The sequence below is a fragment of the Hylobates moloch genome, unplaced genomic scaffold, assembly GCF_009828535.3.
Source record: "Hylobates moloch isolate HMO894 unplaced genomic scaffold, HMol_V3 SCAFFOLD_17, whole genome shotgun sequence".
In the NCBI taxonomy this organism is placed as follows: domain Eukaryota; kingdom Metazoa; phylum Chordata; class Mammalia; order Primates; family Hylobatidae; genus Hylobates; species Hylobates moloch.
This window is the reverse complement of record NW_026652292.1, coordinates 50852964-50925052: the sequence shown is the minus strand read 5'-3', so window position 1 is coordinate 50925052 and position 72089 is coordinate 50852964. Positions and strand designations below refer to the sequence as shown.

Sequence of the window (72089 nt, the reverse complement as noted above, 5' to 3'; positions counted from 1 at the left end):
ATTAATGAAAGACTCAATGAAATTTAGAAAAGATAAAAAATCTCTGAAAAAAGAGAAACATCTTATGAACTTGAGGATAAAAAGCTTTTAAAAATTAAAATATACATTTAACTCAATAATTCTGTCTATAATTCTCATGGAAATAAAAACATGAATTTCAATCATTCAGTTTTTTTAGGGGGCCTACTTACTATGTACACTGGTCATCCCAACTTGAGTCCATTGTGGTAATATATTTAAAGATTACAAATAAAAAAGAAAATGAATTAGGTGGTTGTCTAATAAGAGTACATGTAGGATGGCCAGGTGTGGTGGCTCACGCCTGTAATCCCAGCACTTTGGGAGACTGACGCAGGCAGATCACTTGAGTTTAGGAGTTGAAGACCAGCCTCGGCAACATGACGACACCCTGTCTCTACAAAAAATACAAAAATTAGCCGAGTGTGGTGGCGCGTGCCTTTAGTCCCATGTGCCACCACAGTCCCACTCTGCCTGGGGGGCGCTGAGACAGGAGGAGCGCTTGAATCTGAGAGGTTGAGGCTGCAGTGAGCCGAGTGGTGCCACTGAACTCCATCCTGGGTGACCAAGTGAGACCCTGTCCCAAAAAAAAAAAGCACATGCAGGAGCTCAGCAGACCTCATCCATTTTTGTGTTCTAATTGGACATTGTTCATGACCTTTTTTCAGCTGTATCTTTTTGGCCAGATGTTACCAAATGAGATCATTTCCTGTTCAATAGCTCTGTCAGGTTATGCATTAACTTAAATGGTTGAGTTAATATGTCATGGGCCATTTAAGACAGTGCAATTGTATTTCACATATCCTCATTTTGCTCAATATGTATTTTCTATGTTGGTTCCTCTTTGATATGTTGGAAAGGGATTGAAACTAGGAGATCAGTGATATGGAAAAGGCTTTTACATGTTTATGATTGAGAGATTTATTTACTTTCTTGGCAACTTGTTTGAGAATACAGTTTTAATATTTCAGCAAAAGCAGATTGGTGTATATTTTATTTAGGGATGCCCAGTTTAATGATTGTATCAGTTATATTGGAGTTTGGTCAAGGCATTTAGGTATGTTTAGCCTATCTTGCTAGGTTGCATATTTAAAGGACTGGGCTTCCACTTTTCTCAGTCTATTTTCTGCCCTTCACAAGTTCTTCCAATGTGAAGTGCCAGGGCATACTGTCACTTTCATTGTTTGTCCATCCTTTCTGCCAAAAACCAGCCAGGAAACCAGGAGCCGAGCTCTAGGAGAAGGCTGCCAGTGCCATGAGAGTGCCATCTTGTTTTCTACTTATTGCTGTTGAGCCTGGTGTCGGTGCTACCTTTGCTTCCCCGGGTAATGCTGTGTGGTGATTCCCATGCAACATGGCCAGAGAAGCATTTCAGTGTTGTCTGATGACACTTAGGTTCAGCTTTGGCTGATCCCCTATGATGTGGCTGAGTGTTATGGCTTGAATTATGTTCCCCCAAAATTCATATGTTGAAGTCCTAACCCCCAGTACTCCTGAATGTGATCTTAATTGGAGGTAAGGTCTTTACAGAAGTAGTCAAGTTGCATTAGTCAGGGTTCTCCAGAGGGACAGAACTAATAGGATAGATATATACATAAAGGGGAGTTTATAAGGAGTACTGACTCATGTGATCACAAGGTGAGATCCCACAGTGGGCCATCTGCAAGCTGAGGAACAAGGAAGCCAGTCCAAGTTCCAAAACCTCAAAAGCAGGGAAGCCGACAGTGCAGCCTTCTGTCTGTAGTTGAAGGTCCAAGAGTCCCAAAGCTGATGGACGTGGAGTCTGATGTTCGAGGGCAGGAAGCATCCAGCACAGGAGAAAGATGGAGGCCGGGAGACTAAGCCAGTCTAGTCTTTTTCTGAGATGGAGTCTCGCTCTGCCGCCCAGGCTGGAGTGCAGTAGGCACGATCTCGGCTCACTGCAACCTCCACCTCCTGGGTTCAAGTGATTCTCGTGCCTCAGCCTCCTCAGTAGCTGGGATTATAGGCATGCGCCACCACACCTGGCTAATTTTTTGTATTTTTAGTAGAGATGGGGTTTCATCATGTTGGCCAGACTAGTCTCGGTCTTGAACTCCTGACCTCAAGTGATCCGCCCACCTCGGCCTCCCAAAATGCTGGAATTACTGGTGTGAGCCATCACGCCCTGCCAACAAGCTAGTCTTTTCACGTTCTTCTGCCTGCATGTGTTCTGGCAGGCAGATTAGATTGGCAGCTGATTCAATTGTGCCCACCCAGATTGAGGGTGAGTCTGCCTTTCCCAGTGCACTGACTCACATTTTAATTTCCTTTGGCAACATCCTCACAGACCCCCCCAGGAACAACACTTTGCATCCTTCAATCAAGTTGACACTCAATATTAACCACCACACAAGTCAAAATGGGGGTAATTTGGGTGGACCCTAATCCTATGTGACTGGTGTCCTTATAAAGGAGAAATTTGGACACAGAGATAACCGCAAAGGGAAGATGATGTGAAGAGACGCAGGAAGAAGACACCATACAGACAAGGAGAGAGGCCTGGAACAGCTCCCTCCCTCACAGCCCTCAGAAGGCACTAGCCCTGCTGACACTTTGATTTTGGAATTTAGCCTCCAGAACTATGAGATGATACATTTCTCTGAAGTCACCCATTCTGTGGCACTTTGCTACTGCAGCCCTAGCAAACTAATACAGTGAGGTTGGATCAGTTCAACTCAGCGGTGTGTTTAAATCTGTGAATGACCATTTCACTGCAATCTTCCCAACAATGTGTTTTATTATATCTTAAACTCTCCAAATCTCTAGCACATGCCTGGCTAAAGTAATATTACTGTTAAATAAACAAATGAATGGTTACATTGAATCTACAAACTTTTTTGCAAAAGCACCACCCAGTATTCCCTGTAGGTATCTTTGAAATTATGTCCAGTTGACACTGCCTTGCTGTTGACAGTTTGCTCCCCTAACTTCCCCTCCCATTGTCCCCATCTCTCTACCCCCAGCCCAGAACAAAACAGGATCTTTGTGGTCATCTAACTCTACTATCACCATGAGTAGAGGACATCTCTTGTGCATCAGGCCAACTTCCCCTTGAACCCCTTGTCCCCTTAGAGGGGCTAGTTTAGGAAACCTCTGTTCTCCCACCTCAGCAAATTGCTCAGATCCTGGGTATGGACGAATTGGCCACCCGAAATTGCAAAAGGTAGCTGATTACCCTAAATGCAGGAACTCCCTGGAAAGCACCCCATGATCACAAATAGTTTTTGCTTGAATATAGTTGGATGAAGATGAGAATGTGATCCCTGGCAAGTGAGATGCTGTGGGAATACAACCCCTGTCCTCAAGGATTTACGCAATAGCAGGAAAGAAAATAGGACACTCATTGCTATACTAGGAGGCAGCATTTGTAGTTCACACTACACGAGAGGTATGAGGGAACAGAGGAAGAAGTTCATTTTGACTGGGGCAGCCAAGTAAGGCTCATGGTGATGAGCATCGGATGGAGGTGAAGGGAAATACGCTCTGTGCAAGGTTAACAGTGTATTTCCAAACACACCCTTCCTTGTAAAGTGAGCCTGAAAACAGGCTGACAGTCAGTGGATATACACCAGTGCAAGTGGACCAGTTAGTCACAGTCAAAGTCAAACTGTTCTCACTGCAGAGAGCCTGGGCTGAACTCTTGTTAAATATTTTGCATATCACCTCTATTGGCAAACCAGTATTTCCTTTTCTCTGCGTTATCACTTTCTCTTTTCTCTCTCTGCTCCCCTGTCCTCTCCTTTTACCTCCCTTTTCTTTTCTCATTTCTTTTTCCTGAACTGATGGCAAGAAATAGTACGGATTTGAAGTTTTACTCATAAACTTTTCTGGGCTTATTTCTGATTATAAAAGTAATAATGCTTGTGAGAAAAAAACACTAAAACTACGAAAAAAGGTATAAAGCAGAAGAAATTTGAAGTCTTTATTAATCTCATTGAAAACAAACAACTGGATAGCTTTTATCAAAAAGACAAGAGGCTGGGTACAGTGGCTCATGCCTAATTCCAGCACTTTGGGAGGCTGAGGCAGGATGATTGCTTGAGTCTAAGAGTTTGAGACCAGCCTGGGCAGCATAGCAAGACACTGTCTCTACAAAAAATAAAAAAATTAACCTGGTATGGTAGTGCACGCCTGTAGTCCCAGCTACTTGGGAGGCTGAGGCAGGAGAATCACTTGAGCCTAGGAGATGGAGGCTGCAGTGAGCCGTGATCATTTAAAGAAATTAAAAATGGAATTACTAGAGGAGCCAGCAATCCCTCTTCTAGGCATATACCCAAAGAAAATGAAATTACCACCTCGTAAAGATATCTGGACTCCACGTTCATTGCAGCACTTATGTGGAAACAACCTAAGTGTGTGTTGAAGGAAGAATGGATTAAAAAAACCGTGCTGGCCAGGCACAGTGGCTCACGCCTGTAATCTCAGTACTTTGGGAGGCCGAGGTGGGTGGATCATTTGAGGTCAGGAGTTTGAGACCAGCCTGGCCAACATGGAGAAACCCTGTCTGTACTAAAAATGCAAAAATTAGCCGGTGTAGTGGTGCGCACCTGTAATCCCAGTTACTCGGGAGGCTGAGGCAGGAGAATCACTTGAGCCTGGGAGGCAGAGGTTGCAGTGAGCCGAGATCACGCCACTGCACTCCAGTCTGGGTGAGAGTGAGACGCTGTCACAAACAAACAAACAAAACTGTGCTTAGTGTTGACAGCAGTTTGGGAGGAAAAAAAGAAAAGAAACTGTGCTATAGATAGACTCTGGGATATTATTCAGCCTAAAAAAAAAAAAGAGATCCTGCCATTTGCTGCCACATGTGTGAACCTGAAGGACATTATGTTAAGTAAAATAAGCCAGTCACAGAAAGAAAAATACTGCTTGGTCTCACTTGTATGTGAATTTTTTTTTGTTTTTTTTTGTTTCAAAGACAGTCTCATTCTGTTGCCCAAACTGGAGTGCAGTGGCACAATGAGAACTCACTGCAGCCTAGAATTCCTGGCCTCAAGCAATCCTCCTGCCTCAGCCTCCCTAGTAGCTGGGACTATAGGTGCATGCCACTGTGCCTGGCTAAGTTTTTTTATTTTTATTTTTTTATTTTATTTTTATTTATTTATTTTTTTATGGTAAAGACAGGGTCTTGCTGTGTTACCCATGTTACCCAGGCAGGTTTTGAACTCCTGGCCATATGTGCATCAGCTTCCCAAAGTGCTAGGATTATAGGCATGAGCCACCAAGCCTGGTATATATGTGAAATATAGAAAAAAAAAAAAAAAAGCCAAATATACAAAGACAATAAAATAGTGATTACCTGGGGGCAGGGTGGGAGGTAGGAAGTAGGGAGATAGAGGATGGGGGGATACAAAGTAGCAGATATCTGGGATGAACCAGTCTAGAGATCTGATGCAAAACATGAGAACTGTAGGTAATAATAATGTATTGTATTCAAAAGAAAAACAACAGGCCGGTCGCTGAGGCTCATGCCTGTAATCCCAGCACTTTGGGAGGCTGAGGTGGGCGGCTCTCCTGAGACCAGCCTGGGCAACAAGGCAAAACCCTGTTTCTACCAAAAAATACAAAAAGTAGCAGGGTGTAGTGGCGGGCGCCTGTGGTCCCAGCCACTCGGGAGGCTGAGGCAGGAGAATCGCTCTCAAACTCAGGTAACGGAGATTGCAGTGAGCCGAGATTGCGCCCCTGCACTCCAGTCTGAGCAACAGAGACTCCGTCACAAGAAAAAAAAAAAAAAAAAAAGGCCTGTATTCCCAGCACTTTGGGAGGCTGAGGCGGGTGGATCACGAGGTCAGGGGTTCGAGACAAGCCTTACCAAGATGGTGAAACCTCGTCTCTACTAAAAATACAAGAATTAGCCGGGCGTGGTGGCTAATCCCAGCCAGGTGTGCCTGTAATCCCAGCTACTCGGGAGGCTGAGACAGGAGAATTGCTTGAACCCGGGAGGCAGAGGTTGCAGTGAGCTGAGATCTCGCCATTGCCCTCCAGCCTGGGTGACAGAGCGAGAGTCCGTCTCAAAAAAGAAAAAAATACATATACATTGGCCAAATCTTTGCCCTCGTTCCCTTCTCTAAAATAGTCATTGGTGGCTCTAGCTTGTCACCATATTGCTAACCCACTGTCTCTTCTTGTCTCTGTTTTCTTTTTCAAGCAAGCTTGAAACTTCCCCAACTTTCTGTTCATTTCTTCTCGATAGCAGTTCAGTGCTACTGTTGTCATCCCTTCTTCCCAAAACATTTTCGATACTAGCTCGTCTTGTAGATTAATATATCAATTAGGATTAGGTTAAATTGTATGTGACAGAAAACTCCCAAGCAACGGTGGGTTGTGCAAGATAGAAGTTGATTTTTCCCTACTGTGCAAATGAAACTGAGAGGTAAGTGCTCCAAGGCTGGTACAGCAGCAATGTCATCTTCAGGGCCTCGGCTTTCTTGTCTCTTGTTCCTCCGAGCTCAACTCGCAGCTTTCATTTCATAGTTCAAGTTGGCTGCTCAAACTTAAGTAAGCACCTAAGAAGGAAAGGACAAAGAAGTCCGGGCACGGTCGGTCACGCCTGTTAGTCCCAGCAATTTGGGAGGCTGAGGCAGGCGGATCACCTGAGGTCAGGAGTTCAAGACCAGCCTGGCCAACATGGTGAAACCCCGTCTCTACTAAAAAATACAAAAATTAGCCGAGCATGGTGGCACACACCGGTAGTCCCAACTACTCTGGAGACTGAGGCAGGAGAATCGCTTGAACCCAGGTGGTGGAGGTTGCAGTGAATTGAGATCATGCTACCGCACTCCAGCCTGTGCAACACAGCAAGACTCTGTCTCCAAAAAAAGAGAAGGGACAAAGAAGAGAGTACTTCTTCCCATTAAATATATTCCTGGGATTGCCTGGAGGTTGCTTACACCCCATTAGCCAGGACTTATCCACATGACTACTTTCAACTGAAAAGAAGATTGGGAAAAATAACCTTTATTATTGGCTACAGTGCTCAGTTGAAAATTATGTTCTGTTGCTAAGGAAATGGATTTTGGGGGATAGTCAGCAGCCTCTAACACAACTAACAGTGTTTTACCTTGCACACAGGAAAGGCTTTTCAGGTTGATACAACAACATGTGCAGAGACAGGAAAATGTGTTCACGTGCCTTGAACAGGACATGGGTGATAGATCAGGCTAGAGAGAGAAGCAGATGCCACGTTAGGAAAGGCTTTGAGGGACCGGGCGTGGTGGCTCATGCTTGTAATCCCAGCACTTTGGGAGGCCGAGGTGGGCGGATCACGAGGTCAGGAGATCGAGACCACGGTGAAACTCCGTCTCTACTAAAAATACAAAAAAAATTAGCCGGGCGTGGTGGCGGACGCCTGTAGTCCCAGCTACTGGGAGAGGCTGAGGCAGGAGAATGGCGTGAACTCGGGAGGCGGAGCTTGCAGTGACCCGAGATTGCGCCACTGCACTCCAGCCTGGGCGACAGAGCGAGACTCCATCTCAAAAAAAAAAAAAAAAAAAAAAAAAGGAAAGGCTTTGAGGGTCAGGCTGAGAGGTTTGCTTTTGTCCTGTAGGCAGTAGGGAGCCAAACAGATCCTTCCATTTGGTATAAATCCTTCCAGGGATTTAAGCTAATTGCTTGTCTGAATTCATTTTATGTATTTATTTTGAGACAGGGTCTCACTTTGTCACCCAGGCTGGAGTGCAGTGGCGGGAACACAGCTCACTGCAGCCTCCACCTTCCAGGCTCAAGCGATCCTCCCACTTCGGTGCCCCAAGAAGCTGGGACTACAGGTGCACCTGGGACTACAGGTACACCACCACGCTGGGCTAAATTTTTTTTTTTTTTTTGTAGGGACGGGGTCTTGCCATGTTGCCCAGGCTGGTCCATTTTATATATATACATATGTATAGAGAGATAGAGTCTTGCTCGGTTGCCCAGGCTGGAGTGCAGTGGCTGGATCTCAGCTCAGTGGAACCTCTGCCTCCCAGGTTCAAGCGATTCTCCTGTCTCAGCCTCCCAAGTAGCTGGGATTACAGGCATCTGTCACCACGCCCAGCTAATGTTTGCATTTTTAGTAGAGATGGGGTTTCACCATGTTGGCCAGGCTGGTCTTGAACTTCTGACCTCAGGTGATCTGCCTACCTCAGCCTCCCAATTTGCTGGGATTACAGGCATGAGCCACCACACCTGGCCCCATTTTAAATTTTTTAATATAAAAATTGTGTAAGTCCCAACATTTAGAAAATAGAGAATGTATAAAACCAACCATGTTACCCTAAGACAATTCCTGTTAGTGGTTTGGCTTTGTTTCCTCATAGTCTTTGGAAACACTGTTGTAGTCATAATGCACAGATACAATCCCAAGTCCCGTTTCTCTTTCTGCACATAACCTTGTATCATGAGCATCTCCTTATGTGGTCACATGATCTTCCCAAATACTATTTTCAAATGACCGTGTGTAACATCCCAGTAACATAATCTACCAATCATTTTTATACAGTATTCTACATTTTTGGCCATTTAGGTTGGGTATTGGCTAAATTACTTTTTACTTTATTTATTTATTTTTTTTTTGAGACGGAGTCTCACTCTGTCACCCAGGCTGGAGTGCAGTGGCGCAATCTCGGCTCACTGCAAGCTCCGCCTCCCGGGTTCACGCCATTCTCCTGCCTCAGCCTCCCGAGTAGCTGGGACTACAGGTGCCCACCACCACGCCCGGCTAATTTTTTTGTATTTTTAGTAGAGACGGGGTTTCACCATGTTAGCCAGGATGGTCTCGATCTCTTGACCTTGTGATCCGCCCGCCTTGACCTCCCAAAGTGCTGGGATTACAGGTGTGAGCCGCTGCGCCCGGCCTACTTTTTACATTTTATAAGAGGTTGATAGCTTCAACGTCATAAGCTTTTTGTTATTTGTTACTATATCATTAGAAGACATTCAAGTATTAGAGTAATGAACGATGGCTTAGGTAAGACATTTATCTCACATAATAAAAAGTAAGAGGTGGTAAGCGAATCAACAATGCCAGGCTTCTGCTGTGTCTCTCTGCAGTTTTTTGGGTTTCTTTGCTTGTCCTCAGGGCTGCTACAACCCTCAAGCATCGAATTGTCCCACGACTACACCCAAAGCACGTAATGAAGACGGGTGCTCCTGCCCGTGTCTACTTAATCTAACTGGTGAGGAGCACCTCTTCCAGGAGCAAGCAAGGCTTTCCCGAACATTTCGTTGATGAGGACTGGGTCACACAGCCACTCATAGCTGCAGGGGAAGCTGAGAAGCAGGAATCAGAAGATTCTTTTTCAGTCTTAGACATCATGATTCATCCCCTGGAACAGAACATTTTGTCCATCTCAAAATAGAGGTTCTTTAGCAAGGAAGAAGACATGACTATCGGGGCAGGTAGTCATCTATGTTAAACGTGGGACTTACTGTGGAGACAAAGAAAACCACAAAAATGGTTTTCAGATTAAGTTCTCAGAATCTGCCCTGTATTGCTGCATGGGCTAGAATGGAGAAACAGGCCCTCAAAATGCGGCATTGGACTTCACATTGTTTTTTTTTTCTTTACAATGAAACTTCATCTGCCTTTTTTTTAAATAAAAAATTCCCAGCAAAGCAAAAAACTGAAGTGAAACCAAATACATTAGAGAATCACTGAAGAGAATAAACTAGATGAGTATAGCTCTTTATTAAAAATAGATTGTAATGTTTATTTTTCTGATTATAGAGTTAATCCTTACTGATCATTAAAAATCTGCAGAGTACAAAAAATTAAAGAAAAAAGTGAAAAAATTATCTCCAATTTTACCATTCAGAGACAGTCTCAAAAAAAAAAATAAATAAATTGGGATTTTACTGTACAGATAGTTTAATTTTATAGCTTACTCTTTGTGATAATAAATCCATGTCCCTTTAAAAATACGTTTTTCTCTATTTTTTGCATGTCTCCCTTACATTCGATGTGTACCTCTTGTTGTACTATAATGAATTAATTTGAAAAGTAATTTGTCTTCTGTAAGGGGAAATGCTGTAGAAGTAAATTGATTCAGGGAGTACCCTTACTCATTGGCTGTGTGGCCTTATGTAAGTTGCTTAACCTTTCTGAACTTCACTTTTCTCATTTATAAAGTGAAGATGTTGGTAAAAATAGTAATAGTGGTTTTTGCTGTTTTATGGTTTTCTTGTGATAAATGATAATATGAAAGGATATTGTAAATTGAATTTGAAAGACAAAAATTTAAAGTTAAAAGAAAACTTAGTAATGTGAATATCCTTTCAAAGTATTTTTAGAAGTCTCATTATTTTATATTTAGAAGATTAAAAGACAAGAATTAGAGAACAAAAACAATTTTATTTTCTATTTTGAATAATAAATACTATAGAGATAGGTTTGCTCAAAATTGTAAAGCTTGTTTTGTTTTTGGTAAACATTTGAGAACTTAAATTTACTATTTGGAAAAAACATTTTAATAGAAATTTTACTTTTTAAAAGGTTTATGTGGTTTTTAAAAAAAGGCTGGGCGCAGTGGCTCACGCTTGTAATCCCAGCACTTTGGGAGGCCGAGGCGGGCGGATCACGAGGTCAGGAGATCCAGACCACGGTGAAACCCCGTCTCTACTAAAAATACAAAAAAATTAGCCGGGCGCGGTGGCGGGCGCCTGTAGTCCCAGCTACTCGGAGAGGCTGAGGCAGGAGAATGGCGTGAACCCGGGAGGCGGAGCTTGCAGTGAGCCGAGATTGCGCCACTGCACTCCAGCCTGGGCGACAGAGCGAGACTCCGTCTCAAAAAAAAAAAAAAAAGAAAGCAAAAAACATTTGTTTATGACTAATCTTGAAATTTTATGTATAATTTAAAATGTCATTTAAGCAGGAAGGTACTCATTTAGGAGAAATTACAAAAATACTTCCTTTTCTTTTAAATGATTAAAAAAATGCACAGCTACAATAATTTAGGTAATAATAATAATAATAATGAGAACACAGCAGGCTTAGTTTGAAACCAGACCTTGCAATCCTTGACTGCACTTGTCACAAACATGTTTTCCTCTAATGAGCCTCAAGCATTTCCCACTACCTCTTTCTTTTTGAGCACAGACACTGAATTAATTTCCCGGAAACCTCACTTTTTTATTTTCGAGTACTCCTTTATCTTCTCATGAGAAGAGAAAGCTACTGAGATTGCCCAGGATGTGTTTCCCAGGTATCATTTCCATTTTAAGGGAAAGTTAAGACAGGGCTTCTAAGAGGTTTGATGCAAAAGTCTCTGGAATGCCTTGTTTTTGGAGTCTGTCTGGAAGTTTGAATTGGCATCGGGTTGGAATCCTCTAAATATGACCCTGTGTAAGCTGAGTAATGAGGAAGATGACTTTGCTATGCTTAGCTGTGGTTCATTGATTCTCCCCTGAGAATCAACTGCTATAAAAATCACTGGTTATTATGTAAAACATTGTGACCGAAGCAATGACAAGGGTTTATAGAGAAAACGTAGGTAGACTTGCTCAATGAAGTTAAGACAAATAAAAAAAGAACGACAACTTTTCATCTGGTTCATCTAAATGATAGATGCTCATTATAGAACATTTGGGAAATATGTGGCTGGGCAGCACGGCTCATGCCTGAAATACTCACTTGCCCACTGCTCACCTCCTGCTGTGTGTCCCAGTTCCTAACAGGCCCCAGATGGGCACTGGTCTGCAGCCCCAGGACTGGGGACCCCTGACCTAGAGGTTGCCTCTATAAACACTGGCATATGTGTATATAAGAAGTTGAATCCAAATTCATTTTGTAACCTGCTTTTTTCACTTAACAGTATATTGTGAGCATGTTCCCATGTCATTAAAGATTTTTTGATTTGCAGTCAGCTGATATTGTCTGCTTCCTAGGACTGAGCCACCAGGAGCAAAGAAAGGAAATCATTGCCTTCAAGAAGAACATGGTTGACTTGTGCCCATACTTGTCTCTCTTTCATTGAGCCCATGATATTTTTTTCCTGATAAGTCATGCCAACTGGTGTCAAGTCTCATCTGGATGACATATTTTGTTGTTGTCATTGTTGTTGTTTTTTATCTATGGGCCCAACTGCAATTTATAAATAAGTACGCATTTTCACACAGATATTTTAAGCTGGTTCTTTTCATGATAATTGCATCAGTCATAAAGTGAATGAAATTCACAATTTTACTTAACTGACTCAACATTTATCATTTATCTTGAGCAGGGAATGCTTCCAAGATGAGAAATTAATTGGTGAGGAAGAAGAGATATGATAATCTGAATCTGGCTTCCCAAAGCTTTAGCCAGATTATTCCTGATTTGCCAACAGGTCAAATATAAAATTTCTCTTGAAGTAAGGAAAACTTAAGGAGTGTGCTGTGTTCTGGTAAGCTGATTTTCTTAACCATTTTTAATACTGTAAATGGAATCTTTAAAAACAAACAAAACCTACATTCATCCAAAGCCAAAGATCTGTACACATTCTGGACATTTGTGCAAAAAAATTTAAATGGCTACATGTAATTAAAACGACACTGGTCATTTACTTTCCAACTCAGGACATACCCTGACTTCCTTGTGTTGGTTATATGTCACTATATGACACAGTTATTTATTTATTTTTAAAATTGTTCTATTTTTTGTAGAGATGGGGTCTTGCCATGTTGCCCAGGCTGGTCTCAAACTCCTGGGCTCAAGTGATTCTCCCACCGTGGCCTCCCAAAGCACTAGGATTATAAGCGTGAGCCACTGTGCCCAGCCTAAGATGCATTTTATTCACTTAAGAGAGCTAACCTGTTCAGATTATGAATTGACAAGTCATATCAATTCTAGTTTTGAGTGACTTTCAGAAGACAATCACACACCTCATCTATAAATCAGCATATGTCAGCAAAACTCAGGAGGGCAGATGAAAGCCATTCTCACACATGTCGTTCACATTATCAGCAGAAAGTGTGCAGTAGTGGGTGGAATTCCTTTTGCTTAGTTGTATGATGGTGATAGCTAATAAAAATGGCATTTAAAAATGAATGGCTAAAACTTGCGTTAACCCAGGAAATTACAGGCATCTTAGGAATAAAAAGACAAAAAGAGGCAAAGAACTATTCTTTAAAAGTGCAAGGAACAGAGAGAGGGCAAAGGAAAAGGTTTCTTCTGGAGGAGGGAGGAAAAAACAGCAACAATAACAAAAGAAAATGTTTCTTCTTTTTTTGGATGAGAATAATAGTAGCCTTTGAAGTTTAAAATTGATCTTTGTCAATGAGCCATTTGGAGGCCGGGCGCGGTGGCTCACGCCTGTAATTCCAGCACTTTGAGAGGCCGAGACGGGTGGATCACCTGAGGTCGGGAGTTCAAGACCAGCCTAACCAACATGGAGAAACCCCATCTCTACTAAAAATACAAAATTAGCCGGGCTTGGTGGCACATGTCTGTAATCTTAGCTACTTGGGAGGCTGAGGCAGGAGAATCACTTGATCCTGGGAGGCGGAGGTTGCAGTGAGCCGAGATCGTGCCATTGCACTCCAGCCTGGGCAACAAGAGTGCAACTCCATCTAAAAAAAAAAAAAAAAAAATGAGCCATTTGGAATTCAGGATCAGGCAAACTAGCTTGAGAGGTTGGGGTACTCACTTAGTGGAGAGACTTAACAAGTAATATTTACATGATGTAGCTGCAGGCTGAAGTCAAGGATACCAAAGATATTGGCAAAAGTCAACTGGCTACCATCATAAAGATGTGCAAAGGTAGACTATGGAATCAGGCTGTGCTGTTTATTGCCCATGTGGCCCTGAGCAAGATACTTAATCTCTCTGTGCCTCAGTTTCCTCCTTTGCAAATGGAGATAACAATGGTACCTACCTTATAATTATTGGGATGATTAAGTGGGAAAATGCATATAAAGTGCTTAACTGGGCTGGATGCGGTGGCTCACACCTGCAATCCCAGCACTTTGGGAGGCTGAGACAGGCGGATCCCTAGAGCCCAGGATTTCCCGACCAGCCTGGGCAACATAGGGAAACCCGACTCTACAAAAAGTATAGAAATTAGCTGGGCGGGGAGGTGTGTGCCTGTGGTCCCAGCTACTCAGGAGGCTGAGGTTGGGAGGATCACCTGAGCCTGGGAGGCGCAGGTTGCAGTGAGCTGAGATGGCGCCAGTGCACTCGGGCCTGGGTGACAGAGTGAGACTGTCTCAAAAAAAAAAAAAAAAAGTGCTTAACTGACTAATGTAGTGCCTAATAAATGGTAAGCCAGTGTGACCATTATTATGAAATTATCAGTATGCTCTGATTACAAAGATCAAGAGAGGCTGGGTGCGGTGACTCATGCCTGTAATCCCAACACTTTGGGAGGCTGAGGTGGGTGGATCACCAGAGGTCAGGAGTTTGAGACCAGCCTGGCCAATATGGCAAAACCCCATCTCTACTAAAAGTACAAAAAAATTAGCCGGGCATGGTGGTGTGTGCCTGTAATTCCAGCTACTCAGGAGGCTGAGGCAAGAGAATCGCTTGAACCTGGGAGGCTGAGGTTGCAGTGAGCCGAGATCGCACCACTGCACTCCAGCCTGGTCCCAGAGCGGGACTCTGTCTCAAAAAACAAAACAAAACACCATCGAGGGAGCAGAGTATAACAAGCTGAAGAAGAAAGCAGCATGGTGGTGCTGCGTCTTGAAAAAGCTCCTACAACCCTACAACCCTAGAATTTTCCACTGGGTACTTGGCTCTGGTTATAGTTCTCTCTCCATGGCAGTCTGTGATGGAAAAGACTTTCAAGGATTCAGAGAAGAGATTCAAAAAGGACTCAGAAAGGTGGAGGACTGAGAAGTGAAGTGGAGGAATGGGACTGAGAGATGAGCACCAACTTGGCCCCCGGGTAAAGCTGCGTGGTCAGCTTCTCCTGCTCGCAGGTATGGCCAGAACAGGAAGCGGACTGTGCATCAGCAAGGAGGAGCCAGGACTTGGTGATACCTGATGATCATTAAACCTATGGATTTATGCCGATGATAAAGACCATTGAACATTATGGTGAGGCGCGGTGGCTCACACCTGTAATCCCAGCAATTTGGGAGGGCGAGGGGGGTGGATCACCTGAGGTCAGGAGTTCCAGACAAGCCTGGCCAACAGGGTGAAACCCTGTCTCTATTAAAAATATAAAAATTAGCCTGGCATGGTGGCAGGCTCCTGTAATCCCAGCTACTCAGGAGGCTGAGGCAAGTGAATCACTTGAACCCAGGAGGTAGGGGTTGCAGTGAGCTGAGATGGCACCACTGCACTCCAGCCTGGGCAACAGAGCAAAAACTTCGTCTCAAAAAACATAAATAGGCCAGGCATGGTGGCTCACGCCTGTAATCCCAGCACTTTGGGAGACCAAGGGGGGCAGATCACCTAAGGTCAGGAGTTTGAGACCAGTCTGGCCAACATGCTGAAACCCCATCTCTACTAAAAATACAAAAATTAGCCGGGCATGGTGGTAGGCCCCTGTAATCCCAGCTACTTCTGGAGGCTGAGGCAGGAGAATTGCTTGAACCCAGGAGGTGGAGGTTGCAGTGAGCAGAGATTGTGCCGCTGCACTCCAGCCTGGGCGACGGGGAGAGTCTGTCTCAAACACACATATACACACACACACACACACAGACACACACACACACACAAACGTAAAATAAGACCATTGAACATTAAAATGGCTTTAGGATATTTTTTAAAAGACTTTACATTTTTCATCTTTCTATCAAGGACTTTCCTGACCATCCTTTTTAAATATGCACCCTCCAAGTTTTCTATCCCCCTTCCTTACTTTGCTTTTCTTCTTAGTAATTAGCTCACTGTAACATATTCTACTACTAGAGTTTCATATTCATTGCTTGTCTTCCTAATACGTAGATATAAACTCAGGCGAGCAGGCTATTTTTGTTCTTGTTGTTCGCTGCTATCTCCCTAGCGCCTAGCCCAGTGCTCAATAAGTATTATAGCAAGTGTTCAGTAAATATTTGTTGAATGAAAGGATAAATTCTCATTTATCTTAGGGCATTTGTAATGCGGCAACCAGATGCCTTCAGGAGGCACCTCTGAAGATTCTGCATTGCTCAGATTATGCATAAGGAATAAAATATCATTAACAATTTGATTTTAAATTTTCTGTATCCTTTTAACTCATTGTGACAATAAACATATGACATTAGAATCCTCTGAGTGATGTGTGAGCTTCTATGACTTTATTCCATGTGAATTTGGGCCCTGCCAACGCTTCTCAAATTTTTCAATTCAACAGTTGTTATTTAAAGAGGGGGTAGGGATGGAGGGGGAAAAAAACTCCAGAAAGTAAAAATCCAAAACAAGAGTGGCTAATAACAGCCACTATGTATTGAGCACTTACTGTATTCCAAGCACGAGTCGGTTTTTTTTTTTTTTTAATAGAACTCTTCCAAGTTAGATATTATACCTGTTTTGCAGTTGGGCAGATCAGGGCCTCATCCTTAGTAATAAGTGGAGCCGTGATTCGAATCTGGCTTTGTCTGAATCCAAATGTATACTTTCTCCAAAATTTCAGATAGCCTTTCAGTTTAAGCTTCAACCTGTTCCCTACAGAACAGTGAGGAGATCTGTTATTTTGAAAAGATGGCAAATTAACACTCGGTCTGCCCTGCCTTACAACTGAAATGTTTGCAACGCCCGCTGTGAGCAGATGTGCTGGGTTGCAGTTACCCTGTGATGTTTGTGCTCAAACTGAAGATCCCTATCAATGCAACGAGTAAGACATGAGTTTGAGAAGAAGCAATGATGACCTTCTTCTTCACTCTTCATGCTGATCAGCTTCTACATCACTGTGCACGTCCTGTGCTTTGCAGTCATTCCCTAGGAGCTCGGGCCCTTGACCCAAAGATACTGCTCTTAACTAACACTACATTTTAAACTCCTCCTCTGAACTCACTTTCAGAGCCTGCAGCACAATCTTTAAAAACTTTGCCAATGATGGCAAAATCTTTTTCCTTTTAGAGTGGATTTGATTTTAGGAGACAGCCAGGAGCTACATCCAGTGAATAAGGTGGGTTAAAAAGCCATGTACTATTTTGAGTCAAAAACAAGTTGTGAACAGAATGCAGATACTGGTTTTGTTTTGTAGTTTATTAAACTGTCTCTCAAGGATATTGTAAAAAGGGTCTAAATGCACTTTGACTAATGTCTGTGGTGTTGCAAAAGTGCATCAGCTATCGAGGGACTGCTTTGAAGGGAAATGGTCATTTGACTACATTTGCTCTGCTCTGACAGACTTTTTAAGAAAAGTTATATCATTACTTTAGAGCCACAGCTTGAACTATCACTTCGGGTCCTATCATCTTCCGCAACAAGACCCTGTCTTCTTGTGAATTATGGCTCTGCAATAAAAAGAACCAGGATATGAATGTTTGCTAGATCAACACATTAATCCAGGGCAAACAAACCAGAATAAACACGGCAGTTGAGAATCCTGAGAACCGAATATTCACGGAAACAAAAAGCAATATGTTATGATACATTAGCATATTTAAAGAAAAAATAAATGATGAGAATAACAGCAGGGGAAATGATGTTTTTATGGTTATGGCAATAAGAGGGAAGCTAGAAGATGTTTCAAATGCTATTATCTGGTTAGGGAGGCTGTTTTTTTTTTATAATTAATTAAAATGCATAAAGAGGAAATCACCCATGAGATTTCTAGCCTGTGGCATTTTGAAGCTATTTCAATATTCAGAATTTAAAAAGTATTTTATATGAATGTATTTTCACACTAAAAGTTACATCAGAATTAAGATCATTCTCTTAACATTTTATAGTTCCCATCATGAAATCTCTCAATCAGAAAGAAAGGATATTTTGTTTTAATACGGTTGTTCATCATCCAGTGGGGAGCTGGGTGAGAATAATTGCAATATGACTAATGGCCTGGTTTTGAGATTCAAAGCCTTCAGACAAGGTTTTAGTACATATTATCTATCTTCACAACTCACTGAAATATTGTATTAGGTGGCATAAATGAGGGTCTGTGTAAACATTAAAAGCTACCCACTGAATCTAAATCATTTCAGTTAATATGCTAATAGCAAGGGAGAGGGAAAGGCATCTTACTAACCCAGCGTTGAAATAATTTAGTAGATGATTCATGTCTCAAGGTTTCTAAGATTTACTATTCATACAGTTACAATTGTCATTAAGAGTTTTCGCTGGTGTAAGTGGCACAACACCTTTGCAATGAGCAAACAGTACTTATGCATGAGTTCAGGGTACACAGGTAGTTGTCATATTATTTAAAAAACCTCAATAAAAGAGGTCTTTGTTCACAGGAGACTATTAAAGTAAAAGTAAGCTGTTCTTTTGCCGTATCAGAGAACATTTCTGATGAAGGTGGTTTTGAGAAAGTAACTCTTTGCTTTTGGAGGGGGCATGTTTAGGGCCAGGAAAATGGGCCTTGGGCCTTGGGGCGCTGGCTGCTCCTCCTTGCCCACAGTGGTTCAATTCTCTCTGTGGGGAGGCAGCGGGAGTGACAGCCAGGACAGATGAATGGGGTGAATCTTGGTTCTGGTTTTCATAGGCCATAGGGTCTTATGCAAATCATTTAACCAGTTGAAGTCTCTGTTTCCTTGGCTGTTAAAATAGGGTTTAAAGTGTTTACCATAAAGGGCAGCTGTGAGGCTGTGAGATGGGAGAATCAATCTATTGTTCAGAAAGTGGTTGTTCAGTACCTTGGATTTCTGAGTGGGCAAGGCTGGACCCTGAGCCCTGGGACCTCTGAAGTGAACACTGCAGGGCCATTTGGTGAGTGCTCCGGCCGTGTTAATACGACATGCTATGGAGCCCTTGGGAGGGCACTCACTGGGCTTGCAGTGGAGGTGGGTGGTGGCTACAGATGGCTTCCTGGAAGATGGCTCAGAGGGGGGCTCCGATTCCCAGTTGGGAACTGTGGACCCATCGTTTCCTTCCTCCTGCCACTCTGAAGTCCCCAGGATTTCCCCCAACCCCATCCCAAGGACAGACTACACAGCATCAGAAGGGACACGCCCTAGGGCTTGGGTGCATGTGTGTCTGTAACTGTTTGCATGTATTTTCAGCGTTTGCTTCCTCCCCTCACCACTACCCCTGTCGGTTAAAAGTCTGTTAAAAGAATGAGCGAGAGAGAGAGAGAGAGAGAGAGAGGAGCGGAGGGGCGGGGTGGGGGAGGAGGGGAGTGGGGAGAGAGAGAGTGAGAAAGAGAGAAACACCAAAAAGACACTTTCAAGGAAGGAAGAAAATTAGATGGCGACCCCCTGTCCCCTCCCCCTAAGAAAATCCTCTCTGAGATTAACCTGTGTGAAGATTAGAGATGTGTAAGTCAGGAGCAGGAGGAAGCCCAATGCTGGACTCTACCAGATCGTCTGAAACTGGCAATTCCAGGCACAGAAAACCAGTTCTTCAGAAGCAGAAGGGTGGTCAGCCAGGGGGTGAAAGGGACAGGTAGTCAGGTGTGACAGTGCCCTTCCTAGTCCCTTCCAGGATGGGGTGGGACACACCCAGTCCATCCTGACTCTGGAGTACGTCTCCACTTTCGTGCAGAAAATGGTACAAGGCCTGAGGCCTGGAGCTCGTTATAAATCATGCTGGTGGCATTTCTTGCTTTGTTTCCCAAAGGGCAGAGCCTCATCTCCCCTTCTACTTAGGAGATGGAGGGGGTCTGTCCACACAGGCAGCTGTCCTTGTCTGACTCCTCTGCTTTCTGAAGGGGAGACAGTGTCCCCCTTAAAGGACACTGGATCTCTTGTTGGAGGGGCAACCAGTTTTGAACTCTTTGCCTCTTTAAATCTTTTAGAAACTTGGACGAGACAAACTTCTTATCCTGAATTTTCTGAAGCATATCCGAAGTCATTTTTCTTTATTATTATTATTATTTAGGCTGAAGTCTCACTCTGTTGCCCAGGCTGGAGTGCAGTGGTATGATCTCGGCTCACTACAACCTCTGCCTACTGGGTTCAAGCAATTATCCTGCCTCAGCCTCTCGAGTAGCTGGGGTTACAGGCATGAGCTACTGTGCCCAGCTAATTTTTGTATTTTTAGTAGAGACGGGGTTTCACCATGTTGGTCAGGCTGGTCTCGAACTCCTGACCTCAAGTGATCCGCCCTCCTCGGCCTCCCAAAGTTTTGGGATTATAGGCGTGAGCCACAGCACTCGGCCTATTATTATTGTTATTATTATTATTATTTTAGAGACTGGGTCTCGCTATGTGGCTCAGGCTGGTCTTGGACCCTGGGCTCAAACAATTCGCCTGCCTCAGCCTCCCAAAGTGTGGGGATTATAGGCGTGAGCCACTGCGCCTGGCCCATGAAGTCATTTTTCATCTCTGGATAAAACTGGAACATCAAAGTGGTGTTGTGGGGTGGCACACTCTTATTAATCTCCTGCTGCACTCTCCCTGCCGCACACCCTGGAGTTGCTTTCAGTAAACTCTTCGGTGAGAGGCAATCAGCATACATGGAGGAATAGTGTAAGGAACCACCTCACAGACTTGTGGCTGGCTGAGTGGAGTCTAAACATGGTGTTTCACTTCAGCCGTGTTGTCTTCTCTATAGGAATCCAGGGGGCAAAGCTTCTCTTTAATCTCCGCACTGGGGAGCCAGGAAGACCTCATGATTCTGAGCTATGTGTTTATGCTCCTCCCGTGGGCTAAGAGTTTTCTGTGTGGTGGTATTTCCTGCTTCATACCAGTTGCTGAAGAGCATAGAATCACGTGGCATACATTCTCTGTAATTAACTTCATGCCCAGTTTTAGTGTCATTTTTGTCTTCACTTCTCTTGGCCTCATTTTAAAATTTCTTGTTTTTAATTGTTTCATTTTGCTAAGGTGTAAGTATTTTTGCAAGATGCTCTAAATCCTTTGATGAACAAAACCAGAAGTAAATAAAGAAAATATCCACAAGCTTAGGTTCTGCTCAGCTGATAACATCACCATGGTGATCTGGCTTTCCACAGAGGATTTTCCCTTTTTTTCCTTTCTTTCCTTTCTTTCTTTCCTTTCTTTCTTTCTTTCCTTCCTTCCTTCCTTCCTTCCTTCCTTCCTTCCTTCCTTCCTTCCTTCCTTCCTTCCTTCCTTCCTTCCTTCCTTCCTTCCTTCCTTCCTTCCTTCCTTCCTTCCCTCCCCTCCCCTTCCTTTTCCTTCCTTTCCCTCCTTCTGTCTGTCCCTCTCTCTCTCTCTTTTTTGAGACAGGGTCTTGCTGTGTCCCCAGGCTGGAGTATGGTGGTGAATCACAGCTCACTGCAACTTCAGCCTCATGGGTTCAAGCAATCCTCCTGCCTCAGACTCCTGAGTAGCTGGGACTACAGGTGTGGTTGCCCAGCTAATTTTTGTAGAGATGGGATCTCACTATGTTGCCCAGGCTGGTCTCGAACTCCTAGGTTCAAGCAATGCTCCCACCTCGGCCTCCCAAAGTGCTGGCATTACAGGTGTGAGCCACCACCACTGCACCTGGCCTCCCACAGAGGATTTTCTAGGAGATAATGTGCTCTTCAGGAGGCTCGAGGATCTCAGCTGGCAGATTGAGTTCTTACTGTGCATTAACAAATTGACACTTGGGTTCATTTGAAAGTCTTGTGAACTTGGTAATTGGGTGTCTATTGATAAGAATGCTCACCCTGTACCATTGATTCCCTCTACAACTATGCTGCGAGCACAGTCATCTGCTTTCACTTCTTTGAACATGCCAACCTCTTTCCCACCTCAGGGCCTTTGCATGTACTATTTGCCTCTACATGGAATGTTCTTTCCTCCTTCTCATCCATTAGAATGGCAGCAGTATTAGAATAATCAGAGGGGTTTAAAATAATATTGATGTCCAGTCCCAACCCAGCTCAATTAAACTCAAATCTTTGAGTGTGGGGCCGATGCACTGATAAAATAAAAGGCATGGAGTTGACTTTATCCTTACAATTGGCAGGTATTTTGACCAAGCTATCACCGTGAGCAGTAGCATCAACAGTTATTCAGGGATTTGGGGCACAGGGGGTTGTGACCACATCACAAAAGTTCAATTTGTTGGGTTAGGCGTTTAGCCATAACCTAAGTAGTTGCAGATGGTCTCTACACCTGGATTGCCCATTAAGACAAAACAAGTAAACTTGTGTTTTTAGGCAAATAATGAAACTCTGAGGAGTCTGAAAAAACAACTCATCGCCAGGTACCTCCCAGCCCAGGTGCTCGGCCATACAGGGGTGAACGCACGGCGGGGGCTGCTTGAACTCTCACTAAGCCTGCGTCTGTTCTTTGCAAAATATTATTTGATAGTTTTTAATGCAGCAAAGCAAAGCAGACAATCCATCTCCTGTTTTCCCCAAGCTGATGGGGGGAAGGTTCTAAGGTGTTGTTTCCTAAGCTCAAATTAAACAAGATTGGTCAGTGGCATGGACTTTTTTTTTTTTTTTTGGCAATTTTACTTCCATGAGGAATCATTTGGACTCTTCAGTCTTCCTTTCTTCAGTTTTATGTAGGGCTTTGCTGGAGGAAAATGGGGCTAAGGGGGAGAGAAACACAGTCTCGGAGTGGGGTGGGGGATAAATCAAACGCAAACCCAGCAGTGCAGCAAAGGCCTTATTCTGCCTCTGATCTGGGGAAGTTTCATATTCTAATGGAGAGAAACGCACGTGCACACACACCCCCCTAAACCCACACAAATGAAACCCCCTCTGCGGAGAAGCCGGCTACAGGAAATTGACTTAGGCACAGGAACTTGCTAATCTCTTTTGTCACATTCGGATTGCTCCTGCTGCCTCACACACACTCAACCCAACCATCTTGGGGTGGACTCCCTGCCAGCACAACTGTTGTATTTTCAGTTCTCCCAGTGTGAATCAGTTAATATTCTCGGGAACGAGGGAGAGGTTGATCCTAGGAGGAAGTCAATCACAGTGAAAAGGCTTGGGCCGCTTTTGTTTTCACCTCCTTTTGCTGAACAAATTTGATTTCCGGAGTCAGTCATTTTACTGTCAAGAAATTTCTTCGGCATTCTGCAACAGGTGAGGATTTTGCTTCCTTAAAAGTATTTCTTTGGTGTCAAAAGAAATTTTTCTAATTTTATTTAGCTTTTACTCTAGGCCAAACATCGTAATGACTCTATCTACCTGCTGTAAGGTGTAGAACCAATTTATAGGGGGATGGGGGTTGGGGCGGGGGGAGTGTTGCTTTGATATTCACTGCCCCTCACCACAGTCCTAACAAGATTTTTGAAACATGAAAAGTTACAATAGTTGGCTTTTTGGTTTTCCAGATATTCTAGAGAATGCATATGCTTGTGACTGTGACTGAGCTCAACTGTATGGGTAGTTTAAATCTACCCAAGGTTTGATGAAGTAAATCTAAAGATTCTCTAAGTTGTGCAAATATGAATTTTAAAGTTGTCTAGTTCAGAAAAGAAACAGAACCGAAGTCTAAATGACGTAGATTTCAATCTGGAATTTCTAGCATGTGTTTTTCACCTATTGCCAATGTCAATGCCCATTTCCCAAAAGTGCTCTATGATGTATAACATGTATTTTTTAATTAAATTTAATTTTTCTTCTGAGATGGTTTGATTTGGAGATATGCTACAAGGTACCAGTCAGTAGCCTGAGTTGTAACTAAACAAAGTTTGGGAAATCACCGGTTTTAGGCGCTTTACTAAATGAAAGTTGCCATTGACGTATTCAAGCAGGCATCAAGTAGTTGGTGATCCCTTACTGGTTCTAAGCTGGTGCTGTGGAGGATATAAGATAAATATTTAAAAAATCTCTACTTCGAAGGACCCTACAATCTGGTAGTCGTGATAAGAAGTAAAATTTAGGAAGCAATGCAAGATGAGAATTCAGTGATGAGCGGGGCAGCACAGGCTTGAAGAGTTCTGCGAATTCCATGGAGGGGGCCTGGGGGCAAACTGGAGTTGTCGGGAAGATCTGGGCTTTGGAAGGATGCGAAGTGTCAGTAGAAGGAGAAGGAGAAGGTGATTTTAGACTGGGAGGACCTTGTGGGCAAAGGCACAAAGGCGAGACTGACCTGGAGATGATAAGGCCAGTTGAAGAGACACTGGAGAAGACAGTTTGTTTTACACATTGCAGGAAATCAGATTAGACAGTTAGGGTGTGGACACGAAAGCGAGGACCTTGCAGGCACTGGGGAGAACTGACCCCATTCAATAGTCACCAGTCTCCTTCTGCCCTGCGGCTGCACCTCCTCGGCTCTCACGGCACTAGCAGAATTCCACGTGAGAGGGAGCTTGTCGAGCGCGGCCTCTTCCCACTTGGGGCTGCTTTCTGCATCCCTACGCCTGGCTGTGGACCTCCATTTGCCCTCTACTGTCTTCCCTTAGGACATCATTTATGCAAGGAAAGGTTCGTGTGGCTCGGGATACCAGTAAGACCTCCACCTCTGGTTTCTACATTTTAAGGGAGCCCTTCAGTTATCCAGGAATTAAAGTGGCCTTCCTCTTGGGAGGACGAGTTGGTTATGAATGATAAGCCAGTCTCTATTCCTCAAAAGCCAGTCCCCAAATCCCATGAAATATGTGCTACTTTCTTTGCATGTCTAAATGAGACGGCACGGGTATGCTTCTGTTCTTTTTCCGGACGTTGGTTAGAGAGTCAGTAGATCATAATAATTCAGACACTTTTTTTCTGGACCATAAAATATCTGAACCCATATAATAACAAACATACAGCACGGTGAATAAGAACTCAACTTTTGAGCCAGATTGCTTTGCGTCGAATCCCATTCTATCATTCTATCATTTCTGGGCTGTGGGAACCTCACGGAAGTTACTTTTCAATGCTCAGATTAAAAAAAAAAAATCCCAAAATAGCTCTAATAACAGTAATAATAACTGAAAATACCTACCTCAGAGGGTGGTTGTAGAGATCAAATGAGACAAAAAATATGTAAAGCATGTAGTCTAGTGCCTGATTAAAAAAAATCTCTCAATAGATGCAACTCTTATGATTCTTATTTAGGACTTGGCTATTGCCACAAATGAAGGTGTTATGAGCCCTGGCTTAAGAGCAAGAAGCCTGCAGAGCTAACTCTCCTAATCCCAACATTCCTTTTCAGGGAAAGTGGGGTGACAGGAGGAGGCTGGGAATTAATGTTTTTTTGAGCACAAAATATGGACAAGGCATAGGGGTTGGGTGTTTTTCTAGTGAGAATACATATGAAGGAAGGAAAACAAGCTTGGAAACTGCTATTTGAAGCCATTTGGTAACAGTTTCTCTAGCTTATGAAAGAGGTCCTCTGAGTATCCGCTGCATTACTTGTGGGCCTCCTTGGTGGATGTCGCTCTCTGAATGCTTGGGGTGGAATTCTAGAGGTGCTTTTCATAGAGGCCGAGAACATGACCTTTCTTCCTTGCCCAGTTTAAATTATTTTATCTTACAATGTGTTAATTTTAGTGCTAGCAAGGCACAGTTAAAATTCCATTTCTACTTAGGAGTGGGGATCATTGCGGCAGTGAGTGCTTATTTGGGTTTGGGATGCTTGGATCTGGGTGAAAGCCAAGATTAAAAAGCATCCTGCTTCCCCATTCCACTCTCTAGGTTATAAATTTTTTTTGGATTAAAAGCCTCCTTTAAAAAAATGCAAATCTACCCGGCGTGTTAATTGTGCAGGGGATTCCTAATTATGTGTGCAGATGACTTGAGTGAAACCGTGATAGTGTTCCTTCTAGAGTCCCACCGGTGTCCTCAAGGGAGGAGACTCTGGAGCTTTGTGTATGAAAAGGGATGGGCACAAGTCAGGATGGGGTGCACAGGTGGAGGCTGGGAGGTAGCATGACAGTGTAGGGGGCTGGGGTGGGCAGTGAGAGCAAGGAGTGTGTCAGAGATGGAAAGGATGACCCCAGGGGGGTGGAAGGGTACCAGAAACTTAGGGCTCCTCTGTGGCTCTTTAGCCATTTGACTCTAGCAACTGCTTGAATGCCCTGAACAACCTTTTGACGACTTGCACGAGAAGTTGTCATACTATTCCCCGGATGTGGACAGTTGTTCAGAGACCGTGATCATGTGTCTGGTGTCTCAGTGTGGAATAGTGGTTTCTAAAGCTGGCTGGACAGCAAAACCACTTAGGGAGCTTTTAAGAAATTGAAATTCCATGTCTCATACCCCAGCCCTCACATGAGGTCCAGGAATCTGTGTAATTAAAAAATACAAGCCCCAAAACAACTTGGAAAGTGGTCGTTTTACAGGTGGGGATTTAGGAACGAAGAATGTAGAACTCTTCTACCAGGGCCCCAGAAGCCATAAGTTGAATAAGTGCTGAAATGAGGCAAAGTGATCTACTCTCTATTGTGATTAATATCTTCACACAGAAAGTATTTTCCTTTGTTTTGAGTTTATTCCTTGGGATGAGTTATTGGGAGTGGGGTGACTGGGTCAAGGATGTGAGGATGTTTAGCTCAGTAATACCTACATTTTAACATGCAAACATAGGGTGCCACTAATTTAAAAACCAAAGTGTTGTATACATGTAGAAGCTATATATTATTCCGGGGCAGCCTAAAGAGGGGATGTTGCTTTCAAACGAAAGTGCCAAATCACATTCTTTTCTGGTAAAATAGAATACTAATGAATTGCTTTTGGAAGAAATTTCCAGAGCATTACTGAATGTTCACGTGCTTCTTACAGCATAAGTTGAACCTTTCTTATCTCTTCGCTCAGTTTCTTGTAAAACTGAAGTCACAGTGACCTCTTCCCCATTTCGTAGAAAAGGAACCCAAGGAAGAGAGTGGTTAAGAAACAGAAGATACGGTTCTCATCACATTTGCCTGAGAACTACATATAGTCATCCATTCAGTGCCTCGTTAAGTAAATAAATGATTGAATCATTTGTATACATGACCTCATGGAAAAAAGCACCGTAAAATGAATGCTTGAGGGTGGGTAGACAGAATTATTCAACCCAGACAGGCGTTAGATGTTCACTCTATCCTTTTTTTTTTTTGCATTAGGTTTTATTCATTATTTGCATCATCTATGGACCTAAAAGCATGCTCATTGTCACACAGATGGGAACAGGGTGAATTTTCAATGATTTCAATAAAAAAAAAAAAAGATGTGCTCTTGCGAAATATCAAGGGAGATGTTTACGGTGGTGTTCTAGAACAGGCTTGCTCGCAAGTGCTGATTGTTAATGGTTTCAGAAATTTTCCAAGTCAGTGAAGTTATTGACTTCTCTTTATCTGTGTGATGGAAATGCTATATAATATTGTGCTATCTGAGCATCTCTTTTCAATTTTGCATTCAGCGATGTCATGTTGGTGGCTTGAAATTGGCTATGGTAAAAGTACACTGTGAAAATCAGCAAACACAATAAATCAGGCTCCCCACCTTTTTTTTTTCGGGGCGGGGGGCAAGCATGTTGTTAGACATTTACTAGCATACTACTGAGGAACTGTGTAAAATACAAATATGGCAATTTGACGATATGTACCAAGAGCCACTAAAGTGTTCGTGTACTTTGATCCATTCATTCCACCCCTGGAAATTTATTTTGAATAAATAATTCAAAGAAAAAAGAAATAATATGCATGAACATATTCACCGTAGTATCATTTATAGCAGCAAAATCTGAAAATAACCTAAACACTAAGCAATAGGAGTTCTGGCAACATTAACTCCATGAATTTTTTTTTTTTAAGACAGTGTCTTGTTTTGTCACCCAGGCTGGAGTGCAGTGATGTAATCACAGCTCACTGCAGCCTTGACCTCCTGTGCTCATTTGATCCTCCTGCCTTAGCCTCCCAAGTAGCTGGGACCACAGGCATGTGCCACCACACTTGGCTAACTTTTTTTTTTGTAGAGATGGGGTCTCACTTTGTTGCCCAGGCTGGTCTCCATCTCCTGGGATCAAGTAATCCTCCTGCCTTGGCCTCCCAAAGTGCTAGGATTACAGGCACATCACTGCGCACAGCCCATGGGTTGTTTTAAAGTCATTAAAAATCATAGTTATGATGGTTATGAAAATATATTTGATATGATGTTAGGTTAGAAAATCAGAATTAAAAATTTTAATTACATTCTGATTTTGTTATGAATAAGAATTAAATGTGAGCCGTAAAAAAATGACAGCATTTGGTATGTTAGAATGGTGAAATAGTAGAATTTGTTTTTATTTCGTTGATTGTAGTCGTGGTGTGTGTGCATTTAAGAAATTTGGAGAACACCTGTTAATAAATGATCTTGAGTAGTTTTAACATTTAGGAGGAAGGCCATGAGTTTTGTGAACCACATGGGGCTTTACCTTTAACCAGTAGATGTTACTGTGAATCCCTGGGCAGGGTATTGTAAAGGGAGTCTGGAGCTAGGCAGTGTGAGCTGTGGATGCTAAAGGGGTTTCTTTAGAGCAGCTTAAGGAGGAGGAAGAAGTAAGTAACTGTGTCCTGAGGACCTGCTAAAGTAGACTGCAAGGACTGAGAAATAGCCCAGAGAAAAGCTACCATCAAAGGCCAGAGAGACAGGGGAGAGAAGGTTTCTTAGGAAGAGACAAGAAGACGCTGATCTCAGAGGTGAACAAGATGGATAAGAAAATAACTCCATTTTGACCCAAAAAAATAGGGGCTGAAACCAGAAAGGAAATGATTTTTGTAGAGCAATGGTTCTCAAGTTTGTTTATTTATTTTTAGTGTTATTTTTTATTTTTTTGAGATGGAGTCTCGCTCTGTTGCCCAGGCTGGAGTGCAGTGGCATGATCTCAGCTCACTGCAAGCTCTGCTTCCCGGGTTCACACCATTCTCCTGCCTCAGCCTCCGGAGTAGCTGGGAATACAGGTGCCCGCCACCACGCCTGGCTAATTTTTTGGTATTTTTAGTTGAGACGGAGTTTCACCGTGTTAGCCAGGATGGTCTCGATCTCCTGACCTCGTGATCCGCCCGCCTCGGCCTCCCAAAGTGCTGGGATTACAGGCGTGAGCCACCGCGCCCGGCCAGTTCTCAAGTTTTAGTGTGTTTAAGAATCACCTGGATGAGTGGGGGAAGAGTTAACTAATTCAGTATCCAGGTTCCATCTCCATGCATTCTGATACAGTTGGTCTGGAGGTTGGCAGGAATATGCATTCTTAACAAATCCTCCCACCCTATGAAGACTCCGATGTGAATTGGCTGCAGATTACACTTTGAGAAACACTAGTGGAATAAAGGCAATAGTTTGGTTTTGTCCAGGGAAGGTATATCTGTGAGTGTGTGTGTGTGTGTGTGTGTGAGAGTGTGTGTGTGTGTTGAGGGTGAAGCTGTTACTTAAAGGCTCAGAATTGAAGGACTTAAAATGTAAAAGGGGAATGAAAAGAGAGAAAGCCCAGAGGGACAAGTTATTTATTTGTTATAGAAACAAACAGCAAAAACCAGGAAGCTATACTTATGATATTCCTTAAAGGAATATAGTTTGTGGCACAAAATTCTCTTCCACAGTTAAACAATTTTGTCCAGCATTTGAATCAATTAAAAGTAGCTGTGACTAGGGGAACTATGAGCACAGAGAAAGATGGTCATGGGGAGAGGCTAGGACCCATAAACATTCTATTTCAGGCCATCGAGAGGTGGTTATTAAACCCGTGGTAGAATATGGGAGTGCTATCGACAGAAAACACTCTGGACCTTACTGTATGATAACATTATGTTAAAGAAGAAAAGAAAGTATATTTTTTGATGAAATGTAGTATTTTATATACAGAACTCAGCACTCAAAATAGTAATAACAATTAGACTTATGCCACAACAACATTATATCACAAAATAAACATATGAAAGTGAATGACATCGCAGTAGCCATGGTTCTGAGATTATCTGCTTCACCCGGCTTTGGAAGTTTAGTGATTGTAATAGCTTTCAAATAGCCTTCAATGTCTCGTGCTGTTCTTACCGTGGAGATGATTCTTTTACTTTAATCACATTCCCCATCATCAGGGCCTCTAATCTCTTGAGACATGATGTGGTAAACCAAGGATAAGTTAACAACCCATCTTAACATTGGAGGCGCAACTCACAGGGTCTGTTGGATGTGCAAGGGTCTAACGCCTGAAATCAGACCTCTTTCTTTCTTTTTTTTTTTTTTTTGAGACGGAGTCTTGCTCTGTCGCCCATGCTGGAGTGCAGTGGCGCGATCTCGGCTCACTGCAAGCTCCGCCTCCCGGGTTCACGCCATTCTCCCGCCTCGGCCTCTCCGAGCAGCTGGGACTACAGGCGCCCGCCACCACGCCCGGCTAATTTTTTTTTTGTATTTTTAGTAGAGACGGGGTTTCACCGTGGTCTCGATCTCCTGACCTCGTGATCCGCCCGCCTCGGCCTCCCAAAGTGCTGGGATTACAAGCGTGAGCCACCGCGCCGGGCCTTGAAATCAGACCTCTTTCTACAAGCACGCGCTGACTATTCTATTCCCCACCTAAGTGGGTTTTTCATGGACTGATTGGCTTATGCTTTGGAGCAATGTTTCTTAATCACTATTTTTGGTCACAGATTCGTTTGACAAGGTGATGAGAGCCGAAGATTTTCTCATACAGGGACATGAACATTTGCTGCACAGTCCTAGGGGATATAAGGACCCTCTAAAACCCATTCACGGACTCTCAGGGATCTAGAGGCCTCATGTGAGGAGCTCTGGCCTCAGCAAAGGGAGCATTGCAGAGGAAGTTCTGGTTATTACTGACATCAGATTAAGCCCCTAAAGACAGAAATGCTGCTTCTCTAACTGATGGCTGAAATGAGGGTAAGATGGCGGATACATGTGTAGTTTTATAGCATCAGATCCTTAAAATGAGTAGCATGTGGGGCTAGAGTTGGTTCCCTTCAGATAACATATGATTAATGCTCTAAATCCTTAGTTCTGAATTCTCTCACGTGAAGCCAGGGTCGGTTCCCATTTGGGAAAGCAGTCTCTCAAGATGTCACTTTAATGTCTTATCAGCTCGTGATGCCTTGGGTGGCACAAGAAATGCAGGCAGGGCCAGGCGAGGTGGCTCACACCTGTAATCCCAGCACTTTGGGAGGCCGAGGCAGGCAGATTATCTGAGATCAGGAGTTCGAAATCAGCCTGGCCAACATGGCAAAGCCCCATCTCTACTAAAAATACAAAATTAGCTGGGCGTGGTGGCACATGCGCCTGTAATCCTAGCTACTCAGGAGGCTGAGACAGGAGAATCGCTTGAACCCAGGAGACAGAGGTTTCAGTGAGCCAAGATTGTGTCACTGCACTGCAGTCTGGGCAACAAAGTGAGACACAGTTTACAAGAAAAAGAAAAAGAAATGCAGGCAGGTTGTAAGCACTGATTGACCAACTCTAGAGTGTAGTGAGTAGCGTGGGGTCATCTGATGCCCCTAAGCAACGTACTGGATATCCAGCCCAGCTGCTTTTAGGGTGAAAGGCATTAGCATTAGCCGGTGGGTAAAGTGCTCGCTTCTGAGTGTAAGATGTAGTTGTCTTATCTGAAGCTGAACATCTGGTTGGGCTTTGATAACTTTGAAGATAGTTATTTTCCTGTGTAGTCTTTTGATCACAGAAGCCCAGTTGGTCATCTTCCATTAGTAGGTATCTGACCTGCAATTTGGGGAACTGAGTGTTTTCAGCTGAAAGCTCAGGGCTTTGTTCATTTCCTGTCCTCCCAGACTGTGGTATCAGGCAGGGTATGGAGACTTAACCCCAAACCCGTCTGTTTAAATTAGCCAACCCTGCTGGAAGTGGTAAGATGAGGCCACATTCTCATGTCACGGTCATACAGTGGATTGACACTGGATGAGAAAGAGAAATGCACTCCATCGTCATCCCTCCAGAGAAAAAGAATGTGAAATTCACTAAATACATGGTGAGTCAAGGTTCTCTTGGTGTGGGATAGCATAAAAATTGGAAATCTGTCTTTGAGATAGAAAGGGAAAATCTATAACAAATATGTTCCTGTAATCAGCGTGCCTTAACTTCTATAATCATTTTAATTATTGCACATCCATGACTAGGTTTCTTGTAAGTTTCAATATCTATTTTAATAATAATACTGCATCATACACAAATACACAGCCCTCAAAACACAAACATTCCATATACAGCAAAGGCTGGTAGCAAAGTCTCTACTCCTCTTACCTCCTGGAGATTATTTTCCCCTGCCAGGTCATTATGTCTAGCAACCTAGTTGCCCATGCAGAGAATGGACTGGCACACATCTCTTCCTTGGCTCTTTTCCTTTCTTTCAGGCAGGACCCCTACTTTTAATTTGTCTTCCCTCTAGGTCCAGCTGTCGCCTTCTTGAGAGCCTCTAAATATACAACCCTTACTATGAACCTTTTTCTCCCTTTCTTGCATTTTTTTTTTCTCAGTTGCCACAAAAAATTCTTCTGGTCTTTGTTCCAGTTTTGAGCTGAAAATGATCCCAACTGTGGTTGAGAAGCATAAGAATGCCTGTAATTATTCCTTCTAACAAGGAAAAGGAAACTCAATATATTTAGAGTCAAATTTAAATGATGTAAAATCAACTACAAAAACCTTTAAGGGCCTCAAAGTCCCCTTTGGTATACTTTTTCTTGATAAAAGCTGATTTTCCTCAAGCTCTACTCTTTGGGCAGTAACTTGCTGAAATTTATATCAATAGTAGTCTTTCTCTGTCTTCTTCATGTGATAAGGAAGTAGGAGAGAGGGTTGGAGGCACATACAGGAAATAGGAGGGGAAACGCCAGAAAAACCCTTACTTATTGACAATACCACAATTTCCTATATGTGCCAAAACAATATTGTCACTATATTCCTAAACATAGAATATCTGGCAATATCAGAGAAATATCTATAATAATATCTACTTTAAAAATATAATAGTAATGGATATTTGTTGTAGCAAATATGGCATATGCCTTTTAGGTTAAATATACTTGTATACATCTTATTTGTAAGTGTTTATGTATTAAAATTGCCATCAGGCTGGGCGCGGTGGTTCGTGCCTGTAATTCCAGCACTTTGGGAGGCTGAGGCGGGCGGATCATGAGGTCAGGAGTTCAAGGTCAGCCTGGCCAAGATGGTGAAACCCCGTCTCTTCTAAAACTACAAAAATTAGCCAGGCATGGTGGCAGGAACCTGTAATCCCAGCTACACGGGAGGCCGAGGCAGGGAATTGCTTGAACCTGGGAGGGAGAGGTTGCAGTGAGCAGAGATCGCGCCACTGCACTCCGGCCCAGACAACAGACTGAGACTCTGTCTCAAAAAAAAAAAAAAAAAGTCATCATCCCAGTGTTTTCCCTCCACGATGTGCAAAATCTATAGAAAGAAGCATAAACATTGCTTCCTAATGTGATAGAAATACAGCTAATAATTGTAGGATCATTTGAATTAACAAAAGGCAACTATGAGTATTTTTTCTGAGTCCTATAGCTATCTTTTCTTTTTTGTTCATCCTCTACATTTCAAGAAAAGCAACTGAAATGTAGATTGTGGCAGTGTTTCTATTATATTCTAGAGCTATGAAAACACATGGATGGTTTTCAGGCTGCAGCAGGAGGGTTCTACATAAAACGTCGGTCCAGAGTTCAAACCCCAAACTAATAGTTTTGGATTTCCCCAAGTACTACCCACTTAGTATGTCACCAGGAAAGACCCATCACACACATATATGGAAGGAAAAATTAAAGTTTCTCCTCCAGCGGGGGCTAGATGCTTGTGGTTTCTGTTTAAAAACTAGATGGTGGCCGGGCACTGTGGCTCGCGCCTGTAATCCCAGCACTCTGGGAGGCCGAGGCGAGTGGATTACCTGAGGTCAGGAGTTCGAGATCAGCCTGGCCAACATGGTGAAACCTGGTCTCTACTAAAAATACAAAAATTAGCCGGGGTGGTTGCTCACACCTGTAATCCCAGCTACATGGGAGGCTGAGGCACAGAATTGCTTGAACCCAGGAGGCGGAGGCTGCAGTGAGCTGAGATCATGCCACTGCACTCCAGCCTGGGCAACAGAGTGAGACTTGGTCTCAAAAAATAAATAAATAAATAAATAAATAATAATAATAAAAAACTAGATGGTACAATTGTGTTAAAAAAAAAATCACCAGCGTTTTCAGCCTACGTTTATATCTACTTTTTTTTGGACCTGTGACCAACCAACCTTATAAAGTTATATTATCTTCCAGCTTCCTCTGATTTACTTGTCCTTTCTTTGGAGGACTAAATGATTGTACTCTTTGTATTTCCCTACAATCACTTGAGCTATTTGGAATTTAAATGTTAGTGCTCCTTCCTTTATAAATTTGGTCGTGATTGGTTTTATTTCTCAACAGGTGCGTAGCTCATTATTTTATCCATTAATTACAGTTACTTTTTGTTTCCTTTGCCAATTTTGGGAGTGCTTAACAACTCTTAAGAACTGTTTCATTAACAAACTAGTAACCAATGTAAAATGCAGAATAAATAACAAGTTCAGTTGCCTTTATAGTCTTTAAGGTTTGCTTAGAAACTTTTAAATTATAATCAAGTTTTTTCTTTTCCTACAAAATATTGGCCAAAGTACAATTTATAAACAATGTCATCAGCCAGTCTGGAAAACGAGCTAAATATTCCTTCTTCTCTCCACTTAATATGCTCTGTTCTCAATTATTATTTTGAATTGTTTTAGGAGGCTTTCAAAAGGCCTCTTTTTAGAAAAATTGTGAGTTTTGGGCAGCGGCATGAATGATCAGCTTTAAATTGTTGATAGTCTTTGACCACGTTTAAGAGTTATTCCTAAGAAAACAATGCAAGGTGTTTTATTATAAAAGCAAGACTTCTCAACACAATAGTGTCTGCTAATAATAGAGAAACCAAGAAACAACTTAAAATGCCCAACAGAAATGTATGAGGTGATAAAGGTGACAAAGTGAGACCCTGTCTCAAAATATATATATATATATAATATTTGTATTTATAATATAAAAAGGCCTATATATGTATTCTTATACATGAATTTAGAATATGGAGGTAAATAAATATGTTAGAAATTATCTAGTGTGTGATAAGATTACATGATTTAAAATGTTTTTCATTTTTTCCTGTCTTTTCTATAAGTAGTATATATTGTTTGTATATAAAAAAGGCCAATAATCTTTATTAAAAGAATGTCAGTTTTTGGTGTGAGGTTAATAACGAAATTATTTAAAATGATTCTGACATGAGAGTTTTTTTCGACATTTTGAAAGAAACCTAATGCTTTGAAAGCCGTAAGTCTATAATTAAATTGTATCTAATAAAATTTAGAGGCTCTTTAGATTTAGAGGGATTTTGAGTTTCTCAAAGCATAGAAAATGACTTTTAGTGAGAGATGTTGGAATTATCAATTAAGTTTGTGAGTGGTTTCTGTTTTTAAAATATGAGATAATTAGCATTAGCTAGTATCAGACTTTAAGCAAAATATAAAATATTCAAGTGATGAATACAGATGACTATTTCTACATTTTAACCTGTAAAAGGTTCCCAAAGAGATTTTTTTTTCTTTTTTCTTTTAGTGAGACAGGATCTCACTCTGTTGCCCAGGCTAGAGTGCAGTGGCATGATCATGGCTCACTGCAACCTCCACCTCCTGGGCTCAGGTGATTCTCCCACCTCAGCCTCCTGAGGAGCTGGGACTACAGGAATGTACCACCATGCCGGCTAAGTTTTGTATTTTTTTGTAGAGATGGGGTTTCATCATGTTGCCCAGACTGGTCTTGAACTCTTCAAGCAAATTCACCCACCTCGGCCTCCCAAAGCGCTGGGATTACAGGCCTGAGCCATGGCGCCCAGTCAAGAGATCCTTTAAGAAGCACATTTTCCTTATGCATCTTAAATATTCAATTAGAAAAGAATTGACTTTCAAATATTTTGAAAGACATATCTCCTAGGCAAATCATAAATATATTCATTCTGTGTAAAGTAGGAAAATAAAGGAAAATTACCTTGTATCTTTTCATGGCCATTTCTCTACACAGTAATACCAAATATCTAAAAGTTTGTTAATTCAAAATGCCAAATATTAGTTGGAATATCATATAACTCTTTGAAAAGTTGATTCGTTTAGTGAAAAAGACTTTTCCTTTTAAACGGAGTGAAATCTCGTGTCTGATTTGTGTAATATTCCTGATTACATTTTGTGTGTGTGTGTGTGTGTGTGTGTGTGTGTGCTTCTTTCCGGCTTGGTTTAACAATAACTCATGATCATAAGAGGACAGCTATTGCTTGTAAGGCACCCAGCTGATCAATTAACAATGCTTTGTATAACAATTGTATAATTGAAAGTGATACAATACCTACCAACGGCGGCTTAAAGCAACCAGGATTCATTTCTCCACGTAACAGGAAGTTTGGAGATCTGCGTTTCCGGCCCTGGGCCAATGGCTCAACGAGACTGCCTGCCATTCTGGTGTCTTTCGTCATGGCTGCACGATGATTGCTGCAGCTTCTACCCATGTACTCCATTCAAGAGGCATGGGAAGGTTGGGGTGGAAAGGAGGATGAGCTGGCAGTGGCTGTCTCATTTTCTAGGAAACCAAGAATTTTCCCGGAAGCCTCGCAAACAGATAACAGCTTCCGTGTCATTGGTAGAACTAGGTTACACAGCCACTCCAGCTGCCGTGAAGGTGGGAAACAGGAAATAGACTTATTATTAACAATTCCCTTAGACCATACATTCCTAACAGGCAGGGTGGGTGGGTGTGGGGAACATGGTGGAGAATAGGGTGAGGGTTGTGGTGGGGTGTGGATGGGGTGGTGCTGTTGATATCATCCCTTAAGGGAAGGATATTGCTTTTGTGGGAGGGAAAAGGCAGGAAAAATATCTCACTCTATATGTATAAAGCACAGTTAATACATACAGCATATATGCAGACATATAATTTGTCTATGGTATTAAAATTTCATGGATAGGGCAATTAGGAAAAAAGCGTCTAAAAATGCTCTTAGGGAGATGATGTTGAAAAAAAGTTGAGAAATACTGGGCTAGACCAAACATGATCCATTGCCTGAAGCTTACGTATTATCTATTACTGATGACAAAGAGAGGCACAGGTATGGAGTGGAAAACTAACAATGCCTGCCGTAGAGAATGTCATACATTAAATTAATGAACAGCTTACTTTATGTTGTAATTGTTGGTCTTCTCTCATTGTACTGTAAACATCTTAAAAGTGGGAACTGTGTCTTATTTGGATGTATATCTTTGTATATTAGCACACTGGTCCCTCAAGAGGTATGTTTTGTAAGTTGAATGGAACAAACAACATTTTATTTAACATATATTTTATTTCTTTTTTTAAATTTTATTTATTTATTTATTTTTAGACAGCCTCTCTCTTTGTCACCCAGGCCAGAGTGCAGTGGTGCAATTTCAGCTCACTGCAACCTCTGCCTCCTGGGCTAAAGCGACTCTCGTGCCTCAGCCTCACAAGTAGCTGGGATTACAGACGTGCACCACCATGCCTGGCTAATTTTTTTTGTATTTTCAGCAGAGACGCGCTTTCACTATGTTGGCCAGGCTGGTCTTGAACTCCCGGCCTCAAGTGATCCGCCTGCCTCGGCCTCCCAAAGTGTAATGTTGATTATTTTTAATGGCAAAAATGAAGTGATGCAGGAAGACATTTAAGCGTCATAGGTGATATCTTGGGGGTAGTTTCATTGGGTTTTTAGCGAGCTGTTTGATTGCTCTTATGTGGATAGTACAAAGACCAAAAGATGTTTTGCAAACAGTGGAGTCATAAATGATTGTTCATGAGATAATTAGTTCTGATAGTTCCGTTAGTTTGTTTGTAAGAGATGAAAAGGAAATAAAATGGAAAAAGAGAGGAGATTTGTTTTGTTTTGTTTTACTTTTTAGCTGGATTGTTTTTTCTGTGCCTAAGCTGCTTCAGTTGTAAAATGGGAATTACAATGTCACAATCCTTCCTTCTCGAATTGTGATGGTCAAATGAAAAGCTGTCTGAGAAAGCTGCCCCGAGTCCAGTATTCCTCCAGCTGGACTGTGCTTCTGACTCATCCGATGCTTTAAAAATACAGCTTCCCAGGAAAACATTGTAAACAACTCCCAGGGTACATAATGATTTAGATGATTAAATTTGGAGGCTGCCCTGACTTCACTACCCTGGGCCTCACTGCTTTATAAATTATGAATAGAGATACTTCCTAGGACTGTAGGATGGATGGCAAATGAAGCGAATTAACTGCCAAATCCTTCCTTAACATCTTTGTTATGATCAATATTATGAACCTAGGCAATCTTCATCCATACATTGGACACTTGACCTTGGGATGGATTAGAGTTCCTCAGTTTACTTCGTCCTCTGTGCAAAATCTAGAATATTGCCAGCCTATCGTCAGAGTGCAACACATGTTTGAGGAATTATTGCATGATGATTGATACTGTTGAGAGTTCAGATTAATGTCACTTCAGATAATCCACAGATGACATGGAAAACTGGTGGGCTACCAGTGCTATTTGAAGTCAACGAGGGCTTGCACTTAGCTGGGAATGGGCGAGAGAATAGGATTAATGCCCAGTAAGATATATCTTCCGATCCTCACCTCTCTTTTGTATATAGGTGATTTTTTAAAAAAACTTCCTTCTACTCCAATCAAAACTGGCTTTGAGGAAAGAATGGGACTGGATGCACATTTGTGTAAACGTGCTAATGGTAAAAAAAAAGTCTTTACCTTCCAGGGATATTTGCATTTCAGCAAAGTACCAAACCCCAAGAGAAAGAGCTGCTCCAAGGATGGAAGATATATTTGGTAGGGAGAGGACTTCTTAACACCCTTGATTCACTCCGTGTAGGCAGGGACCTTCTGGTAAGATGCTCCCTGAAGGGGACTTGTTGGATGCTGGCTGTGCCAGCTGGCCGAAACCCCAAGGGTCAGACTTCCTCGCAGGGGATCCTTATCATGGGGATGGCAGCCACTGCTGATAGATCGGGGAACTGCTTCCTTTGCCATCTCCCTATAGGGAGGGTTCCCCTAAATCTGATAGATTGGGGAACTGCTCCCTTTGCCGTCTCCCTGTAGGGAGGGTTCCCCTAAACGGAGTCTCTAATAATCTCGGAGCAAGACATGTGCTGTGGGGACCTTACCATCTTATCAGATTTTTCTAAACTATAGTCCTTCTTAGAAGTGAGAGGCCCAGAACACTCTACTTTATGCAGGAATAGCAGTGATGACTCATGGTTGGGAAGACACTAGAATTCAGCCAGGAGAATATCATTAAAAGAGGGAGAAGGGAAAACAGACTTTTTGTGTGGTAGAAAAACAAACCCCTCTGTATCATTATGTGAACAACGGTGCAAAAAAAAAGAGACACAGTTTACCCATGGGTAGCTAACTATGATAGTGAAAGTTGCCTTGAACCTTGTTTTAGAAAAATGCCAAGTGTGGGTCTCGCTCTTCTAGTTCCTGACTTCTCTCTCTCTCTCTCTCTCTCTCATTTCTCTGTTTTTTTTGTTTGTTTGTTTTGTTTTTTTCTCTCTCACACACACACACACACACACACACACACACACACACACCCAACTTGGGCCAGGTTTGTAAAGCCTCATGGGAAATGGAACACGGAAGAGTCCACTGGGAGGTTTTAAAATTTAATTTTAGTCAGATTTAGTAAGATTTCTTAATACAAAACAAAACAAAAATTCTCTTAAAAAAATCCTTGTTAGGGTCTGGTTAAGACAACTAATAACAACAGATGTGAGGGCATAGTTCCTAGTTACCAAAGAATCGCTCTGGTGAGAGAGGAGTGGAGGCAAAAATTCCAGATGGTACCCGGGTAGCAAATGCAATCAGCTAGGTCATCCTAGGACAGCTGCCCTAGACCACTGCTCCTGAGCCTCTCCATTGTAATTTTCCTTCTTCTAGTTCCTTTTTAAAAATGTTTCTTTTTTGTTGAGATAGAGTTTTGCTCCGTCACCCAGGCTGGAGTGCAGTGGCACGATCCCCACTCACTGCAACTTCTGCCTCCCAGGTTTAAGTGATTCTCCTGCTCAGCCTCCTGAGTAGCTGGGATTATAGGCGTGCGCCATCACACCCAGCTAATTTTTGTATTGTTAGTGGAGACGGGGTTTCACCATGTTGGCCGGACTGCTCTCAAACTCCTGTGCCCAAGTGATCTGCCCGCCTCAGCTTCCCAAAGTATTGGGATTACAGGTGTGAGCCACTGTGCGTGGCCTAGTTCCTTTGTTTTAAAAGCTTAAATGCATGAAGCATACAGTACTGTGAAGACCTGCTTGATGTAATGCAGGTTCCTTAATCTCCTCCTTTGCTATTTGGTTGGCAGGTGGTGGTATGGGCGGCACTTTGGGGATGGCGGGGCAGAAGGAAGCTTTCTGATGAATGTTTGCACAGTACATGAGAATGTTACAAGATATGGGCATCATGCACAGGTGGTGAGGGGGTTAGAGAAAGGTGGATGGTGTTTGGGGATTACCCTCTGGTACATTTCAATTCACTTTGGTGTTATGAGATTTCAGAAGGTTAGCTAATGCTCACGTCCTGGGGTGGGCTCTTTTGTATTTCTTTGTTGTCTCTTTTTTATTTTTTAGAGACAGAGTTTTACTATATTGCCCAGGCTGGTCTCGGACTCCTGGCCTCAAGCGATCCTCCCACCTCAGCCTCCGAGTTACAATTCTCTCTTGAAAGTTATTTCAGGTAGGCTTGGGGCTACCAAGGCAAGCCTAGGGAAGCCCACTACATGAAGAGGATTAGAGTACTCTGGAGAAGTTGGATTCATATGAAGAGATAGTAATCAGAAAGTTGGGAGTTAGTCATCCATGGGAAACAGGCATGTTTGAGAATCATATTCTGGCAGTGCCCATCCATGCATTGTCAGTGGAGAGAGAACCTTGGCTAATGGACTTCCCCAGTTTTGATCCCATGGATAAGACCATGGGGGAGAAGGTAAGGCTTAGGCTAAAGCATGTTCTTGGATCATTCAGTCACCTCCTTCCACTCTGAGTCCCTGTTGACCAGGGAACGTCTTGGTGTCATAGCTTGGCTTTCCAATAGCTCTCCCTGTGGGGAAAGAATCAGGCTGTGTTGATGGTATTCTAGTCCTCACGAGAGCTACGTTTCTCATGGTCAGCAAATGAATTGGCATCCCGATATATAAGCAAATCTTGTGACCTTGGTTAAAGTGAGTTTCACTCTGTAAAGTCATATACTTTCTTGTTAGTTGAGGGAATCAGATTTCTGAGGGTAAGAGGTGAAGCCAAGAACCATGGCAAATTCATTATCTTGATAAAAACTACCTGGTAAGGCTGTCCATTTTCTTTCAAACCGCAACACCGTATGTCCAGTGAGGTTCCTGTTACAAGACATCAGGAGTATCAGGAGTGGGTGCCAAGCTGGAGTCTTGAGAATGAGGGAAATAGGAGACCATGAGTTTTGAGCACCACAGCAATTTCTCTTCTCCTTTTGTCCCTCTTGCTTTAGGTAGAAATGCATGCCTTAAGATAATGAAATGACTGTCTTTGTGGGCTCTTCATTGCCATAGAAAAATAATTGGTATGAGTTTCCTCGGATAAAAATATTTCTTCAGAGAGGGTTTTGAAAACTTATGCCAGTTACCTGGGTGGACTCCATTCTTTCAAGCACTGTATGTCTTTTCCTGGTCCTCCCTCGCTCCCTCCTTCCTTTCCTTCCTTCTCTAAACAGAGTCTAAGGTAATACCCCTCTCCAGTTTCTTGGGATAGGGAAGGGGGTGGAATTACTTCTGACTCACCCTTACCCTTATGGTGTACCCTTTGGGGTTCTGGCTAAAATATATGTATTGGGAAGTGGACGCAGTGGCTCACGCCTGTAATCCCAGCACTTTGGGAGGCCAAAGTGGGTGGATCACTTGAGGTCAAGAGTTCGAGACCAGCCTGGCCAACACCCATCTCTACTAAAAATACAAAAATTAGCCTGGCGTGGTGGTGCATGCCTGTAATCCCAGCTACTCAGGAGGCTGAGGCATGAGAATCGCTTGAACCTGGGAGGTGGAGATTGTGGTGAGCCAAAATCATGCCACTGCAGTCCAGCCTGGGTGACAGAGTGAGACTCTGTATCAAAAAACAAACAAATAAGTAAAATATATATATTGGGGTCCATTAGTTTTTCCACGCTGGGTGGACTCTGACCTTTGACTTCTGTCATCCTTGCCCCATGAGGCCATCGGAACTGCAGCTGGTTTTCCGCTTTTTCATTTCCATTTCTTTCAGCTGACAAATGCTGTTTACCTCACTGGCTTCTCCTTTATTCTTAGATTTTGGCCTGATAGTTGCTTTTTTTTTTTTTTTTTAGCTCTTTGATACTTTTAAGAAAATGGTTGTTAGGCCGTGTACAGGGGCTCATGCCTGTAATCCCAGAAGTTTGGGAGGCCGAGGTGGGTGAATTGCTTGAGCTCAGGAGTTTGAGACCAGCCTGGCCAACATGGTGAAACCTCGTCTCTATTAAAAATACAAAAATTAGCCGGGCGTGGTGGCAGGTGCCTGTAATCCCAGCTACTCCAGAGGCTGAGGCAGGAGAATCGCTTCAATTCGGGAGGCAAAGGTTGCCGAAAGCCAAGATCGCACCACTGCACACCAGCTTGGGCGACACAGTGAGACTCCATCTCAATTAAAAAAAAAAAAAAGAAAAGAAAAAAGAAACAAAAAATAAAAACATAAGGACTTTTCACAAAAATATGATTCTTTAGGCAAGAGGTTTATTTCTCTAAGTGTCAGTTTCTCTGAAAACTTTGAGGATTGGATTGGATATAAATTTCCCCAAGCACAATGTGTGTACCAATGGTGGGAAACAAGATCTTTTTAGGGCAAGCATTTAAAAAATGTTTTTAATAGGTATATGTTTCTTTGAATGTTTTCAGAAAAAATTATAAGTGACAATCAAATCTATGATTTCATCTATTTAATTGCTTAGGACAAGGCCATGTGAGTTCACTTAGAGTTGATTTTTAAAACATATCAAATAAATAATAGTTCAAATATGGTTATCAGATGACTGAAATTTGGGGGCAGGATTAGAAGATGATCTTTCAGATTTTGACCAACTTGACTATTCTGGTCTCAATGACAAAAGGAAACAAATTCCCATAAATCATTACAGTGGAACCCGATGATATTATCCAAGAAACCAATATTCCTAGGATCTTAGTTCTCCTGGAAATCTTTCTAGCATGCTGGGCAGGATGGGTTGGACACAATCCAAATCTCTGGAATATTACAAATTTAAAAAATTGTTTTGAGTGGTATGTGAAAGAGTCCCACTCTGAGGACTTCCAGAATGAGTGAGAAGGGAACTTACAGACCTACTGAGACTTGCTCCTCTGTCAGATGTGGCAGGAGGGTCGGGGTCTTGGAGTTGTTCAAGTAATTTCATCAGTTAGGGGTCAATCCTGACCCAGGATCCAGTCCTGCTGGGCCATACTTTCTTAAAGTGACTATCCAGTGACACTAGCAAATGTTACCTCTTCCCAGGAAGAAATGACGGGATATGTTTATATTTTCTTTTACAAAGGATTATGAGATTTTATTTTTACTTTTTTTTGTTATAGAAGTGGTATATGTCTATGAAGGAAACTCAGAAAACATAGATAAGCACACACAAAAAATTTGTAATTGCACCAGTATGAGCATTGTTAAAATCTTGGTATAGTTTCTTACTTTTTTCCTCTCTCTATTTTTACTAAAAAATCGGGATTATGTTGCACATACCAATTTGAACTTGCTTTTCTTTGATCCATATAACAATGTTGTCACATACTTTTCCCCACATTATTAAATATTGTTCTACAATAGTAAGGAATTCAATGATAAAAGAGGCGTACTTTCTTCCTCCCACCTTATACAAGTTATTTTGTATGGCAGTTTGACTTGTATTTTAGAAGTAGAGACAAATTAAGGCAAAAATAAATAGAAATGGCAAATTAATTCCACAAAGAGTGTGTTTTCTGAAAGTCCCTGCTGCTAGAAACGGAGTTAGGATTATGCCTCCTGGTTTCAAACATGTCGATAATAGCTGTGTGGGCTACTCGAGTTGGCGTCAAAGATGGATGTCCAACTCCATATTGGAGCTGTGGGTAACCTAGTGAGAGCCACAAATCACCCTTCTAAGAGCAGGTCGTCAGGGAGCACCTTTCCAGTTTAGGGCATATAGTAGTTGCCCACCTGATGGACATCTGGTCCATGATATTTGACTGTTTTAAGGTGTGGAATGCTTTGTACAAGGTCCAAAACTTCTGTCCTTGGTATGAACATTTGGGAGGCAAATGAGTGATATGACCCATGGCTGCCTTTTTGTCCGGCAAAGCACGAGGATGCTTTGGAGAACGGAAGGATTTCATCGAGTCCAAATGACACTCACCTCTGGGCCTCTCAGCCTCCTTGGCCACGTGGTTGTTCTGCTACTGAGAGTCTGCAGATGAGCTGGTGGTTTCTCCAAGCTTCCGAGAGCTCTCTCAGGTATTTATTATATGCACGTTCTCTCTACAATGAGGCCAGTGGACTCTAAACTGGGCTGGAACATGTTCCCAGGAAAACATGCCCAAATTCTGTTCTACCTTGTGTAAATCTAAGACAGGGGCTACTGAACACAGTCTTGGAAATCAGACACCTGCTAGGGCCCCTTGTGCTTAGCTTGGCTGATGAGCCCAGGCTGAGGGCTTTTTTGCAGGCATGCCAAAAAATGAAGGGCCAAGGCTGGGGGTGGAGAGGGAAGGCTAGGGAAATCAAGGAAGGCATGAGGAACAGCTTGGGAGTGGGAAAAGTTCATCTGGTGGCAGGAGCTTTAGACTCTCTGCTCCTTCACCCTTTTCTCTATTCAAATCTGCTCTCAAGGCAGCATGTGATATGATGGTTCACAGAAACATGAACTACCAGCCTTGGAGGGGCCCTGAGAGCCCATCTAGTTCAATGCCTCACTTTGCAGATGAGAAAACAGGTTTGGAGAGGCTAAATGGCGTGAGCAAGGTCGTATAACTAGTGGTAGAGCTGGGATTCAAGCCTGATGGTCCGTCCAGGGCTCTGATCACCACAAGCTACCTCTATATACAGTATAGTGAGAAAGTCTCAACCACCACATTGACTCTTCGTTTACATTTAATATTATATTTGTATTTTAAGATTGATCCATAATGGAAGGAATTGTTTAGTCCTGTACTAAAGGAATTTAGAAAGAGTTGGGTGACTCAATCTACTGATAAGGAAAAAGATTTACAATCTATTACTAAGTGAGAAAGCATCATGGAGTATAGTATAGCACGCTGTAGTTTGTATAAAAAAATGTGTGTGTGGCTGGGCGCGGTGGCTCACGCCTGTAATCCTAGCACTTTGGGAGGCCAAGGCGGGTGGATCACCTGAAGTCAGGAGTTTGAGACCATCCTGGTCAACGTGGTGAAACTCTGTCTCTACTAAAAATACAAAAATTAGCTGGGCATGGTGGCACATGCCTGAAGTCCCAGCTACATGGGAGGTTGAGGCAGGCAAATCACTTGAACCCAGGAGGCGGAGGTTGCAGTGAGCCGAGATTGCACCACTGCACTCCAGCTTGGGGACAGAATGAGACTCCATCTCAAAAAAAATAAATAAATAAAAGTGTGTATGTGATAATTATACACATACATTCATATATATATGCATGTGAATTCACGTAATAATGTAATAGCTTTGGAAAAATGCATGAGAAACTTAGTCCGATGGTTGCCTCTGGGAAAATGGCCTGGGCACCATAGGAGAGAGGTATATTTTTCACTTTTATACTTTTAAAATGTTACTATAGGCATGTAATCATTATTCAAAAAATGTGAAAACATTTAAAGATGACGTGTGAGCTCAAATAAGGGAGAAATATATTGCTTATTGGGAAGGCTTCATGCAAGAGGTAGCATCTGAGCTGGGCTCTGGGATGGGTGGAAGTTCACCAGGAAGAGCCAGGGCAGGAAAGCTTAAGACAGCAGGATTGAAGCTGTCAAAGCAGGAAAGGCCAGGGAGAGTGTCAGCGATGTTGCATCGTCTGGAGAAATTGCAGCAAAGTAGTATGCTGTTGTTTGTATATAAAAATGTGTGTGTAAGCATTATATGCATTCATACTTACAGCATGTGAATTTATGTAATAATGTAATAGCTTTAGAAAAATGCATGAGAAACTGCATTGGCTAGGGAAAGCAGGGACAGGGCCGAGGAGAAAAGCAAGGAGAGAGAACTCGGCTGGATGGAGGTTATTTTATACTTAATATGGCATAAAGGGCTTTTTACAAATTGGCCCCATTGTCCCTTTCCAGCATCATCTTCCACCTGTGCTTCAGCCACCATAGCCAGCTGTCTATTCTCCAAATACCCATGTGCACACCTGGGCACCAGCTGCTTCCTCTGCCTGCATGCGGTCCACCAGTCCTATTTTCTTTCTCTCCTCCAAGATCAAGTTCAAATGTTCCTCCTCTCCCCCTCCCCACCCCACCACCCTGGAAGATTTTAACACTCTGTCCTTAGTGTTCTCTTGGCATTTTGCATTTACCTTTATTATAGAACTTGGCTGTTTAAATTTTAATTTTTTGCAGGACGAACCGGAGAGTGAGGTCATTTATATGCAGAACGTTGCGTCTCCTCTCTCTAATTTAGCATTTTATTCTCTGAGGTCCTAGCTGTGTGGTACTTTATGGTGATGAAATACAGCCACACCATTCTGCCTTTGTGTGGCCATTGCATGACCTCTCCAAATGAAATCATTTCTTCTATAGAGAAAAAAAAGTGAGGATCAGAGACATTATTAACTAAGTAAAAAAAAATTTTTTTTAAACCTCTGGGCCTAGTCTAAACTACATTCACATTTTCTTTATTATCTTCTGCCCCATTAGGCTCCTTAAAAGTAGGCCCAGTTTAAAGACAATTAAAGGCAGATATTCTGTCACTTTTTTTGGACTTCTATGGATTTGAAATGTCATGTTAATAGAACACTATATATGCATAAGCAATGAACTGAACCATTAAAAAAGAATTTTGCTCTGGAATATCCTGGTAGTTTCAGGGTCATCATGTATTTGTTTTGCTCAGTTTCTTGATCTTTCTGATCCTTAATCAGAAGCTGAGCATCTAGGGAAATATTTTATCCTATTGCTGTGTATCTACAATATTATCTGTATAAAAAGTACATATGTCTATATTTCAAAAGAAGATTGAAAAAAATCTAAGAAAATCTGAATAAACGTGTGTTCTTAGGTTATTCCTCTTTGTTCCTCTTCTCCCTTAGGCAATTGAGGGAGTAACTGCTATGTTCCTAGTACAGTTTATTCTATAGAGGGACATGTGAAAGATGAGCTGAGAATTCCCAGTAAACCTCGATTTGCCCATCATTGCAGAGACCTTTCCTCTGCCTGGGCCAATGTCCTTCTCCGCAAGGGAAGATAGATCGCACCAGACTGAGTTTGCACATTTATCTTTCTGCATAAATGGAAAACCCTTCCCAGATTGTTCAACTGGTTCCTTTTTTTCAATTACTAATACAGGAATACCTCATTTGATTGCACTCCACAGATATTGCATTTTATACAGACTGAAGGTTTGTGGCAACTCTGTGTTGAGCAAGTCTATCAGCACCATTTTCCCAACAGCATATGCTCACTTCATGTCTGTCACATTTTGGTAATTCTCAAAATAATTCAAACATTTTCATTATTATCGTATCTGTTATGGTCATCTGTGATCAGTGATCTTTGATGTTACTATTGCAATTGTTTTGGGGCACGATGAATCATGCCCATATAAGATAGCAAACTTAATGGATAAATGTTATATGTGTTCTGACTGCTCCGGCTGTTCCCCCACCTCTCTTCCTCCCTTTGGGCCTCCCTATTCTCTGAGACACAACGATATTGAAATTAGGCCAGTTAATAAACCTATAATGGCCTCTCAGTGTTTAAGTGAAAGGAAGAGTCATGTGTCTCTCACTTTAAATCAAAAGCTAGAAATCATTAAGTTTAATGAGGAAGGCATGTTGAAAGCTGAGAGCGGCCAAAAACTAGGTCTCTCATGCCAGTTAGCCAGGTTGTCAATGCAAAGGAAAATTTATTGAAGGAAATGAAAAGTTCAACTCCTGGGAACACATGAATGATAAGGAAGTGAAACAGCCTTATTGCTTGGACAAAGCTTTAGTGGTCTGGGTAGAAGATCAAACCAGCTATACAATTTCTTTAAGCCAAAGACTAATCCAGAACAAGGCCCTAACTTGCTTCAATTCTATGAAGGTTGAGAGAGGTGAGGAAGCTGCAGAAGAAAAGTATGAAGATAGCAGGAGTTGGTTCACTAGGTTTAAGGAAAGAATCCATCTCCATAACACTAAAGTGTAAAGAGAAGCAGCAAGTTCTGATGAATACACTACAGCAAGTTATCCAGAAGATCTAGCTAAGGTCATTGATGAAGGTGGCTACAGTATACAATAGAATTTTCAATGGAAACAAAACGGCCTTCTATTGGAAGAAGATGCCATCTAGGACTTTCACAGATAGTGAGAGGTCAGTACTTGGCTTTGAAGCTTCAAAGAACAGGCTGACTGTCTTGTTAGGGGCTAATGCAGCTGGTTGCTTTATGACGAAGCCAGTGCTCATTTACCATTCCAACAGATCCTAGGGCCTTAAGAATTATGCTAAATCTACTCTGCCTGTGCTCTATAAATGGAACAACTAAAGCCTGAATGACAGCACGTCTATTTACAGCAATGTCTACTGAATAATTGAAGCCCACTGTTGAGACCTACTGCTCAGGAAAAAGATTCCTTTCAAAATATTACAGCTCATGGACAATGCACCTAGTCACCCAAGAGCTCTGATGGAGATGTACAAGGAGATTAATGCTGTTTTCATGCCTGTTAACACAATATCTATTCTGCAACCCATGGATCAAGGAGTCATTTCAACTTTCAAATATTATTTAAAAATACATTTTGTAAGGCTATAGCTGCCATAGATAGTGATTCCTTTGATGGATCTAGGCAAAGTAAATTTAAAATCTTCTGAAAGGATCTACCATTTTAGATGCCATTCAGAACATTTGTGATTCATGGGAGAAGGTCAAAATATCAACATTAACTGGAGTTTGGAAGAAGTTGACTCCAAGCCTCATGAATGACTTGAGGGATTTAAGGTGCTAGTGGAGGAAGTAACTGCAGATGTGGTAGAAGGAGCAAGAGAGCTAGAATTAGAAGCGGAGGCCGAAGATGGGACTGAATGTCTGTAATCTCATGTTAAAATTTAATGTATGAGGAGTTGCTTCTTACAGATGAGCCAAGAAAGTAATTTCTTGAGACGGAATCTACTTCTGGTGATATACTGTGAAAACTGTTGAAATGGCAACAAAAGATTTAGAATATTACATAAACTTAGTTGATAAAGCAGTGGCAGGGTTTGAGAGGATTAGCTCTAATTTGCAAGAAGTTCTGCTGTGGATAAAATGCATTTCATGCTACAGAGAAATCTTTCATGAAAGGAAGAATCAATCAGTGTGGCAAACTTCATTGTTGTCTTATTTTAAGAAATAGCCACAGCCACTCCAACCTGCAGCAACCACTACCCTGATGAATTGGCAGCCATCAACGTTGAGGCAAAAAGATTAGGACTTGCTGAAGGCTCAGATGATTGTTAGCTTTTTTTTTTTTTTTTTTAGAGAGAGTCTTGCTCTGTTGCCCAGGCTGGAGTGCAGTGGTGCAATCACAGCTCACTGTGGCCTCCCAGAGTCAAGTGATCCTCCCACCTCAGCCTCCTGAGTAGCTGGGATTACAAATGTGCACTACCACACCTGGCTAATTTAAAAAGTTTCTTATCTAGACAGAGTCCCACTGTGTTGCCCAGGCTGTATTGTTAGCATTTTTAAGCAATAAAATATTTTTAAATTAAGCCACGTATACTTTTAGACATCATGTATAGTGTAAACATAACTTTTTTTTTTTTTTTTGAGATGGAGTTTCGCTCTTGTTGCCCAGGCTGGAGTGCAATGGCACGATCTTGGCTCACCGCAACTTCTGCCTCCTGGGTTCAAGCGGTTCTCCTGCCTCAGCCTCCCAAGTAGCTGGGATTACAGGCATGTGCCACCATGCCTGGCTAATTTTGTATTTTTAGTAGAGACAGGGTTTCTCCATGTTGGTCAGGCTGGTCTTGAACTCTCGACCTCAGGTGATCTGCCTGCCTCGGCCTTTCACAGTGCTGGGATTACAGGCGTGAGTCACTGCGCCTGGCCAACATAACTTTTATGTGCACTAGGAAACAAAAAAAAATTATGTGACTCACTTTATTGCAAGATTCACTTTATTGCAGTGGTCTGGAACTGAACCTGCGATATCTCTGAGGTATGTCTGTATATCATACCCTTCCTGGGCAATACGAACAGGCTGACCTAATTCCTTCTAAAGCTGAGTGGATTCTACGGAATGGATATGGCATAATTAATTTAACCCCTGCTTCTTAATGGACCTTTCAGATCTTTCCAGTTCTTTTTTTGCTGTTATGAATAATGTAGCAATGGAAATTCTTGCATATCTTGACTACTTATGTAGACACATCAGTACAACGTGTTGAAAGAATTGGAATTGCTGGATTAAAAGGTCTCCGCATTTAAAAGTTTAATAGATACTGGCAAGGACTTAAAGGATGGAGTGGTGCAAGGGGTCCCCCCTAAGTACAGGAAGTAAGGGGGTATATCATTTATATAGAATTTTAAAACAGTAATAAAACCAGTGTGGGTCTGTTTTCTATTATCACCATGCGCTGGCAGTGATAAAGTCAGAGTAAGTTCTTAATGGTGTGTACAGCTTTCACTAGAGCTTTGGGGCCAAGTTCCATCTTCAGCTCCTACGGCACAGCATAGTTCTGAGTTTAAGCTGCAGATTAGACATAAACAATGATAGCACAGTGATTGTAAAAACCCCAGAACAGAACTCGAGTTACCTCAATTCCGTTATTCTCTCAGAGTTTTGTATTTAAATTTAAAACAACAAAGGAGAATGCAAACTACAAAGTATAATTAATTCTGATTGGTAAGTGCAAATTTTAATTCATACATGAAATATTTTACTGAATTATTGTTATTATTGTTTAGAGACAGGGTCTTACTTTGTCACCCAGGCTGGAGTGCAGTGTTGTGATCATGGCTCACTGCAGCCTTGATCTCCTGGGCTCAAGCCATTCCCTGTCTCAGCCTCCTGAGTAGCTAAGGCTACAGGTACATGCTACCGTGCCCAACCAATTAAAAAAACTTTTTGGTAGAGATGTTTGTTCGTTTTTGTTTTTTGTTTGTTTGTTTTCAGACAGAGTCTCACTTTGTCACCTAGGCTGGAGTGCACTGGCGAAATCGGCTCAGTGCAACCTCCACCTCCCAGATTCAAGTGATTCTCATGTCTCAGCCTCCCAAGTAGCTGGTATTACAGGCATGCACCACCACACCCAGCTAATCTTGCTGTGTTTCCCAGGCTGGTCTCAAACTCCTGGCCTTCAGCAATCCTCCTGCCTCAGCCTTCCAAAGTTCTGGGATTATAGATGTCGGCCAGTACAGCTGACCTGAATGATTTTTTTAAAGTTCAATTTAAAAAAAAAGTAACTTGTTCGTTTTAAAGCTAAAGAAGGAATAAAAAATAAAAAGTCTGTTCCTGATTCTTACACATTACTAGGAAAATAATTTTGTCACCTAGAGGAGAGAGGTTGATAGATGATCAGTTGTGGGTGTCAAATACACTAAGGACGCTGCTGGATTCTGTTCAAGTGCCCTCTACAAAGATGGTGGTCTTGTGCTCATCAAGTGGTGTGTGAGAGTGTCTGATTGAGGAAGAATCTTTAAAATGCTGTAAGAAATCAGGCTTGTAGTAAGAAGGAAATCACCCACCAGCAGAAAAATGTATTTCCAGCCTTTCTTCCTCACCCTCTGCCATTGTTTTAGGATTGCTTAGTTTCATCAAGGTTTGAAGGATAGGCAGGCTCCCACTAAGACAGAGGTAGGGAGAGGGGAGGTAGAGACCTACGAATGGGCTCAGAGGCTGGACTGTCAGAGTCTGAACCCCAGCATCTCTTCTCACTAGCTTGTCATCTTGGGCAAGGTACTTTACTTCTCTGTGCCCTAGTTCCCCCAGCTGTAAAATGAGACAAAAATAATATTGACCACATGCAGTCTTGTTGTAATGATTAAAGGAGGTAATTTTTATAAAGCACTTAAAACAGCGTCTGGCAAATGTGAGTGTTTATTGTTATCCTTATCTGCTAAGGGCCAGGCATTCATCTAGGCATGGAGATAGATTCTTTTCAGTTGCCTTTAAAAAAATCCTACAAACGATGCATGATTAATTCATATTTTGCAGTTGTAGTTATGTGACTTGCCCAAGGTTATACTGCTGCTCAGCAAGGGAGATGAAAATCTAACCGTGACTGGCTGGGCGCGGTGGCTCATGCCTGTAATCCCAGCACTTTGGGAGGCTTAGGTGGGCGGATCACCTGAGGTCAGGAGTTCAAGACCAGCCTGACCAACATGGAGAGACCCCATCTCTACTAAAAATACAAAATTAGCTGGGCGTGGTGGCTGTTACCCCAGCTACTTGGGAGGCTGAGGCAGGAGAATCGCTTGAACCCAGGAGGTGGAGTTTGTGGTGAGCTGAGATCACGCCCTTGCACTCCAGCTTGGGTAACAAGAGTGAAACTCCATCTCAAAAAAGGAAAAGAAAAAAAAAAGTCTAACCGTGACTGTCAACTCCACAACATGGGCCCTTTGCAAACGATTGCATTTCGGCAGTCTTACACATTGAAACTAAAACTAAATCACCTCACTCCTTCCAGTGCTCTGGGCTGCATATCTAGAACAAATTATTAAATGCCTTGACTTCTTTTATAGCTTAAGCAATCTGCAAGTTAAGGCTTTATCCTACTTCTAAAGAATGCTGGAAAGCTTAATGATTTCTCCTAAAGAGAGATGATCCATCTTGAAGGAAGTGGATGAGAAAGGGAACAGATGTTTAAAAAGTATTTTTATATTAAAACTGGGAGCTGTGGCTGGGTGTGGTGGCTCACGCCTGTGATCTCAGCACTTTGGGAGGCCAAGGCAGGTGGATCACTTGAGGTCAGGAGTTCGAGACCAGCCTGGCCAGCATGGCAAAATCCCGTTTCTACTAAAAATACAAAAATTATTCGGGTGTGATGGTGCATGCCTGTAATTCCAGCTACTTGGGAGGCTGAGACACGAGAATCACTTGAACCTGAGAGGTGGAGGTTGCAGTGAGCCGATCTTGCCACTGCACTCCAGCCTGGGTGACAGTGAGACTCCGTCTGAAAGCAAACAAACAAAAAACACTGAGAGCTACCTTTTGAGTAAAAAGCCATCAGTACACAATAAAATCTTTCTCTGGGAAAAAGGCAAAGAAATAAAGGTTGCTACTGTGTGAATAATTTGGCATATCTATCTAGCTATATGAGCATTGTGCTTAAAATATTAAAGAAATTAAGTATGGGCTATACAGTGTAGACATAATGTGTATCTGAAAAAATCCTGTGTAGATGGAAAGTGTGCTGACTCAGCTGGTTCAGTTTCTGGGCCTCGTGTGGGCGCCCAGCAGCTTAACCACTTCTCTCGAGTCCTTGGTTTCCTCATGGGGGAGATGAGTATGTTGAATTAGATGACCTTTCAGGCATCTCAGCATGCTGAGTTTTTTTTCCACAGCAGGGAACATGCTACTTTACATTCTGTTTAGGGCTTGCTCAGTGAAGGGGGAGGACCAGGAATTTGGGGAATTCCCAGAATACCTGGGCACTATATATGTGTGTGTGTGTGTATATATATATATATATTTGCAACACATTTAATCAGAAAAGATTAATATCCTTAATCTCTAAAAGGATTTTAAAAGCCATTAAGAAACAATGACCGTCTTGCTGGAAAAGTAGGTAAAACCGACGACTTACAAAAGAAAAAATGTATGTTGTCAAAAAACAGATGAGCAGATTTTAATCTTCACCAGTTGTAAATGAAATGCAAATGAAAACAAACCAAACTTGCACGTATTATACCCAGTGAGGGTTGATATATCGAGCGATGCAATGATAGGCCCATACATGGAATATAAATTGGTTCAATTGTTTATCTCTTCTGTTCCAGCAGTTGCTCTCATATCTATTTATCCTAAAGAAATAATCATATATTTATATTAAAAATATTCACTCAATGTTGTTATAGTGAAAATGAGGAATTATTAAACTATCCAACAGTAGGCAATTGGTTAAATAAATGATGCTATATTTACATAATGAAATTTTATGCAGTCATTTTCTATGTCAAGAATCTTGACATAGAATGTTAAATTAAGAAAAACAAGATGCCAAACCGCATATGAAGTATGGTATTCTTAGTTTTGGAAAAAAATGATGCACTGAACAAAAAACCCCAGAAAAATGTACGCTAATATTTTACAGCTTTTGGTTCCAGGTGGTAACTGATTTTTGTCTTCTTTGGATCAGTGTTTTTGAAATCTTCTATAATGTGTATGTACTACTTTTATAATCAGAAAATAGGATATATAGAAATGGTCTGGAAAAAATGAGGAGAGAAGTTAGACAGAATAGGGAAGTCATCTTCAATCTGTTTGGACCAGCAAGCAAAAGCAGGAAATGCTGTCCACCACCAATGGCTTGAATATGTGTGTTGGATGGTGGTGGTGGTTGGTCCTTCCAGGGTTGGGGATGGGGGAAACCCTGAGATGTGATGGTTTTCTTGGTCAGAGATGGTGCTTTACAGCTGGGAAGTATCTTGGACTTGGTGGAGGTCTATCCAGACATCAGGCAGATTTCATATTTTCACAGACAAAGGCTATGTTTACGTCTAAGGGGAAAACACAAAATACTAAGATAGAAACCTCCAAAGCCCCCTCACCTTTTCAGACAACAAGAACCCCCAGGGCAGAGGGTCTTCCTCACTCTCAGAGTTACTTTGACTTCTCATCTGGTTTCGTGTGGGTAATGCGTTTTCACTCTTGAGTTTCTTTTCTTTTTAAGATATTTTCATTATGACGTTTGTTCTTTTGCAAAGAGCTAATTCTGCAGAATTCTACCCAGGGAGGGCCAAGGGAAGTTAGTGAAGGTAATGATACCAGTTAGAAAGTTGAGTTTGGGTCATCTCAGGGGCCTCCTTTGGTTGGAATATGTTCTAGAGATGGCCCTTACTTCCCAGGAATAGATAGTGATGTCTTACTGAGTTGCAGGTAGAGTCTGTATTGAAGTGCAAGGTTTTCTTCCCTAACTTGTCTGGGAATCCTTACCCAGGACTGTGGCTTTCCTCTTCCATATCCCTCCACCAGGAGGCAGGCTCTAAGCCTCTGTGCTGTCATCCTTTTGCCACTTCCATGAACATGCCTTCAAATGCTTGAAAAAGTCACTATAGCGTAAAGTATACTTTTTTGGTGATGCTTTTCTGCATTTTCTCTATAACCAGAGAGTAAGAATAAAACTACAGCTTGGGACCTGGCGCGGTGGCTCACACCTGTAATCCCAACACGTTGGGAGGCTGAGGAGGGTGGATCACCTGAGGTCGGGAGTTTGAGACCAGCCTGACCAACATGGAGAAACCCCGTCTCTACTAAAAATACAAAATTAGCTGGCATGGTGGCGCATGCCTGTAGTCCCAGCTACTCGGGAGGCTGAGGCAGGAGAATCGCTTGAACCTGGAGGGTAGAGGTTGCAGTGAGTCGAGATCTCGCCATTGCACTCCAGCCTGGGCAACAAGAGTGAAACGCCATCTCAAAAAAAAAAGAAAGAACACAAAAACCCCCACCCTTTAAAACTTTTAACACGAAAAGTTTTGAAGCTATACCAAAGAGGAGAGAATAGGTTAATATACCCCTGTGTACCCACCACTCAACCTCAATAGTTCTTAACACTTTTCCAATCTTATTTTATCCATTGCTTTTACTTGTTTTCTGGAATAATATAAAATAAATCCCAGACATCTTATTTATTTTCCCTATCAATACATCAACATCTCTATCAGATAAGGGCCTTAAAATATAATTGACAAATTGATTGATAAATAAGGGCCTGACAATACAGTTATCACCTAACAAAATTAGCAATAGTTCTTAAATGTCATCTAATACCCAGGCCATATTCAAATTTATTTGAATATCTAAAAGAATATAAAAAGGACTTTTTTTTTTGAGATGGAGTCTCATTCTGCCATCCAGGCTGGAGTGCAGTGGCACCATCCCCCCTCACTGCAACCTCTGCCTCCTAGATTCAAGCGATTCTCCTGCCACAGCCTCCTGAGTAGCTGGGATTGTTAGCCACCATGACGGGCTAATTTTTGTGTTTTTAGTAGAAACGGGGTTTCGCCATGTTGGCCAGGCTGGTCTAGAATTCCTGACCTCAAGTGATCCGCCTGCCTTGGCCTCCCAGAGTGCTGTGATTACAGGCGTGAGTTACAGCACCCGGCCTGGACTTTTTTGAGTCCAAGCCTCCCTCTTGTCCAGGCTGGAGTGCAGCAGTGTGATCTCAGCTCACTGCAGCCTCTGCCTCCCAGGTTCAAGTGATTTTCCTGCCCCAGCCTCCCGAATAGCTGGGATTACAGGCACAGGCCACCAGGCCCAGCTAATTTTTGTGTGTGTGTGTTTTTAGTAAAGATGGGGTTTCGCCATGTTTGAGACTAGCCGCAACATGGCGAAACCCCATCTCTACTAAAAGTGATCCACCCCCCTTAGCCTCCCAAAGTGCTGGGATTACAGACATGAGCCACCGTGCCTGGCTCTCAGCCTGGACTTTTAACTCTTACGAGTAAGAAGAAAGAAGAGGTGGCTTGGGGCTGAGGCTAGCTGTGAACAGCTGTGATTCAGGAGGCAGAACTATTCAGCTTTGCTCATCTCCTTTGCAAGGAGGAGAGAGTGAAACAGACCTTTAAAAGGGAATCAGAAGTTGGAGTTAGTGCTTCTAGGAATTGTAAACGAATTCAGCAGTGTAGACCTAGAAAAATTTTCATAGTCACTGATAGGGATTCACAGAAATTTTCTGTAGCTTCAAGGGACCAGCCCAGCCTTTTTGTTCCCTTCTGAGCCCACATTAAAAAGACAAAACAACATACAGGAAGCACTTCTTCAAAACTGCACAAATAGCACATGTGTATCGTGGACACATTTTTAAATGCACCTAAGCAAGGAGAAGAAAATGGGAATCACATACAACCCCAGGACCCAGAGACAAGCGAGTGGGCACCACTCTAGACGTTTTCACAGCTCTGGAATCTCCTGTACAGGCCTCTTTGAAACCTGCTTTCCACCCATTTAGCTTAGGAGGCCTTTTCCTGTGTCTGTGAATAGACTTGTACGCTGTTATGTTAATGGATTTCAATATAGGAGCAAACTGGTTTGTGCAAGACCCACCTATTCTTAGGTGATTTTTTTTTGGCTATACATAACATAGAAAAGAACATGTTTCTAGCTAAAGATTTCATGTCAAAGCTCATGGGAGAGGAAGACGAACCGGGCTGCCCACTTCTCTTCCCCTTCATTCAGTAAACGATAGCCTTGTCATATGGCGGCAGCCTGGTGGCTCTCCTGAAAGCGCTCTGTCTCTTCAGCAGGCCACCCAGTGGGAAACTGTCACCTCTTCATGGATCTCACAGATCTGTCTGTCTCCTCTGGTGCTGCCTGTATTTGCCAGCAGCTTCTCCCAGGCCCCCAGGCCTACAGCCTCAGAGTCACCTTGTTTCAGGCCTGCTTGTCAGTTCCACCTCGTGGATGTTGCTGGGGCCTCTCTCCCTCTTTCTTGTCTCACAGCATCTGCTCTGGATAAAGCCATCCTTGATCCCAACGGCAGGAGCCTCCCACTTGCCTCTTTGGTCTTTCCCACCTGCAATCCAGCCTAACCTGCCACAAGAATGAGCTTCCTACAGCCCAGCTTGATCTCCCATTCTGGGCTCTGCCTTTTAGCCCAACTGAGCTGCCTCTCACCCTTCTAGGTGCCCTAGGTTTTTCCTTCATTGCTCATGTTTCTCTTTCTTCTCTGTGCATCTCAAGCTCAGTGGTTTTAAGGGTCATGTTCTAATATCATGGCCTCCAAAAAGCCTTCCTTGATTCCTGCTAGTTGCAAGTAGCACCTTTTTCCCTTTGTTGGCACTTTATTTGTTCCTCCCTCAGATCCTTGCTGAAGTTTATGTCTGGTGTTGCCACTAGACTGTAAGTTCTTTGAAGGCAGAAACTCTGTCTTTTTTAACTTGGCTTCAATGCCTGACACAGAGTAGGTGCTCAAAGAGGTTAGTAACATTTAAGTTAAAAGAGAATGGATTGGTAACAGTTTTTTTATTTTTTGAGACAGGGTCTCGCTTTGTTGCCCAGGCTGGAGTGCAGTGGCGTGATAATGGCTTACTGCAGCTTCAGCTTCCTGGGCTCAAGTAATCCTCCTGCCTCAGCCTCCCAAGTAGCTGGGACTACAGGCGTGCTCCACCAGGCCTGGCTAATTTTTTCTTTTTTTTTTTAATGTAGACTTGGTGGTGAGGCGGGGCGGCGCGGCGGCGGAGGGGTGGGGGGGGGTCTCATCATGTTGCCCAGGCTGGTCTTGAACTCCTGGGTTCAGGTGATCCTCCTGCCTTGGCTTCCCAAAGTGCTGGGATTATAGGCAGGAGCCACTGTGCCTGGCTAGTAACAGTTTTATGTGCCAAAGACTCAGGGATTTTAATTGGCTGTTAACCGATTTTAATTGGAGTCAGCTGGAGCTAATGGTGTGCTGTGGCTGCTGATGAGCAGAAGGCAACCTTGGATTGTATTAAATCACAGGCTCATCTCCCATAATCTCTCCACCGGCCACTTCCTGCTCCCCACTGAGCAGCCCACAGTGCAACCTCCCTGAACTTCTTCTACTTCCCCAAATCAAACATGTATTTTCATGCCCCTGGGCCTTTGCACATGCTTCTCCCCACCCCCAAAGCCTTTCTTCTCTTTTGCTTATCAAAATCTTACTCGTCCTACAGATCAGCTGTCACCTTTTAAATGCAGGGCTCCCAAATCACCCCTCCTTTCTCTCATCTCGAGAATTAATGCTCCCTCTCCTGTGTGTCTGTAGCACTGCTTCATATCATCATCATCATAGCAGCTACTATTTGCTAGTGCCTGTTTTGTTCCAGGCACTGTTTTAGGCTCATGACATACACTAGCTCAGAACCATCTTACGACAACCCCTCAAGGTAAATGATAATAATGGTAAGTACTTCTACGGTACTCACTCTGTGCCAGGCACTATTCAATGTGGTTTACATGCACTACCCATTTAATTCTGTACAACCACTCTGTAAGGTAGGTACCATTATTTTATTTTTATTTTTATTATGAAAAATAATACCATCAACCAACTCACACCAGGTAGGTACCATTATTATTGCCTATTTACAATTAGGGAAGAGGGGCTTAGAGAAGTTAAGTGACCTTTATGAGATCACATGGCCAGTGGGGCTGAAAGGCAGTGCGGTTCCAGAGTCCGTGCTGTAGACACTGTGCATAGTTGACTTTGTTGTCAAAGGAACCGAAGCTCAGAGAGGTTAAGTAACTGCCCTAAGGTTACGCATTTAAGTGGCAGACATTGGAGCCAAACCTAACCCTGCCTGACCCCAGGTCTACATGTCCCTTCTTACTCTGAACTACCTTACTGTCTAGTAGGGGTTGGCAAACTTTTTTGTGTAAAGACCAAATTGAAAATATTTTAGGCTTGGTTGCAACTTTATGTTGCAGCAAGAAAGCAGTCATAGGCAACATGTCAATGAATGGGCATGACCGTGTTCCAATAAAATGCTATTTGTGAGACCTGAAACTTGAATTTCATGTAATTTTCACATGTCATAAAATATTTTCCTCCTTTGGATTTTTTTCAACCATTAAAAAATGTAAAAACCACCTGTAATCCCAGCTACTTGGGAGACTGAGGCAGGAGAATCGCTTGAACTTGGGAGGCAGAGGTTGCAGTGAGCCAGGATCATGCCACTGCACTCCAGCCTGGGGGACAGAGTGAGACTCCCTCTCAAAATAAAATAAAAAAAAATAAAATAAAATAATAAATAATGTAAAAACCATTCTCAATTTATGGCCCTACAAAGCCAGGTGGCGGGCTGGATTCAGCCATGCATGGGCCATAGTTTGACAACCTTACTTTATAGCATCGTGACATTATAGAATAATTAGATAGGCATGATTTGCCTTTTTGCTCTCTTTTTCCTAGAATAGTTCAGCTCAGGCCCCAAATATGGATACCCAATTGAGAAAACACGAGTCCTTTGGTAAACAAGATCCACATTCCCTAAAAGAAGTTCAGAGACCACGTGTCCTTCCCTGAGCGCACCTCTTGGGGTTGCACCCTCAACTCCAAGCAGTTTTTCAGGCTATTCCAACTATTTTGAGAAAAGAAGTAGGAAATGCATTTCCCCATCACTTTAGTTTTGAGATGAGGTTCTAAGGGTGCTCTGGGCAGTTACCTAGCTGGCTAGTCTTGTATTTGACTCTGAAATTGAACCGGACTAAGAACTCTAGACCTCAGGCAACGATTCCTTGATTGTGCTCCTGGGAGTGGAAGAGACCAGTCAGGGCAGAGTTGCTGGACCAGAGGAGGGGAAGGGGACCATGGTCCCGGTGTGGTTGGGGATCAGAGGGCAGGACACACGGCTCAGAGAGGCCTCAGAGCTTAATACGTTGAAACAATAAAAGGCTTCAGGACTTGGCAATGTTTTGTTTTAATTCAACTATAAAGGGGTTTAATATGCTTCAGGCTTAGGAATATAAATGCTGCTTAACATTTTTTATTCTGGTGAACTTATGTTAAAAGTTGCAAACCAGCATCTTTTTTTTTTTTTTTTTTTTTTTTTGTAGAAACAGGGTCTTGCTATGTTGCCCAGGCTGGCATTGAACTCCTGGCCTCAGGTGGTCCTTCCACATCAGCCTCCCAAAGCACTGGGATTACAAGCGTGAGCCGCTGTGCCTGGCCAAGCAAACCAGCATCTTGCAAACAAACTTTCAGAACAAAATCTGTTTCAAACAGAGATGATCTATGTATGAAAGTACACTGACTTAAAAATGATTTCTTTTTGTGGTTTTGAGAGAAAATCTAGTGATTATTTGTAGCAATTAGCAACACAGTAGGGGGAATTATTAAGATAGGATTCAGATTGGTGAAATAAACTCTTGCAAGTAAAACTTAAAATGCCACTTGAGAAGATGTTCACCGCAAAGGTGGTAACCTTATTTTTAAAGATGCTTTTTATTGAAGTTTTATCTACATACAGGAAAGTGAACACCACGTGGGTATACAGCTTGGTGGATTTTCACAAACTGCACACACTTGTGGAACCAGCATCCAGATCAGGAAGGAACAGATGTCCTTTAAAACATCAAGAACTGGGCCGGGCATGGTGGCTCACGCCTGTAATCCCAGCACTTTGGGAGGCCAAGGTGGGCGGATCACCTGAGGTCAGGAGTTTGAGACCAGCCTGGCCAACATGGTGAAACCCCATCTCTACTAAAATTACAAAATTAGCCGGGCTTGGTGGCATGCACCTTGTAATCCCAGCTACTCGGGAGGCTGAGGCAGGAGAATCACTTGAACCCGGGAGGTGGAGATTGCAGTGAGCTGAGATTGTGCCATTGCATTCCAGCCTGGGCGAAAAGAGCGAAACTTCATCTCAAAAGAAAAAAAAAAAAAAGGAAAAAAAAAAAGCAAGAACTGGTTTATTTGTCGGAAGAGAATAGGAGTAGAGACCTGGTCTGAAGAGCTAGGTACAACCTGGAGCAGTAGCTCACGCCTGTAATCCCAGCACTTTGGGAGGCTGAGGCAAGAGGATTGCTTGAACCCAGGAGTTGGAGACCAGCTTGGGCAACATAGTGAGACACTTGTTTATACAAAAATAAAAAATAAAAATAATTAGCTGGTCATGGTGGCACGCAACTGTAGTCCCAGCTCTTCAGGAATGTGAGGGAGGAGGACTGTTTGAACCCGGGAAGTCCAGGCTGCAGTGAGCTGTGATTGTGCCACTGCTCTCCAGCCTGGCAGACAGAGTAAGATCCTGTCTTAAAGAAAAAAAAAAAAAAAAGAAAACAAAAACAAAACAAAACAAAAAAACGGGTGGCTAGGAAAAATGTCTTGAAACTGGATTTGCATAGAAAATGACTTTGTTTGAGATGTCTTGGAGAAGGCTGATGGGAATTACAGTGTGTGTTGGTGACACTTGGAGCTGCCAGTGCTTTGAAGTCAGACTCTAGTTGGGTCTAACTTTGCCTCTGCCATTCCTTGCTGTGTGACTGTGGGCAAGATTGCCAACCTCTTGAAGCCTCTGTGATTGTGACATGATAATCTCTAAAATATAGCATCTCTTGTTCACGATTATTTCCTCAGAACTTGTTACAGTGCCTGCCACACAGGACACCCGAAGTAAATGTCTTTTTTAAAGGACATGAATAAAACAATTAATAAATAATATGTGCAAAGTACTCAGTATAGTACTTGGAAGATGTTCAATAAATGTAAAATCAAGTCACAAAATGACCCATTGACCCAGTAATGCCACACTTGTGAATACATACATTCCCAAGAAAATCATCCCACATAAAAGTAACTTACCGGCTGGCTGCAGTGGCTCATGCCTGTAATCCCAGCACTTTGGGAGGCTGAGGCAGGTGGATCACGAGGTCAGGAGATCGAGACCATCCTGGCCAACATGGTGAAACCCCGTCTCAACTAAAAAAATACAAAAATTAGCTGGGCGTGGTGGTGTGCTCCTGTAGTCCCAGCTACTTGGGAGGCTGAGGCAGGAGAATTGCTTGAACCCGGGAGGTGGAGGTTGCAGTGAGCCGAGATCGCGCCACTGCACTCCAGCCTGGCGACAGAGTGAGACTCCATTTCAAAAAAAAAAAAAAAGTAACTTACCTATACCTTACGTATATGAAGTTATATCTCTACACATACACTTATGTACATATATAGCTAATTATGGTGAAATACGGAGCTAACCCAAAGACAATGAGGAATAGCTGTGCAGTTAGGAATTGTTGAAACCGTGGAAATCTATTTAGCTGAAATCTAGCAAGTGTGTAGACAATGTTGAAATTTTAAAAAGCTTAAATCTGAAAAATACTTAGAAGATATATACAAGTGTCTATTTGTTAGATAGTGAAAACTGGTAAGATTTTGGAGTGAAAAAGTTTAGAGATGGTTACACCTTTTTTTTCTAAAGTTGCTTAAGGTTTTTGGAATTGCTTCCCTTTCCCCACAAGAACAAAGCACTGGCTGGGCACGGTGGCTCACGCCTGTAATCCCAGCACTTTGGGAGGCCGAGGTGGGTGGATCACCTGAGGTCAGGCGTTCAAGACCATCCTGGCCAACATGGCAAAATCCCTTCTCTACTAAAAATACAAAAAAATAGCTGGTCATGGTGATGGATGCCTGTAATCCCAGCTACTCAGGAGACTGAGGCAGGAGAATCACTTGAACCCGGGAGGCGGAGGCGGCAGTGAGCCAATATCGTGCCACTGCATACAAGCCTGGGGGACAGAGCGAGACTCCGTCTCAAAAAAAAAAAAAAAAAAAGAACAAAGCACTCAGCTCCACTTCCCAGTTGGGGAGCCCCCATGGCTCACCCATCCTGAGAAAGGCCTGCTTTTGCTGTGATGTCCCTGCTAGGCTATGAAGGGGCTATCGAAGATGCTGGCCAGAGATGGGTTGCTGAGGAGCGTGGTGACTTCCTGGCCATTTAATTGTGTTAGATTCATGGTGGAATCAATTTCCTTAGTGAATGAATCGGCTGCTACCAGCACAGGTCCTTTGTCCAAAGCTCCTTGAGGAGGATGACATTTAGATGTATTCCCTGTAATTGATAGGCCATCCCCAACTGGCGATGGACTCATATTTTTTAAAAAAGACAGCTGAGGATCCCATCAGCATTTTGAAGTAAGCCACCTCCACCAAAGCCCAGCTAACTTCAAACCTGCGGTAATAACAATCGGTTAATAATAGTCATAATTTCACTTTAGCTCTATATAATGATGTATTGTTCTAAAAAGACTTTCTCGCAAAACCAACAAGAGAGCATTCCCAAATGTACAGAGTATTGTAAAAGTACAAACGGAAAAATTATGTCTGTATTGTTATCATTTCCACCTGATCCGTATGCGCTCCCAGTGAAGAGGGCAGGGCAAATCTGATTCCATTTTACAAATGAGAAGACGAGCCATTTCAGCAGAGTGGTGGTTTCCATGTCAAATGTACATAGAAGTATTTTGGGAACACAGCAGGGGGCATCTGATCTGGCAGGGGCTGGGGAGCACTGGTGGTCAAGGAAGGCTTTCCAGAAGGAGTGGGAGTTGGGGGCTGAGTGAAGAGCAGGTCTTTCCAGCCAATAGGATGGCACGGAGCGAGCCTGCGGAGGGCGTCAGGTGGAGAATGGGTGTCTGTTGGCACGGCCGTTAGAATTGAGGCCAAAAGGAAACCAGGATTTCCTACTGAACAGCCCTCAGTTCTCCGGAGGAGGAAATGGGTTAGGATGTCTCTTCCTCTAATCCCTCACTTGTGTCTGTCTTGGTCTCTTTGCCAGAGTGGGCAGAAGGGCCCAACTCTGTTGCTTTTGCAACGTGAAGCCTCCCTTCCCTCCTCTGTCTCTGTGCGTGTGAAGCCTGGAGGCCTGTTGAGGGACCCTTTTCTATGAAAATGGTAGAAAGAGGAAAAAGGGCAAGAGCATCAAATTATGGAGACCCCGGAGGCTCTGGAGGTGAAGGCTCATTAATTCTATCTGATTCAAGGCCCGAGAAGAACGGCTCTGGAGGTGAAGGCTCATTAATTCTATCTGATTCAAGGCCCGAGAAGAACGGCCTGGAGGGCCACTCAGTGTCATCACCCATGACGCTCTCGTAACTCTTCCGTACGAAGAGACATACTTGGGCCACTCTTGCCAGTTAGCCACTTGGGAAATACCACGGAAGACTCACGTTTTTCACCCAGAAGCCCTTTTAGGGAGCATTTCTTTAGGAGGAATTCCGCTGAAATCAAGCCCATCAGACTCACATGCTGATGATGTAACCCGCGGCGGCTCACTCCTGGACACATGTGACCCATTCTGAAGATTATCTGTCATGTCCATATAGGGTATGGCTCTGCCTTGGACCGCAGCTCCTCCCCTACCTCCCCTCCTCCCACAGCTCCATATTTAGGCATCTGCCAAGGCTCCTCCTCTCCTCAAGGCTTGTCATCCATCTTTACTGCCGCACAATAATGCAGTGGTTTATGTTTCTGTATTCACTGCAGCAGGTAATAAATGTTCCTACTCTGGCTTCAGTTTTAATAAAACTATCAGAAACTACTTTACAGTTTGGGAAACTGAGGCCCTGAAAGCTGACTTGATGGGCCACTTGGGGTCAGAACTGGCTGGCACATGGGGGTCACTTGATTGAACAGAGACTTTTTCTTCTTTCTGACTCTCTAGGTAGCAAAGCTTAGATAGGGGTCTCTCTCTTTCTTTCTCTTTTTGTAGCCATGTCTGGGTGTGAGGCACACAGAACACTCTTTGCTGGAGAAACCTCTTTTGTGCTACTTTAAATTCCCTACTTAGAGTTAATAACTGTTTATCATTATATTTAGTACTTGGTATTTGAGAATGTTATTAATAGGGACTACTTACTGTGTGTTTACTATGTACATACGGTATGTTTATATTATGCACCTGCTAAGAATTTTGCACTCTAGGCTGGGCACAGTGGCTCATGCCTGTAATCCTAGCACTTTGGGAGGCCGAGGCAGGCAGGTCACTTGAGCCCAGGAGTTTGAGAGCAGTCTGGCCAACATGGTGAAACCCTGTCTCCACTAAAAATACAAAAATTAGCCAGGCGTGGTGGTGGTGCCTGTAATCCCAGCTACTCGGGAGGCTGAGGCAGGAGAATCACTTGAACCCAGGAGGCGGAGGTTGCAGTGAGCCAAGATCACACCACTGCACTCCAACCTGAGTGACAGAGCGAGACTCCGTCTCAAGGAAAAAAAAAAAAAAGAATTTTGCCCTCTAAGCTCTAAGCACACTTAATAATACTCTCAACAACCTGTGATGCAGATATAATATTATTACATTGATTTTACAGAGGAGGAAACTGAGGCTTAAGGAGGTTAAGAAAATCTTCCAAGTTTGTCACATAGGTAGTCGGTTGGGCAGCTCAGATTCAATGCCAGGTCTACCTGACTTTGAAGCCCATGACCTTAACAATTATGCCTTATTAATTTCCGTTTGCAGATATTCACTCAGGAAATTTGGCTTTAGCTCAGTCAGTTTATTGGAAAGTTTATTTAAATAACAAAAAGGTCTGGGTGTGATGACTCATGCCTGTAATTCCAACACTTGGGAGGCTGAGGCGAGAAGATCGCTTGAGCCCAGGAGTTCGGGACCAGCCTCAGCAACATAGTGAGACCCTGTCTCTACACAAACTAAACAAAATTAGCCGATCATGGTGGTGAGTGCTCGTAGTCCTAGCTACTTGGGAGGCTGAGGTGGGAAGATCACTTGAGACTGGGAGGTGGAGGCTGCAGTGAACCACCATTGTACTCTCTCTCCGGCGTGGGAGATAGAGCAAGACTCTGTCTGAAAAAATAAATAAAGGTGGCCAGTGGCTGTGTGCGGTGACTCACTCCTGTAATCCCAGCACTTTGGGAGGCCAAGGCGGGTGGATCATTTGAGGTCAGGAGTTCAAGACCAACCTTGGCAACATGGTGAAACTCTGTCTCTACTAAAAATACAAAAATTAGCTGGGTGTGATAGTGCATGCCTGTAGTCCCAGCTGCTCGGGAGGCTGAGGCATGAGAATTGCTTGAACCGAGGAGGCGGAGGTTGCAGTGAGCCGAGATTGATCCACCGCACTCCAGCCTGGGCAACAGAGCAAAACTCCATTTCAAAAAAATAAAATTTAAATAAATAAATAAATAAATGCCTGAAGCGTGTACATTTTTCCTAATTCTGGCCCTGCTACACTGGGGTCAAATAAAATTTAAGGCCAGGTGCGGTAGCTCATGACTGTAATCCCAGCACTTTGGGAGGCCGAGGTGGGAGGATCGCTTGAGCTCAGGAGTTTGAGACCAGCCTGAGCAATATAATGAGACCGCCAACTCTGTAAAAAAAAAGATAATTAAATTAAATTAAAAAAATAAAACGTAGAAATGTCTTAAGAGGTCTTGGCTCTGGACTAAGTCACAAATGCATATATTTAAGTTGCCTCTTGGTCTAAGGATCTAAAGTTTAACTAAAGCCTGTGGAGCCCTCAAGGAGTCCCTCCTCAAAGGTGTAGTCTCAAATGGAGTCCTTGACCATGGTGTGTGACAGTAACCTGGTGTGAGTCTGGAGAAAGAGTCCAGGTAAACATTTGGCAAAGTGGTCCCTCCGCTATGGACATTCAGTATTTGGCATTTCAGATAGTAGTGAAATGGATAACTTGACGCCTTCCTATAATTCCCAGATGCCAGGTTTTGTGCTAAATCAGACTCTTCACATTCTGAGTCCTTACAATGATCACATGAGGAAAGTCCTTTTCTTATTTTCATTTTTATGAGAAAACCAGGGTTCAGAGAGGTTAAGTAATTTGGCCAAGGTCACCTGGCTTACATGTGTTTAAAAACATGAATATGTGAGTATCATGTGAATTATTTATTTGGCTAACTCATTTGCAAAGGCTATTAGGTATAATTAAACAACAGAGACGGTGGATTGACGAGGATAAAAATGTCTTGGCAGCCGGGCGCGGTGGCTCACGCCTGTAATCCCAACACTTTGGGAGCCTGAGGCAGGAGGATCCCTGAGGCCAGGAGTTCATGACTAGCCTGGGCAACATAGTGAGACTGTGTCTCTACAAAAAAAGCAAGAAATTAGCCCAGTGTGGTGGCACACACATGTAGTCCCAGCTGCTCGAGAGGCTGAGGTGGGAGGATCTCTTGAGCCCAGGAGGTCCAGGCTGCAGTGAGCTGTGATGACACCACTGCACTCTAGCCTGGGCGACAGAGTGAGATCCTGTCTCAGAAAAAAGAAAAAAAGAAAAAAAAAGTGTTTTGGAAAGGAATGCCAGGATTTAGAGAAGTGACTTAAAAATTATGTTTTAAATCAGACGTGTAGGTTTGCTTTGTATTGCCCTGCACGACACATGTCAGGAAGATCGCCAAGGAGGGGAGGTTACAAGCCCAGGTTGCAGTAATAACCTTCACTCTGAATTTTGGTCTGAAAGACTTTTCCTTCGTCTGGAGCTGGGCTGGCCTTGTGATACTGTGCCGCAGCAGGCACGACACTGTCTCTAAGGCGGAGCTCGTTCCCTGGAGCTTTCCCACTGCACTGAATGAGAATTTATTGGCCTTTCATGAAATTCAGATTGTCCCATTTATGCAGTCCTGTTTAAGTGACAGGCACTGAATATGGTTGCTTTCAAGCAAGTCATTTTGTTTAACCAGGGGCCTAGCGGAGTTCGGGATACACAGATGGCCACCAAAAATGTTAAAGGAAAGAAATAACTTAATCCTCACAGCATCTCTGAGAAGTGGTTCCTAAATTTATCACAATCTTGCACATGTGTGAGCTGAGGCGTGGAGTTCAAGCAGTGTACTCAAAGCCATGTGTAGGTGACAGTGCCTGATTTCAGACGCAGATAACTCTAAGGCCAGTCTGTTGCATCTCTTACCAGTTTTTGGAAAAACCTCAAGGGAAAAACCACAGCAAATTTTTAGAGTTCTAGTAATTTCTTTTCCCCTATTACAACACGTATTCCTATAAACCAAGGACTGTGTGATTAGTCAATAAACAAAAAGAAATGCATATAGTATCTGTCGCTCATAACATTCTTGTTTCTTGCAATTTGTCAAGGTGGGTAGATCCATTAGAAACTGAAGCCGTGGAGAACGTTCTCAGGGGCCTTTGCCACTTCTTGGAGTAGAAGCCGACAGCGAGCTGTTTGGAAACATCTCCTTCACACACCAGGTTGCTACTGAGGTCTTTTTCATGTTGCAATCAGAGCAGTTGCTTGTGTTTTTTAGCGCTTGAGTGATTTTACAGATAAAGTCAGCTTCTGCTTCTTGACCGGGAGGCATTGTGTGTGTGTGTGTGTGTGTGTGTGTGTGTGTGTGTGTGTGTGTGTTGGGGGAAGACAGATCTAAGCTCTCCCTGTGAGGGGAAGAGTGGATTGCACAAGTGGGGTTGGATGGCTACACTGAGATTGCCCCACATTTAATCAGTTTGCCAATGAGGAAGCCCCTTGTCTTCAAAAAAGGCAAGAAAGAAAGACTTCATTTTCCCCCTTCTCTTTCTGTTCCAGTTGAAGACTAGGCTTTGGAGGTTTTCAAAGCAGACGGTGCTTGGATGGGCAGGGAGAAGTAACATTCTGCAAATCGCCGTCAGAGGTCCTGAGGACACAGACCTATCTGGCTTGCATTCCCTTGCTGAATGGCGTGTGCAGCAGCTGCCCACTGAGGGCTCTTTTCCCTGGGATTCTGGACTTGCGAGTAGGACAGCAGGCTGGGAAGATGCTGAGTTCCATCAAGTGCGTGTTGGTGGGCGACTCTGCTGTGGGGAAAACCTCTCTGTTGGTGCGCTTCACCTCTGAGACCTTCCCGGAGGCCTACAAGCCCACAGTGTACGAGAACACGGGGGTGGACGTCTTCATGGATGGCATCCAGATCAGCCTGGGCCTCTGGGACACAGCCGGCAATGACGCCTTCAGAAGCATCCGGCCCCTGTCCTACCAGCAGGCAGACGTGGTGCTGATGTGCTACTCTGTGGCCAACCATAACTCATTCCTGAACTTGAAGAACAAGTGGATTGGTGAAATCAGGAGCAACTTGCCTTGTACCCCTGTGCTGGTGGTGGCCACCCAGACTGACCAGCGGGAGATGGGGCCCCATAGGGCCTCCTGCGTCAACGCCATGGAAGGGAAGAAACTGGCCCAGGATGTCAGAGCCAAGGGCTACCTGGAGTGCTCAGCCCTCAGCAACCGGGGAGTACAGCAGGTGTTTGAGTGCGCCGTCCGAACTGCCGTCAACCAGGCCAGGAGACGAAACAGAAGGAGGCTCTTCTCCATCAATGAGTGCAAGATCTTCTAAACCCCAAGAGACTTCACACAACACTTATGTATGCGCCCCAAAGACTAATGGGGAGAGGGAGGGCCGGGAAGCCAGGAAAGCTTGGTGTTTTCTCTGGGTACACCCCAAGCAGCGTCTCCTTTTGGATACAGTTATTGATGAGGCTTGGCCACTGGATGCTTTCACTAACTACACTCTACAAGTGAACTCCTTGCCCGGGCCAGTTAGAAAATCCCTTGGGGAGCTGTAATGAATATTCCATCTTTGATTAAAAAAGTGAAATAGTCTCCATAATTTTGGAAGATGAAGTGAGTTTTTCAAAGAATTCCATATTTAAAGACACATTTTATTTAACTAATAACAAAATGTATTATTGCTTTTGTATATATTTAGTTTTCACACTTGGAAAATCTTTTCCTACATCCTCGAAAACATAAACTCCTCTGTGAGTGAAATGCTCATACGAAGCTTTGCCATATGTTTGTAGTGTTATTATTTTCACCTCAAGTAGAAAGTCTGTTGAAACCACTTGGCTGCTGGATTTAAATGGGTAATCAAATTTAAAAATGACCATAAATGAATCTTTGCAATTTGTTTTCTACCTACCTGTTATTCAGAGTTGGATATAAAATACAGTTCCATAAGATATCCTAATACTGCCTAATGATTTTAAAGTTATCACTATATTTTTCTGAAATGATAAAACATCATTCATTTATTTACTATATTGTCTTTCACTCAACTCCAGTTATGCACTAAATATTCTCCTCTCATTCACCAAGACTGATTGAAACACCGTCTTTCAGGTAGAGAATCAGACTGCTCCAAGCAATGGCAACAGAACTTGGAACAGAAGCGAGAGAGTGTCACTTTCACTTCTGGTAGGGTGGTTCCCAGGCGACTGCAGGTCCTGTGAAAGACAGGGGGCTCAAAATTCTGTTAATTTCACAAATTTGTTATAAATTTGCCTAAATTGAGCTGTTGTGGCAACATAATTTATGAATTGTAGGGTCTAATTAGGATTATTGGGAGGGTATCTACATATATATGCATATGTAAGGGAAAAAAGGTAGAATTTACAGCCTTCAAAAAAGAAAAATCAAATTCCAAGCACAGGAAAAAGAAGGCTATATAGCAACTGCTCAGATTACAGAAAGTTATCAGGGGAAATACTGAATAAATAGACACACACATACTTGCACACAACCTGCTCTCACACACACAGCCCAAACCCCATTCTATCGAATAGTTTAAAAGCAATGGTGTTGCTCATCTGTTAAAGTTGAGAATAGAGGACTACATAACTTAAGGTAGAATTGCAAAGGCTGGGTTGGGCAGGGCGCGGTGGCTCACGCCTATAATCCCAGCACTTTGGTAGGCTGAGATGGGTGGATCACGAGGTCAGGAGACCAAGACCAGCCTGGCCAACATGGTGAAACCCCGTCTCTTCTAAATATACAAAAATTAGCTGGGTGTGGTGGCACATGCCTGTAGTTCTAGCTACTCAAGAGGCTGAGGCAGAAGAATTGCCTGAACCCGGGAGGCAGAGGTTGCAGTGAGCTGAGATTGCGCCACTGCACTCCAGCCTGGGCAACACAGTGAGACTCTGTCTCAAAAAAAAAAAAAAAGAAAAAGAAAGAAATTGCAAAGGCTGGCACCTAGGTAGATCAATCAATTACTGCCCTAATCAAAACTTAGAAATACTCTGAACCACCTTTATGAAGGTACATCATTGTTATGGGGTAACGTGGCTATTACACACAAAAGGTAAGGCGGCTGGCATAAATGACTTTGATTAGAATTATGTTGACATAGCCAAACCAGTTTCTCTGTTCCCTTGTGTGGTCAATTCCTTATAGCTATAGTCAGTATCAAAAATCAAATGTGTGCTCATTCACACGTAGCTTTCTCCTTCTCTCTCTCCTCCTATCTACAGCCAGTAAAAGGCCTGGGACCGGGGTCTTGGTCTCTGGCGGGAGGATTGCCTCGGTTCCCTGGGGCTGACACAGCTGCCTTCACCCAGACTTCTCAGCTCTGCAGGCCGTGGCTTGTACTCACCTCTAAGTCACCCGCCTCCCTTGATTGGAGAGCTCCTGTCTCTAGTT

At 42.9% G+C, this 72089-nt stretch overlaps 1 protein-coding gene across 4 annotated transcripts; it reads left to right on the top strand.

Moving 5' to 3' along the window:
* Window positions 1-18670: 18670 nt before the first annotated feature.
* Window positions 18671-70639, top strand: RHOH (ras homolog family member H). 4 transcript variants are annotated; one of them, XM_032135730.2, is made up of 3 exons: window positions 18671-18793; window positions 68774-68887; window positions 69222-70639. In XM_032135730.2, exon 3 carries the CDS (start codon window positions 69430-69432, stop codon window positions 70003-70005), a length of 576 nt encoding a protein of 191 aa, XP_031991621.1. In that variant the 5' UTR covers window positions 18671-18793; window positions 68774-68887; window positions 69222-69429; the 3' UTR covers window positions 70006-70639. The 4 variants fall into 4 exon arrangements, with proteins under 4 accessions (XP_031991621.1, XP_031991620.1, XP_058286231.1 ...); XM_032135729.2 differs by lacking the exon at window positions 18671-18793 and adding an exon at window positions 22746-23015; XM_058430248.1 differs by lacking the exon at window positions 18671-18793 and adding an exon at window positions 63766-63891.
* Window positions 70640-72089: the final 1450 nt, after the last annotated feature.

Bases quoted from the DNA above. Each gene is read 5' to 3' on its own strand.
- RHOH (XM_032135730.2), top strand. From the start codon at position 69,430: ATGCTGAGTTCCATCAAGTGCGTGTTGGTGGGCGACTCTGCTGTGGGG.